Genomic DNA, 72089 nt, shown 5'->3' on the forward strand with positions numbered 1-72089 from the left:
GGGTGGCTCAGTTGGTTGGGTGACAGCCTTCGGCTCGGGTTGAGATCTCAGGGTCCCAGGATCGAGTCTCACATCAGGCTCCCTGTTTGGCTGGGAGCCTGCTTCTCCCTCGTACAGTTTCCCTGCTCATGCTCTCTCTCTCTGTCAAACAAATAAATAAAATCTTAAAAAAAAGAAAAGTTAAAAAGAAAAAGAAGTTATCTAGTAACTAAAGGGGCTGAGGTGCACCACTCATATAGTCATAAAAGAGCAGTAAAATTATTTTAATGAAGGGGATCAAGAATTTCTCAGGGAAAGCAAAACAAAACAATTATTCTCTGAAAACAAATTCTCCAAGAGGTCTTCACACACCCACTGCTGGACTCCTTCATTTCTTCTGTCTGTAAAGAATATATCCATTCTTACATTAAAGTTAGTGAAAATCATTGAGTAATTAAACTTGAAAGTTAAACATCTCAGTCTGTGCTTTCAAAGTAGCTTAACTGCAAAAACAATTTATCTTTGAACCGAAAAAAACAACTATCTGTCTGTCTGCCTGCCTGCCTGCCTATGATATTTTTCCTAGACCACCAGGAAAAAACCTATAGTCTGACAGAATCAGATTTATTACCTTTAAGTCCTGGGAGACCAAGAAGAAGCCTGACATGGGGCCAAGGAGGTTATCAGACCCTTGGTTCAGTGAAAAACTCCTGCAGTTGTGGTCAGAGCAGACCCGATAAGGTGAGGTTCAATGTGTCTCAGATGTGCTCATTATTACGGTCTTGGTGCCTTGAGGGGCTCAGGCAACTCCCAGTAGAAACCTCCAATTTGTGAAAATCTAATTGAGTTATAGATCCCTAGGGACAAACCTGTGGTTGGAGAAGATCTGATAGATTGGTTTGTGGGCTTGGGGGGTGAGGGGGTAGGGGCCATGGGGAGGGGACTTCAGAAGCACCCACCCACACACCCTGACAGGAGGAAGTACCTTTTACAAGGTTTGGGTTCTCCCTGTAGAGTTCTGAGCTGGGTCCCATGGAAGACGGTGGAGATCAGCTCTAAATTCCTTGCTGTTTCTCAGCAAGTGAGTGAAGATTAACTAAGGATTACGTATGGTCACAGGGCAATTGGATATCCCGTGTAATAGATGAGTTATAGCATGCTAGGCCTGGGAGCATCAGTGGTGACAAAGCAGTGTTCACTCAAGAAGAGTTGTTGTGCATTTTATGCCTGCCCTTGGGAGGGACAGCGTTTCCTGCTGATTCCATAGCTGGCTTTACCTGTGTCCTTTCTGCCTGATTACCGGCAAGGCTCCTCGTGGCGTTTGCAGTCTGAGTTGACTCTCACTCTTCCAGTTCTAGACAGGTTTTTCTCTCTCATATACATATTTTAAAAATATATATGTGAAAAATATAATGCAAAATTTGGGAACAGGATCCCAATTCATTTATTCAAATATTCAAATTCAATGCTAATGGGTGCGTCCAGGTTTCAGGTTAGAGAAAATTCTATTTTTAAGCTGCAGAGACCCAGTGAGTTGGAACTGAATCTGAATGATTTTAAATCTGAATATGAATTATTTTAACATAGTAAGAAACATGGGGGGGGGCATGTTAGTGGGGAGAGGGTTGTGATTGTTTGTATAAAGGCCCAAGGTAAACCTCTCTTTCATGAAAGGCTCTGCCTCCCTTCCTGAAGCTATAGAAGGATTACAAATATTAAACGCTTATTCAGGAGAGAATGTAGAGGCTGTTAATGGGAAAAAAAATTCTACCCAACCCACAGGTGTTGTCCACACACTGAGGTCTGCATTTATGCATTGTTTCACTTCCTGACATATCAAAAGATTGCATGACATGGTAGAGGTGTGGTAATTATTTCCCTGTCATTAGATGGAATCTTGGTGATGGATGGAGAAACTCTATTGGCACTTTATAAGTTGTGTGACCAATATGTTTCTCTGAGAATAGATAAATGTCTTGTTTTGTCAAAATCTTATTATTCTGATTTATTTGCTTGACTTTTATGTTGTCAAAGAAGTTGTATGATAGATTGGGATGAATTCAGTTTTATTTATTATTTATTTATATTCATGTTCAAGAATTAATGTGTTGCCTAAAAGCCACCTGGAGGGAATATGTTAGTACTTCTTCCTTTTGTCTGTACTTTTACAATGATTTGGGGCCTTTCTGAAAAAAGCCCATGGTTCTTGAGAGCTAATAATATGTTGTCTCAGTGACACTGTGTTTTAATTTACCCTTGTGGGCTGGATTTTCTGGAGCCTTCTCTAAAAATCAGGAGCAGGGTTATCACAACCATCATCTTTATAATTGCAATCAAGCGATATCACTTCAAGTAAGACAGATTCAAATTAAACACATACAGCTTTTGCCTTTGGGACAACTAAAATGCAAAAAAAAAAAAAAAAAAAAAAAGAAGACCACCATCATAAAATAGATACTTTAAGACTGTGGTTCAATAAATGCATGAAAAGATTAAATTTATGTTCTTTTAGTGTCAAAGTCTTGCAAAATGAAACTAGAAAGAGTAATTTGGGGGCATATACATTTTGGTTTCTAAAAATGTTTCACTTTTCAGTATTTAAATTAGCCTCTGTATAATCTCTCCCCTACCTCCTCTTACTGCGTTTGGATTGTTTACATGTTAATGTATAGACTTGATTTCCCCTGAGTATAACTAGGCACAGAAATTATTCCCAGTCTCTTAGAATAAAGGCCAAATCAGAGGTAAATGCATCTTAAGGTTAATCTCCACTTCAATTAACAACTATATAACAATATTTATACTTACATATGAATACATCCCATTGACACCTGCTACATATCTTATTTTATGAATTAATGTGAAATATGCATTATGGGGAAGTGTTACTACACATCCACTCCCTTAGTGTCTGAGGCTTCTGAAGAGCAGCCTTCCCACCTGGATGAATTAAAACCAGGTATCTAATCTGTATATTCTGGATTTGAAAATCATTTGATCCAAATTAGTTGAGATATAAACTGGGTTCTGGAGTTCACACCACTTACCTCTGATAGAACTCGAAGATTCTCTGCTTGACCAAACTCTATTCAGTTTCCCTTGAAGTTCTCAACCAGGCCTTGACTTTTGGACTTCCATGTTCATCTGTGCATTGTCCAATTTTAGCAAGAATCGTGCTAAGTTTGTTCACCTGGAATCCCTCATAGTCCATGTCTGCTCACCCTGGATATGTAAGAGAGGTTCTTTCTCTTCCATCATCCACCAGGTGATGCCTGCTCACTCTGGACTGCCTCCAGCAAGAGTCTTGTAACATGAATTCAGTCGGAATTCCACTACCCCTGAAATGTCTCCCTTTGTAAATTTTCATCCACTGACCCCTCCCCTACTCCTTGGCAATAGCTCAAGGTGATGACTCATCCATGCTGCATTCAGATCTGAGTCCAATCTTGCACTCACTGAAAGATGCTGTTGCAATGGTCCCTACAACCATCATGATGTCTGTCTTGAATAAAATCTTTATCATCTTTAACAAGTGTCACTGAATAATTTTTTTTTCTTTCACAGTGTTAAGACTTATTTAGGCCTATGGAAAAGGATGGCTGAATCTATCCAAGATAGAGTTCTGTGGAAACATTCATAAAGGCATATTTATCTATAAGTGAAGAGTTGTTGGCTTTCAGGCACTAAGGTGATCATCAAACTACAGCAATATTGGAAAGGCAAACGAGAGTCAACATCCATAGTATTGCTTGCAACATAATTCTAATAGTTCAATGATTTTTGCATTTCTGGCCCATCCAAAAATTATCATTTCCCTCAGCATAAAATAATCCATGTTTATTATAATAAATAATAAAAATAAAATAAAAATAAACTACAAATTCTGTCATTTGGAGGGAAAACATTTTCTTTTAGCCTTTTAAAACAGCTACTAATATGAAGTATATATGTTTCTTCTAAATTTTAAAATCAATATTTTTGGGGTACACTTTTCATTTCGTATTTGTCAGGAGCATTTTCCTGTATCATTAAACAGTCTTCAAAGTCTGGTATTTAATGACTTCTTATACTTCCATTGTATGGAAGTGACATATCTTCCTCCCATTTATTTCTTATTGTATATTGAATTTGGAATTCCTTTTAGAGTTTCTCCTTTGGTTAAATGTATGGCATAACTGTGAGGATAAGTGTGTGGGGGCAAACTGAATAATCTAAGATACGGGTTAAGTATAAAAAAAATCCTTCTGATTTTTATATAAATGTTCTGTTGTAGGAAATCCTTTAAAACAAACTCTATTTTATGCACTTCTTCTAAAATATGTTTCATAAAAGGTAAGAGTTTAAAAAGAATTAATACATTGTGGTTGCAAGTGTTTTAAATTTTTTAACATTATGATTTAATTTACTTGACAAACTCTAAATTCCTCTATCATCTTCTCCCTATGACCTTAGGAAACCTTGGTATTAATGCTTGGGGGAAGAGCTAGAGTAGAGAATTACAATATGATGCTCCAACTTGTCCTGATGACTCAATATGAATCCTGCATAGTTTAGCTTTGCCTTTGGGCATCGTATCTAATTCTGTGTTTACAGTATTTGATGAAATGAAAGATGGCACAGTTTATATTGTACAAGTCAGAACTTATAGAAGAAAAGCACTTGCTAAATCTTGGAGAAAAAGTGCACACAGCTACTGACAGTGGAATTTCTGGAATCTTGTATTCACAGCAGCAGTTCAATGAACACAAGTCTACTGATCAATTGGATTATCCCTGATAGCATTGATGTCCAGAAAATCAGAAGGTGAAAAGAGGAGAAAACTATTTTCAGTATGAATGTAATAGTAATAAATGGAATATGAATTCTGAAAAAGCATTTGGTTAGGCCAAAATTTAGTTCTCAAAACTGTAGTTCTCTCTCTGCATGGATATATGTATATATGTGTGTGTGCATATATATATAGAAAATAGATTGCAATAAAAATACTTTATCCATCTGTCATTGTAGAATGCAGTAAATAAATAGCAAAGTAGGAGAATCAACTTTTGAAACAAAGGAAACTTTGAGAGTATCCAACCACTAGATTATGGAAATGAGGAATTGAGACTCTGGAAAGGGAGGGACTGGAAGGCAATCATCCCATCTAGAGTGGCTTCTGCCACACACACTACATACTTAGAAGACAAGATGGACTTTGGTTATTATCATAGTATAATTTCTGCTCCATGGTCACTTCCATTTACAAAGACATGCATCTTCCTAATGCTTACTGGATTTCTAAGACTGTAGTTATTTCTTTGAGAATTTTTTTAAAGGTCTTTGCACAGGAGACACAGAAAAAAACAAAACAAAACAAAAAGAACAAGAAGTCTTATCCTCTGTCTGTAAGGTTGATGCTATCCCTATCACTACTCACTCCCTGGATGAACACAGGGAGACACATGGCTTTGAATTCCCCCAATATGTGGATGTGTCTAAAATGTACATATCTAAATCTGCTCTACTCAACATCTGGCTTGGGAAGCAAAGTGACTGCTTGATTCCATTCAGCTGTCCAATGAAATAACCAAGTGTGACAAGTCCCAGACTGAAGTATTATTTCCCCAGCACACAAACTTGTTTTCTGCCCACATTCCCCATTTCAGTAAGGGCAACTCCATTTTTCTAATTGTTCTGGTCCAAAAATTAGAGTCATCCTTGACTCTTATCTAAACTTCCTGGCCCAATTTTCTCTCTAACCACCTTCATGGCTGTGATCACTCTGTCCCAGCCATCAGTACCTACTACAGACAATATTGCAAATGTCTCTACCTGGCTGCCCAGCTTCCTTTTGGCTCTCGCATGGTCCATTCTCCATGTAATGGCAAGATCAACTTTCAAAATTCAAAATCAGAACAAGACACTTCCTCCTTGCACTTGGGCAAGACTTTCTATCTTAATCAGAGAAGAATCTGAACTCTTTACCACAGATCACTATATCTTCCTCTTGTTCACTCTTCTTGTTCACTTTATCTAAGCTACATTAGCCTTTCAGGTGGTTGTAGAATACCTCACGTGTGTGCCTACCACAGCCTGTCCGTCCTCCGCCTGGAATGCTCCTCCCTCATATATGCATATAACTCACTGTTTCACTCATTCAGGCTTCTTGTAAAGATCTCCTACTCCAGAGCCTTCTCTGTCACCTTACCTAAAATAGTGCATTCCATCACTTTTTATCCATTCCCCTTCTTTTACCTGTCTTCTTAGAATTTTCCATTCCCTGAAGTATGTTTTACATTTATGTGTTAATTTTTTTTCTCCAGGTTACATTAGACTATAAGCCCCCTGAAGACAGAGACCTTTTCTGTTTTGTTCACTGTTGCATACTTAGTACCTTCAATGGTTTTGGTATATAATCAGTGCTCAGTTATTATTTACTTATTGAATGATAAATGTTTCTTTTTCATGTGCTAATGTTGGAGCAAGGATTGAATTCTAACAAGAGTTAGGAAACAGAACAATCATGTTCTCTGGCATGAACTCTTACCTACTTGCAGTCTTTCTCTCTCTCAGTAACCACGGGGATCAGGCACCACATTTAAACTAAGGAAGAGAAGCATTGGTTGAGTGGCTGGGTGGTGATGTCTCTCATCTAGTTGTACTATGTCTTCAGTTCTCATTTCCATTATTAGTAGTTTTTGTTAAGAGCAGTTAAAGTTGGAAAACCAAGAATGACCACCAGAAAAATCTGAAATAATTGATTTAGCTATGCCCATGGGCCAACTAGTGATATGTTAATTTGCAGGTAATATTTGTCCATATACAGAAAGATGTTTGATTTGGGACAGTGAGATGATAAGAAGTATATATGTTGGTCTCTCTCCCCAGTTCCTGGCAAGAGCTCCTGAAAGCCTGTAATTTCTTAAGAGATCAGAGTACTAAGAGCATCTTTTATTCTAATATTTGGTTTTTGACTCTGGTTCCTGACACAGAGCTCCTAAATCCCTTGGAATTTCCTAGATGATAGTAGTGTCTTTTGCTCTAATGAGCTCACTCTCAGTGGGCTCCTGGATGGGGACTGGCTCACCAGAAAGACCAAGCCTGACCACAAGGTTGGAATTTTGGGTCCCATGCCCCCCAGTCTCCAGAGGGGGGAGGGCTAGACATGAGTTAGTAATTGGTCATATTTCCATGAGGAATCCTCCACATCTCCCAACAACAGGAGGTTTGGAGAGCTTCTGGGTTGTAAACACAGGAGGGTGATGCACCCAAATCTGCAGGGACAGACACTCCTACACTTGGGACCCTCACAGACATCACTCTATATATCTCTTCATCTAGTTGTTCATCTGTGTCCTTATCATATGCTTTAATAAACTGGAAAATGTAGGTAAGTGTTGCCCTGAGTTCTGAGAGCTGTTCTGGCAAATAATAAAATCCAAGAAGGGTGGAGGTCATGGAAATCTCTGATTTGTAGACATGTCAGACAGAACTTGTGGGGAACCTGGGGACCTATCATTTAGAGTGGAAAATTAAATGGGGGCAGTCTCATGGGACCAATCCTTTAACCTGTGGGATCAGACACTATCAGCTAGTGTCAGAATTGAGTTAAATTGGAGGAACCCCATCTGGTCACCAAATTGCTTATTGTGAGGACAACTCCCAACACCCAGTGTCAGAAGTGTGGTGAGTGTGGTAGCAGCATGTGAGTTAAAGAGAACCACACACGAGACAGGCCGTGGTTTTCCTACTCAAGCGTTCATAAATAACACATTAATGACAAACAATAACATGAGAGCTAGATTAAAAACAGAGAGTTTCAAACAGGCTTTGATTAAACTCAGGATAATTGTTAAAAAGGCATTTTCCTGTTTTTGAGCTCCCTGACCAATGTGTAATAAATGTTTTCCTCCTGTCTTTGCTTGCTGCTTTTGTGTTAAGCTTTTGCTGCTACGTGAAGAAAAATTTTGGTTGATCTGAAGGCTCTCCAGGGTCTCCTAACCTTTTACTAAAGTCTATTGTAGATACGGGAAATAAAGTCAGCAAAAATCCTGAAAGGACAAAGGAGATGAAAAACAAATAATAGCAATTTATTTTAAAATGGGCTCCAAGCTCATGCCTATGCTTATCTCTACCTCGGAGAGCCTGCTTTACCATGTCACACACGTCCCTGCAGGGCTGCCTTTGTGTGTGAGGAGGGCCAAACTCATTCCTTCCAGCAAGGCAAACTGGCTAAAAAGAAACTTCACTGCTTGCTTTTTTTCTCCAAAAGTATAGTCATCTATATTCTAAATCCTCTGTCTTGTTGGCTTAGAAAAACTTACTGTACTCATGCTATCATCATTTTTTTTAAAAAGGCCATTCTTGAAAAGAAGTTCAACAGATAATTTAAGTTTGTGATGTGAAACTCATTTCTGCTAATGGGAGACAAATCGTTATTTCTCTCCAGACTGTCTATTCATAGTAATAGAATAATTCAAGCGAATTAAAAATGTGAAGACATTTTTCATCAAGCCACAATGAACAATCAGCCAACACAAAGCATACTGTGCTAGGAAACAGATAACACAATGATGAAGCTTTTCTATAGAAAGAAAAGGGCTTCAATTAAAAAATATAAACTTACTTAATAGGCTACATGGTACAAAAAGAAAGAGTGGTTAAAATTTTTGTCCTTACCCACTGGGAGTTAAATCCTCCATGAAGTTGACCTAACTTAATTACCAAAACGATTATTTTCTTCATTTTCTAGGTGAAAAAATTTGGAGGTCCTGAGGTTTAGTAAACTGGGCAAGGGCATACAGCTACAGACTGGGGTTGGATTTGAATTTAGCTCTGCTTCTCAACATCCTGCTTTTCTGCTACACTGCACTGTCTCTCCTTCATGTTAATTTGACATCGATCTTCAAAGCTTGTGTTTTATTGATCTTTCCCAACCCAAGCATTTCAGGGCACTTTTCTCCCTAAGTTTTCCTGGAAGTGCGATGCTCAAAAATTCGAGACACAGAGTGATTCAGGCTCAAAATTTGGGGAACTCTCTGTACCCTTTGACCTGCTGATCTGTCCTTCTGTTCTTTTTAGGCCTACACCTCTTCCAATAAGCCAACACAGGGCCTGAATGACGACTGTAGTCCATGACTGGAATGCAAGTCTCCTTTCATGAAAAGGAACCTTGAACTTGCTTCAGGAGGAAACTCACTCCCTTGCTTCAAGAGAACATGGCAAAAGGAAACCAGAATTAGGTATGTAACTTAACCTGGCCTTGAGGATGACTTTGCCTCTTTTTCTGTCTTCCGTGTTTCTGTGAATTTAGCATGCTGGGAACTCTTCACTGGGTATTGTGCTTTATCGTTTCTGCCCCTGTCTAAACTTGGGTATGAAGACTAGGAAAAAAAAAAAAAAAAAAAAAAATATATATATATATATATATATATATATATATATATACATACACACAAAATCACCTTCTCACTTGCTAGTCATCATTTTTGAAATTCTATCTTGGCAAGATATAAGTAGAACCTGGTAATTTGGCCATCCACATAGCGAGTGTCTGACTACTGTGGACAAGCCAGCCCTCTGTAAAAGACACTAAAACACCTCACCTTCCAGGTCATGGCACATCATGGAAGATGTGGTGAGGAGGTTACTTTGGCAAGGGATATTTGGAGAACCTACTTCAAAAAGAAAAGGAAGAGCCACTCGTTTTTGAATAGTGAAACCATCCTGTGGACTACTGTAATGATAAATACTTTATGCATTTGTCAAAACCCACAGACCTGTGTCAAAACCCACAGACCTGTGCGACGCAAGGGGGAACCCTAATGTAAACTATGGACCTTGGTTAATAATTTTTTGGCATTGGTTCAATAGTTATATTGGACATGCCACACTGAAGCAAGATAATATTAGGAGAAACTGTGTGGGGTGGTGGTGGGGGCAACAGAGAGGGGGTATACAGAAACACATTGTACCTCCTGCTCAATTTCTCTGTAAACCTAAACCTTGAAAATAAAGACTACTAATTAAAAACAGAAGGAAATGGGAGGGGCATGATCTAGTCATGATAGAAGCATGCATCAGTCCCAGTATTCCTAAAGTACCTTCTTGAGGATGGGGTTATAATTTTAGGGCTTCTATTTTGTAGGATAGATGTGAAGTCTGTAGCCAGTGAAATTGTTTTGAGTGATTAAGGAGAGAGAGAGATGGTTTGTATCTTGTGTAAACAAAACCTGAATACATATTAAAGAGCGTTGGATTGAAGGGGACACCAAAAGTTACCCCTAGACAGCCATATGTCTGGGTCTCTGTGGCTCCTATGTTCTGAGGCTGATGAGCAAATGAATTCCAGCCCATCACCCTGGCTCTGGGCTCTGTTTCCTCAAGGGCTCCCCTCGCCAGAGCCTGGAGGGATTCTATTCCTGGGAGCCACTGTTTGCTGCTAGGACGGCAGCTGAGAGCCAAGGACACACAGAGGTTTTGGGGGACAACCTCCTTCCCAGCCTCCCTGCTCCTTCTCCTTGGATGCACTGGGGACCCACCTTAGAAAGATTTCATTGTGCACCTATCTTTTGGCATGGTTTTCAAGGATTTGAAGGTTCTACAAAGGGTTAGAGAGGATTTTTTTCTCTCAACAAGGGACATAAAAGCTAACATTTGTGACATGTCTTCAACCGAGAAAATCTGTTTGATACTCATCCCTCAGTCACAGTGAAAATTTCACTCAAGCTTGGAGCAAATTAAAGAAATAGCTAGTTCTTGGTTTGTTCATTTTTTAAAAATATTTTATTTATTTATTTGACAGAAAGAGAGACAGCGAGAGAGGGAACACAAGCGGGAGGAGCAGCAGAGGGAGAGGGAGACGCAGGCTTTCTGCGGAGCAGGGAGCACAATGTGGGATAGATCCCAGGATCCTGGGATCATGACCTTAGCCAAAGGCAGATGCTTAATGACTGAGCTATTCAGGCGCCCATGTTTATTCATTTTTAACGGATTTCCTGAGGCACTCAGTCACATATTTCAGTAGATTATATTAAAGAGCAGTCCTACAAAGTAGGCAGATGTTTGCTTAAAAAAAAATTATCTGCCTCCTAATCTGAAAAAAAAAAGCAAAGATAACAATGTTAAATAACATTACATGCAAGGAGGGGGGACATGTATTTTAGGATATTCTAGAAAATGGCCTGACTAGAAATTACAAGTTTAAAATTTTCCATTTTCCGTGTAACTTTTTGGGTTAATAATATTAACTTATATTTCCTGATAGACTTACTAATAGTAGGTGTTCTTCTACTTGGCTACTGAAAAAAAAGAGACTAAAAATGGGGAAAAAAAAAAGAGGGAAGAAAAAAAGTTAACTTTGGAAAAGTGTATTTAGTTAAGGAGGGGTTATAGAGTAGAAAAATGTTCTGATGGAAGTTATAAAGATCATATAGTTTAGCATTTTGATTTTAAACGTTTGGCCCCAAATCACAAAGGTAAAGGCAGTGCCATATGGAGATGCGCCATTATGCTATTACCAGATCCACCACTCATGGGAAGCCCGTCCAGCTTCTCATCATGCCTTAGCCCAGCACTGCTCTGAAGTACCTCTTGTCAGTGTCCCCAGGGATTCCCATGCTGCCAGGGCCAGCTGTCATTTTGTTGTCATCTTGCCTATCTATGGACAGAACTCAGCATGGGTGATCACTCTCCCTTTTCCACTAATTGAAGTGGCTTTGGTGTGCCCCTTGCTCATCACTGGCCCTTCCCAATCTCCTTTGCCAGTTCATCCTCATTAGGTCTCGAGATGGGGGCTTGCCTTCAAAACTCATGTTACCTCTTCTCCACTTCTCTTGTCATCTCACCTGATAATCAACCACCTGCTCCACTCCTGCTCTCAGAAGAAAGATCTGTTCATGAGCTATGACCTTAGCGTGTCAGACGCCATGCTTTTAACGCTCTCTACTCCTTGAATTGGCTCTCCTGTCAGTCCATGGCAACTATCTTCCTCTTCAGTTGAACCCAAATCTTGGTCCTTTCACCAAAATAAAAAACCCCAGGGAGACCGTAAAAAGCAAATCCATCCTGTTGCATAAGATTTTGCTCGCTGCTTGTTTTTTAGCGTTGGCCCAAATAGTTCAGCTCTCTCTCTTGTCTGTTCCCGGATTGAACAGTTCTCGCCTGTGGAACCAGAGCAGAGGCCAGGAATGTGGATGGAATTTGGATGGTTGCTAGGTTACTTGGTGCATTCTACCCCTGCTTACTGTTTACAGTGAAGACTCCTAGAAGTGTGAGGTTTTCAAAAGGAAAACAAACTCATTTGAGGCTTGCTTATGAAAAATCAAATATTAAGTGGAAAGCATGAATTAAAAAAAAAATCTCCAACATTCTTCCTCTTTACTTCTAGGAAATGTATTTTTTAAGTATATAAAATAGGATTGGAATTGGGGGGGGAAATGAATGCTCTCAGAATCTGAACATCAAAACACATGGTACTGGCTGTTGACTGAGCCTGAGTGAAAATATTGCACCAAACATAGACCCCAAGGTATGGTAGATTTCATTTAGGTAGAAAGGCACTTATAAGAAAGGGCTGCTATTTTAATTTTATGATTTACTGATACTGTCATTTACCATTCAAATAAATGAAAGAGAATGGTTATATTACATCCAGCCTGTTTAGAACAGTGTTTTTTTACTTTATAAAATATGAACATAGAGTGCTTGGTTCTCAGAGTGTATTGTTGTAAGAGATTTCTATGGTCTCTCATGAATCACTGGACCCCTTTCATACAACTGTTCGTTCTTCATTTGATGCACCATTTTCAGGGAGTTTCTGGCTCAGGCTCCTCATCTCTAGACCTTGATGATAGCATTGTAGTGAGCTTCTGGTTCTATTGTTTCTATGTCAGGTAGCCTCTTAGTTATCCATCAGTCAAATACATCTTTTCTTAATATACTACTGCATCATGACATAAAAAAAATAAAAAGGGGAAATAATTTTAACAAGTTAACCAAAAAAAAGGTCTATAAAATATAATTTAGAGAAATAGTAACTCCTTAAACAATACATCTGAAGGATACTTCATAAGATCCAATTATTACAGCTTGCTATATTGCTTATGGCCATTGATAAAGTTAGTAGATATAACCAAAATGATAAAATATCTAAAATACATTAGAATAAAATAATGTGCTTTTACATAAATTAAATCACATATAAAAAGGGAATATTTTCACATATATATCACATATTTAAAAGAAGAGAAATGTCATCTAAATACTCCATCTTAAGTGGAGTATTTAAAATCTTAAAATAACTCTAAGGATCAACAGCTGATGTACAAACTTATACAAATGATCTATAAAATCTCTTCAAGTGGTATATACTTACTATTTCTAGGGAAAAGGTTTTTTGAAATGGATAACTATTTTATCCATACATTATCTACATGGAGACACCCCCAAATTAAAAGCGATTGGAAGTAAAAAGATGTTGCCATATTGGGTGTTTGTTTCATCCTCTATTAGTGTCTTTCTTAGTAATATTTAGTAATATTTAATCGCTGGGGAAAAGAATATCATTTTGAGAGATCATCTTTGTGATTATTTCAAACAAAATGTATGTATGGGGGGGGGTCTGAAAGTGGTATTTTGTGTTGTAAAGAGCAAAGGAATACAGTTTTTTAAGAACTATAGCCAGTTGGGAACCTGGGTGGCTCAGCGGACTCTTGGTTTTGGCTCAGGTCCTGATCTCCCAGTGGTGGGATCAAACTCCACCTCTGAGTGTGGAGTCTGCTTCCGATTCTTGTTTCCTTTCCCTCTGCTTCTCCCCCACTCTCTCATGTGCTCTCTCTGTCTCTCAAATAAATAAATAAAATATTAGAACCAAAAACCAAAAGCAACTGTAGCCAGTTCTACCACCAGGATGGTTGAGCAGTAGTAGGGGGAGAAGAGGCAAGATTTGGATCTGTTTGATAGAAGGATCAAGACGGTTCTATAAGGGAGTCAAGGATGGGTTGAAGGCTTTTGATCTGAGGGACAGAATGAAATAAAATTGTTAGATATTGAGATAAAGAAGAATGGAGAGTGGAACAAGTTGACCAGGCTGGGGAGTTTAAGAGTTTGCTCTGGGGCATCTGAAGTAGAAATACCGCTGGGATGTCATAGCAGAGAGTGCAAGTAGGAGGATGGGCTCTAGTCTAGGTAGAAACGCAGAAAGGAGCAAAAGTGAGGGGCACTTGCAGCCCACATGCACACGGGGCACGTCTTCCTTTCCTCCATCCCTCGAGTGCCATGGGGTGTGTAATGGTTAGTGACACATTCGGTGGAGGTGGGGTCTTGCCGGGAGACAAATAGGCCAGGTTTGGTGACATCCTGCCATTTTAGATTTAGATTTAGATTTACATCACCATCCAGGAACAACAGATATTAATGCATCTTGGAAACTTGAGAAGCTTTGATTTCTCCCAGTTTTTTTGTGGTCAGTATAACCATACCCAGCTTGACAGCGTTCCAGAAAACCTCCCAGCAACAGGGCACCCAGGGGCTACAAAACAAAGAACAGACACATTTGACTCTATAAATATAAGAGCTTTTTATATAGCAGAAATATCAAATGCACAAACTATATATCTATAAGTACTACAAATAGAAAAACTTTGATATAACAAGACTGCTAAAGCTATTTGCAAAGCAGTTGATAAAAGGGATTAATAGCAGTACTGTACAAACAGTGTTTACAACCTGGTAAGAAAAAGATGATGAAAATTGTCAAAGGTTAAGAATAAATAATTCACAGGAGAATAAATCCTAATGGTCAACAAACCCATGACGATGACAGTGTTGATTTATATCAGGGTGGTGGTAATTCAGGCCAGTTCTATCTTGGTTCCACATACTTGTACATGAGGTACACCTTCTGAATAATGAGCATGTAATATTTAAATAGTCAGAGGGAAAAAAGAGCTCTTTTTCTCTTGAAGAAGAAAAAATATTCTGAGGAGATAGAAATATGAAAGGGTGCATGGGGTGACGTGGAAAATCGCAACAAAGAACAGGCGCAGACCTCACAGCATGCTAGTCAGGTGGACGTCCTGGTAGTTCTGGAGACTTGTCAGCAGTCGGCAAAGCTCAGGCTCACATCTTCTATTGCTCCTAGAATTTTCTACTCCTGTAATAATTTATCCCCTCATCACACATGCTGTTTGCTTGCCTCTACATGTTTCCAAGTATTTCCCCAACATAGTTCAAAGGAACCTTGGAAATCTTCATTTATTATCTTCTCTTGATCTAGCCTTCAAATCTGCTCCTAAAATTATTCCAGTGGTTCCTGGCATGTGTTTTTCACAGAAGGTGAGGGCAGGGAGAGGCGGGGTGTGTGGTGGCATTGGTCTCTCAGCCAGGATTTCTGAATATATGCATGACACTGAATGTGTGGTCCAAGGAGGGCGGGGAATGGTAGAGAGGGGAAATCTGTGGGTTTTTTTTCTCTAGGTTAAAATGATAGCTTTCCAAGTTTGCTGGTATTTATCAAGAACAATAAGTTGAGTTTAATTCCGTTTAACACAATAGGAATTAAGTATCTATCATGTCAATTAGGGTATAAACAGGGCCTTATAAGAGGTAGGGAATATAGTCCTAATACTCATAAACCTTGAACCTGTTTGGGAGATAAGATTTGTACACACGCGACAATTCAAGACAAGGTGTAACTGTCCCTACAATTTTTCATACCAAGAACTGTGGGTGATCATTTTATGACCGAATTTTTTAAATCAAGCTCCCCAAGGCAGATTTATTTCCCTCATTTCCTGCATTAGGATAATGTCACTACCAGGGTCATAGTATTTCCTAATTAAAAAAAAAAAAAAGATTTTAAAATTTCAGTCTGAGACTCTATCCTTTGGCCTTTCCCCCTTTATCTCTTCTCTCTAGTTCTTAATTGTGTGTTTGTCACAATATATTTTTCTCTGACAAATATCATATGTGCAACAAGGACATGTTTTATAAAACTTATTGGACATTTGAGTTTAGAGCAAATGTGGAAAGTAAACAATTCTAGAGTATAATGAGATGTCTTCATGTTTCATAAATATTGTCAACCTCATTTCCTTGATATTTCTTTTCTTACTAATTTTGATTTGAAAGATACCATTAATTATCCTTGAGATAGAAACTTTCCTGTTGGCTTACCCTCAACTCAACTTCAGATATACCTGTGTCACATGCTAAAAGCCTCCATAGACTTCCTTCAGGCCCCAGTGGCTCCTTTGATCCTTTCCCAAGCTGTCACATAGGTTTATAAAACAATTTCTCTGGGTCTTAGTTTCCTCATTTACCAGTTGCCAGCATTAGATGACCTCAGATTTACAGTTCCATTCTTCGATAATTCTTTCTGCAACTCCCCTCTCTCAGCATGAAGAAAAGTCTTGTAGGGAAGAAAATAGTCTTTACTCTCCAATTACAGAAACTTTCCAGCCACATTTTTTCCTTAATTAAGAAAAAAAAGTATCTGTGCTTGAAAGTGCAAAATTGCTGAAATTATTGTGAGCTCCTCTTGCAGAGATTTCTTGCTTGACTTTACATCTGGTCTTTACAAAGGAAGTTCATTTCACTTCTAAGTGTCCTCAAGCTAGGAGTCCATGACTTGATTTACATGCAATTCAGAGATTCTCCAGCTTTTTAGCAAATGTCCCTTAGAAAGCAACCTAGTAACTGAATTCTTTAAAAATCCACACCAAAAAAGGCAGTGTGATTCCTGATGGAATATGCTTGAAATAAAAATTCAAAGAAAAGACTTGTGTGTATCATACGGGATTAGAAATGGCACATAAATGGTCCGTAAGCTTTGGGTAGGTAAGCATTAGTGGGTGGAGTATTTTGGAAAGGTTTGGAGACAAGGTTTTTCTTAGCCACACTGATTGATTTCAGTGGATAATTGATCACTTTCTCTCTTTAGTTTGTTAGTGCTGACACAGACTTGTATCACATGAATAGTTCAGTGAGTTTAAACATCTTTTTAAAATGGCAGTAGTATCTAAATAATTTTAGCATTCTTAATAGAAGAATTAGAACACAGTCAGTCATTATAAAATGATAGATTTTTTTTTTCCACCTTTGGAAGACTTTATTTAAATGCACCAGCACCACCAGACTCCACTGCCAAGAGAGAAAGGGTATTCTAAATAGAAGGCAGAATTAAATTACCCTGGGAGAATCCAGTTACTGGAATCCCGTGTTCCTGGGGACTTGAGAAGATGGGTAGAAGAGCTAAATCGTGTTGAGAATTGACCTTGATCACAAACTGGAAAGTTGCGGTAAGAGTATTTTCAATGAAAACACCAGGAAGTAGTCAATAACTTTTTGATGGGTAAGCGCAACTCTTAAAATTACTTTGCTCAGAATGGCTAAAGCCCAAACTATAAAGCAGAATCACTTGTTTCTAAGCAACTGAATGAATAAGCAGCTAATAACATCCTAAAGTCGTACTACGACAAGTATATAGTCATTTAATATTTACCAGGTTAGTGTGTTATATGAAAATCTTTTGGCAGTTGTATGTGTATGTATTTTAAGATTGCAAATTTAACCAGTGAAGCATCTCCTCACTCCTCCTAGAGAGTCAGTATTATTTATATGAGAGGTCTTATATAAAAGACCTGTATATGTTTTCCTTTTCAAAAGTGAAACTATATTTGGACCTAATTCATATTGGGGTAACTGCTTTGTGGCATAGAAGTTCAACCTGTCATAAGAAACATTTGTACAATAATTTGCTTCTTGACCAAAGATCTTACCCACTTATCCAGATTCTTCTTACTTGGCTCATCTAAGCTGAATCTTTTCTCCACCTCCTCAATCGAGAATATGCTCACTTTCCCCTACCCTTTCCTTGCTTTATGTCACTGTGGGATAAAGTTTTGAAGGCATACTTTGCCCTTTTGATAATATTTAGATTATTATGTATCTGTATTTACATCTGTTAAGGAAATTAAATTGAAAAAGAGAGGTAAGGGAAATATTCCTCAATTTTAAAGAAGAGAAGATCTTAAAGTTGTGAAGAATGATGCAAAAGTCAGTGGGTTAGTAGATTTTTATTCCCTGAAAGAAATGATACTGTATTTGTGGGACTAGCTAACTTTATACAGACAGATAGATAGGGACAGTGTGGAAATCACAGGATTCTGAGTAAGACTAAGTATATAGGAACTAAAAAATGACCAATCCATGTAAATTGCTACTGACATGCCTTTAAAGTCTGTCTCCATGGGGATGTTCTGGGAACTCTGAAACCCTCAGGAAAGTTCCCCTCCGTAGGCTTGAATCTCTCCAATACTCTTCAGAAGATTTCTTTCTCTTTCTTAGTGGAAACGAATACCATCAGCAAATTGTGACTTTTGCCTATCATTTACACCGAGGAGCATCATTCCTAGAATATGGCTATATATGTATTGCAACCAGTGAAACCTGTAATAGTTACAAAATTCCTGCAGAAAATCCTTCTATCCAGGGTTGTTTGTATTGCTGTAGTTGAAGGGTGTTGCCCACTGAAACAATGTAATTATGATTGACTATTCCCCATAACCAATCTTTTTGTCCCAGGAAAGTCATAAAAGAGGCTTCTGTTTTGGTAATCATCTGGTTGTTCTCCCACCTTTTGGCTAAGGAATTTGGAGAACCCCCCAGTGGGTTTGCTTTCCAAGACAAGCAAGCCATGCCAGCTCAAAAGTTCTACAATTCAGGCTTTTGGAAAGAAGACAACTTTGGTCATGGTCTATGAGGTAGTCTGAGCGATATTTGTGTATTGCATAGCATTGCTTTGGGTAAAGAATAAAGGGGTGTGGGGGGGGCATTTAACTCTCAGAGTCTTGTAGCTGAAATTTCCATCTCAAAACCATCCCTAGCTCAGATAAGGTAGTCTCCCTTGATTTTGGCAAGAAACTAAAATGGCAGTCTTCCAGGGAAATAATGGAGTTAAAATAATTCCCTCCTTTCTTATAACACAAGCTTAATAGTTGCATGCTGATGAAATATACATGTGCACATTCTTTGACAGAGAACCCAGTCATCTCGTTGGACAACTACAGTGATACCATGAAGCCCAAAAGGGGAAATTTTTCTAGGACTGTCCCGAGATCTTAATTTCTTCAATGAATTCTGCCATCGACAATCAATGTCATGCTTTAAATTAAATGCTATTTTGCATCACTCTTTTACTGTTTAAAATGTGTTGGGGTGCATCTCCAGATTTTTTTCAAGACCATGCGATTATAAAATATTGTAACAATTTTCTTAATTGAAACATAATGAACGTATATTACCCACTCAAAATAGTCACCTTGAAAAGTTTACATTCTTATTTTAGTTATGCACCTACGAAAGTTTAAGATGACAGAAAAGATATGATAGAGGCAGGCAGGACTTTAGAGTGGTTATCATATGATAAGGCGTGTTCCTTAGAAATTTTATTTTATTTTATATGAAGATATGCAGGTTTCTGGTCCTTGTTCAATCATAAAAATGAAAGATGGTCTCTATGGAAAATTTGGAAAATACAAAGATTAGGAAAGGAACTATAAAATCAAGTGTGGATGTACTGCCCAGAAATAATTGCCCTGGCTCTTCCTGCCTGCAGTGTGACTTCATGGAATGAGTCCATGGAATGAGTTTCAGTCCACCCACACCACCCCCTACTGCCGGCCAGCCTCAGCTAGCCCATTCCCGGCCCTGCTTCTCCTATCTCTGTGCTAACTGCAGTCGTGTGTGGTCAAGGTGTGGGAGGACTACCTACCTGTGTGGTCAATTTAAATAAATAATCAGAAGTAACACATTCAAGAGTATTCATTTAACATTGACTGAGTGCTTCCTGTTTCTGAGACACAGTGCTAGCCCTGGAGGTGCAATAGGTCAGGACCATCCTCAAGGTGGTCATGGTCTAACAGGGAATTTGGGCATTTACTCCTATAAACCAGTTACAGTGAAGTAGGTGTGGTTCAGTAGGTGAGTATGCAAAAAGTAGGTGTGATTTAAGAGATGGGTATGCAAAATACTCATGGAGTCATAAGTCAGAGCATTTTGAAGGTGGAGTGACATTTGGGCTGGATCTTGAGATACCGAAGCAATAAAATTTCCCGTGGCCTACCCCCAATTCAAATCTCAACTTTCACATAGGGATAAAGATAATGAGATCCTTCCCCAAAGTCAGAGCCAGAATTATTCATATATCTATAAAGAGACAAACACAACCTTGTAATAATGCTAGCAATAAAAATTTATAGACATTTAATTTTAAAAATTAAGTAATAAAGCAAAAGCTCTGGGTCTCATCAAAGACTTCGGTGTAGTGACATTTCTCCAGTAGTAAAATAGCCTGAGATTTCTATAACATTCTGCCAAGCAGTTCCCCGAATCAATTTACCTAGCATACAAATGAAAATGAATTTATAAGAGCTGTGAACACCTTCAACACAGGCCCAACTTTATAGATAAAACCACAAGGCTTCTGAATTCTGTAATGAGTTATGTGGCTGGCCAACAGTCAGAGAACAAAATGTAGTGCCCCTGTCACCGGCTGTCTGGGCCTGAATGGAATGGATGTTTCCATCACACATCTGACTCTCCTGATATACATAGACCTGGACTCAATTATGGAACTGACATATCCAGTTTGTCTGAAGTTCTTTGAGAACATAAAGAATAATAAAACTGGGTTACGTCTCACCTTTACCCATTGGAATGCTCTTGCATTCTTGGTTACCCTTCTAGAAGCTAGCGGTTAGACTTGGAAGAATGCTGGGAAGATGGTTTAGTATTACTGATTACGTCCAGATTGAAGCAATAAACCTTTCCTCTGAATTCTTATGACTCTTACTTTCTGGATTATTCATTTAATTAATTCAATCTTGTGTATGTTTCAATTTTTTTTTTTTTTTTTAGTTCTTTTACCTCTTATTTAGGTTCTATTAAGGTTCTTTATATTTATTTATTCCTCGTTGCATCTGACAAAATTATGGTTACCTTGATGCCCAAGATCTCAGTTTAACACTTTCTAAAACACTCATTTCTTGGACCCTGACAGTTTAAAATATCTTTGATGTTATTTTAATTTTTATTTTCCTACCTGGAGAGTTTCTGTCTCACAGACTTCAAAACCATGTTACTAAAAATCTAAACTCCAAATATATTAGAACTGCTGGTCTGTGTAGGGTTTTAAAGTGAGGGAACCTCAAGAATTATGATAGCAGTAAGCATGTTGGGTTTTGTGACTGAAAATTAAGTTGAAAGGCAGAAGGGCTCATATGTCCTCCCCAGTGTGATGCATATCCAAGACAGTTCTGCCCAGGGACTAGGGTTTGACTCTGTGTAGAAGAGTTCTTTTCAGGATAGTTGGGGCTGAGCAGAACATACAACCTCTCTAAGTATCTTCGTTTGCCATTCTGTGGTAGCATGATCCCGGGATGGAGCTGTGCCTGGTAAGGCTGCACGGGAGGCAGTGAGAGCAGGCAGTGCATATCTGAGGATGTTTTGAGAGCAGGAATTTTTCAGGTTAGTGGGGGTTGCAAAACACAGGTTTGATGTCCAGTTTCAGCTTCCACAAGTGAAGAGCTTACTAAGAAGCTCTCACTCCCATCCTTGCAATAAGAAAGAAGCTGAGCAATCGGAAAAATCAATCACTTTCCTTGGTCCCATTAGAGAACTGAGGCTTTTGGTGGAGGCTTTAGGATTTTATATGCGTAAAATTGCATAATCTGCAAATAATGACAATTTTATTTCTTCCTTTTTGATTTGGATGAATTTTCTTTCATTTTCTTATCTAATTGCTCTAGCTAGGACTTCCAGTACTACATGGAGTAAGACTAGTTAGATGGGTACCCTTGTCTTATTCTGGAACTTAGAGGAAAAGTTTCCAATCTTTCACCATTGAATATGATATTAGTTGTGTGTTTCTTTTATGTGGCCCTTATTATATTGACATATTTTTCTTCTATACCTGATTTGCTGAAGGGTTTTCTCATAAAAGAATGTTGCCTTTTGTCAAATGTTTTTTCTGTATCTATTAAGAGGATTATATGATTTTTATAATTATATAAGGAACCATCCTTGCTTCCTGAATCCAACTTGATTGTGGTGTATAATCCTTTTAATGTGTTTTGGATTCAATGGATATGTTGTTGAGGATTTTTACATCTACTTTTATCAGGGGTATTCATTTTCCATTCTTACGGTGTCTTTATCTGGCTTTAGTATCTGGATAGTGCCTCATAAAATGAGATTAGAAGTGTTTCCTCCTCTTTGATTTTTTTTGGAAAAGTTTGAGAAATATTAGTATTAATTCCTCTTTAAATGTTTCTTAGGATTCACCAGTGAAGTCATCTGCCTGGACTTTTCCATGTTTGGGAGGTTTTTGATTAATGATTCAATCTCCTTACTCATTATTGGTCTGTTCAGAGTTTCTATTTCTTATCGATTCTGTCTTGGTAGATTCCATGTTTTAGGAATTTATCCATTTCTTTTATGTTATCCAATTTGTTGGCATATAACTGTTTAGAGTTTAAAGTCTTATGTCCTACATATTTCTGTAGTAAAAGTTGTAATGTCTCCTTATTCATTTCTCATTTAGCTAGAGTCTTGTCTCTTTTGTACTCTAGCTAAAGTTTTGTCAATTTGGTTTATCTTTTTTGAAAAAAGCAAGTTTTAGTTTTGTTGACCTTTTCTATTATTTTTCTGGTCTCTAGTTCATTTACTTCCACTATTTATTTTCTTCCTCTGCTAACATCAAACTTAGCCTGTTACTTTTTTAGTTCCTTGAGGTGTTCGTTCAGGTTGTTTATTTTAGATTGTTTTGCTTTCTTAATCCACATTTATTGCTATAACCATTCCTCTTAGAACTATTTTTGCAGCAACCCACAGATTTCAGTATTTTGTGTTTCTATTTTCATTTGCTTTAAGACATTTCTTTATTTCCCTTTCGGTATCTTTTCCGCCCCCTTCTTCTTCCCACCCCTGTTTTGGTATCTTTGACCCATTAGTTGTTCAGGATTATGTTGTTTAGTTATCACATTCCTATAATGTTAAAGCCAGTGTCTTTCTGGCTTTCCTCTTGTCAATTTCTAGTTTCATACCATTGTGTTTGGAAAAGATATTTGGTATGATTTCGATCTTTTAAAATTTGCTAAGACATTTTGTGTGTGTGTGTCCTATCCCATGATCTATCCTGAAGAAAATTCCATGTGCACTTGGGGGAAATGTATATTCTGCTGCTGTTGGATAAATGTCAGGTCCATTTGGTCTAATCTGTGGTTGAAGTTCAAGTTTCTTTGTTGGTTTTCTGTCTGTGTGATCTCTCCATTGTTGAAAGAGGCATATTGATGTTCCCTTATTACTGTATTATTGTCTACTTCTGCCTTAGGATCTATTAGTATTTGTTTGATATTTAGGTGCTCTGACGTTGGCTGCATACGTTTTTATGACTGTTATATTTTCTTTATGAATTGACCCCCTTATCATTACATAATGACCTTCTTTGTGTCTTGTGCCATTTTTGGCTTAAAGTCTATTTTTTTCTGATAAAAGTATAGCTACCCTACTTTCTTCTGGGTTCCACTGGCATGGAATATCTTTTTCTTTCCCTTCACTTTGAGCCTATGCATGTCCTTAAAACTGAAACGAGTCTCTTGTAGGCAGCATAGTTGCATCTTTTTGTTTTTGTTTATTTTAATCCATCTAGTTACTTTGTCTTTTGATTGGTGGAGCTAATCTATTTACATTAAAAGTAATTATTGGTATGTAAGGACTTACTAATGCCATCTTATTTTTGCTTGTATTTCTGGTTGCTTATATTTCAATTATTTCTTTTCCCCTTTATATCTGCCTACCTTTATAAATGGGTGATTTTCTATGGCGGTATGCTGTTTCCTCCATCTTTATCTTTTCTGAATCTGCTCTAGACTTTGCTTTGTGGTAACTGTGAAGCTTACATAAGCCATCTTATAGATATAATTGTATTTTAAACTGATAACAATTTCTTTTTTTTAAATTTTTTTTTTATTTATTTGTCAGAGAGAGAGAGGGAGAGCGAGCGAGCATAGGCAGACAGAATGGCAGGCAGAGACAGAGGGAGAAGCAGGCTCCCTGCCGAGCAAGGAGACTGATGTTGGACTCGATCCCAGGACGCTGGGATCATGACCTGAGCCAAAGGCAGCTGCTTAACCAACTGAGCCACCCAGGCGTCCCTGATAACAATTTCAATTACATACAGAAACTCTACCCTTTTACTCCTCCCACCATATTTTATGTTTTTGAGATCACAATTTATTTCTTTTTATATTGTGTATACATTAACAAAGTATAGTTGTCATAGTTATTTTTAGTAGTATGTATAGTTAAGTAATTAACATATTATCCTATGACAGAATTAGAGTTTTCTAAATCCGACTGTATATTTGCCTTCACCAATGTGTTGTATACTTTCTTATGTGTTCATGTCATTGAGGGGTGTCCTTTTATTTCAACTTGAAAAACTCCTTTCAACATTTCTTGTAGGGTGAGTCTAGTGATTTTAAACTCTTAGCTTTTTTTTTCCCCCCCCTAGGAAAATTTTCATTTCTCCTTCCTATCTGAAGAATAGCTTTACTGAATAGAGATTTGCTTGCTGAGCATTTTTTTCTTTCAACCCTTCACATGGGCCATTCCATGCTCTTCTGGCTTGTAGGGTTTCTGCTGATAGCCAAATGGAATTCCTTCCAAAGTTACAATCTTTTTTCTTCTGGCTCCTTTTAGGATTCTTTCTTTGTCTTTGATTTTTCACAGACTCACTATAATGTGTCTTAGAGGAGGTCCTTTTTATTGAGATAGTAGGGTGATCTATTAGCTCTGTAAACTTAGATGTCCAAGTTCCCTGGCTATGGGACATTCTCACCTGTTATTTACATGAACTTTCTGCCTTCTTTTTTCTCTCTTTTTCTGGAATCCTGATTATTCTAATACTTTCATGTTTGAAGGAATCTCATAGCTCATGGAAGTCTTCTTTGCTCTTTTTCATTCTTTCTTCTTTATTCCTAATTTATTTCAAAGTTCTTGTCCTCCAGATCACTATCTGTCTTCCATTTAATCTCCTCTGCTGTTGATGCTCTCTGTTACATTTTTCATTTAATTCCTTGAATTATTCAGCTCCAGAATTTCATTTTGTTTTTTTAATCATTTCAATCTCTTTTAAAGATTCTCATTTTGTTCATAAAGTATTTCTTGATTTCACTGAATTGTCTTTCTGAGTTTTCTTGTAGCTCATTGAATTTCCTCAGAACAGCTCTGTTGAATTCTTGATCAGCTACATCATAAAATTCTATTTCTTTGGACTCATTTATTGGAGAACTTTTGTTATCTTTTGGTATTGACAGGTTTTCTTGATTCTTCCTGTTCCTTGTAGTGCTGTGTTGCTGTTTTCCCATTTGAAGCAGCAGACACCTCCTCAAATTTGTACCACTTGCCCTCAGCTGGGGTATACTGTTCACCAGTTCTGTCATATCTGGGGTTTTTTCTGACCTAGTATGGATACACCTGCTCACTAGTCATGTTTCCTTGTGTGGCAGAATTCTTAAGGTTAAATGTCTCTCCTGGTCCTTACAACTCAGTAGGTTGGCTGCTGGAAACCTCTTTTGTTTTCCAGAAGGTGGCACCATCTTTCAAGTTTGTGTTACTTCTTTGCCTACTGCTTCTCACCTGGTTTTCTGATAGCACTTAGTTTACTGTACAGGCTATCACCACTGCACTCGGTGTGCACAAAGAGCTGTCTGCAGAGTAGGGGGAAGAGCGGATTTATTATTCAGGGCTTTGGGGGTGCCTGCAGATCTGGTATGGAGATCCTTGGGTGAGGTTCTCCCACAAGCTTCTGGGCAGGCTTCCCACTGGGATCTTGACTGTAGTCAGCACCAACTGCATCTCTTTTATTCCCTTTATATTCTTATCTGTTTCTTTACCAATATTCCCTGTCCCCCCAACTCAAAGCAGTTCCACCTCAGTATTCTGGTTGCTGCTGGAGAGCAATGGCTTTCTTCCACTGCTTCCTGCACAGATGGGGTAGCCAGACACTCTCTTACCACTCTTTTTTCCTGTAGGAGACCTTGCCTCCAGATAGTTCAGGTGCATTCTGTGTCATCTTCAGTGGGAAGGTTGGGAGGTGGGGGTGGGCACCTCACAAAATTCTTTTTACCCTTTCTACTGCATCAAATGATTATGATTATGATTATGGTTATTTCTTTCAATGGCATGCTGAAATCTCTCCTCAGGAAGGCTGGACTTCTTGGCTATCTGCCCAAGTCAGCACTCTTCAGGTTTCTCTTGACTGTGGCAGAGGGAATAAGCCTGGCAGGGCAGGCTCACTGGCTCAGTTGGTTTTGCAGCCTTGACCAGGGCCTGACCATCTGTTACAGGATGTAACGGTGGGTGAGCCTCCTCCCGGGTCCCCTAGCTCTGGTGCTGAATTCTGCAACTCCCACAGAGGCACTCTTGTCTGAGGATGAATATCTAATTAGTTGCTACAAAAGGGAGAAAAAAAGGAAGATGTCTTATACAGCTATGATGCTGAAATCACTTTTATGGAGTACTTTAATGCTTTAGAAACAATTCACTCTCCAATTAAATTAAAGGAGGTTTTTTTGTTTGTTTGTTTTTTAGGATTTTACTTATCTATTTGAGACACACAGAGAGAAAGCATGAACAGGGGAGGGCAAAGGGAAAAACAGGGGGAGAAACAGAGGGAGAAGCAGTCTCCTTGCTGGGCAGCGCTCTCCATGCTGGGCTCAATCCCAGGGCCCTGAGGTCAGACCTGAGGTCAGACACGCAATTGACTGAGGCACTCAGACATCTCAAAAGAGGTATTTAAATACATGCCTTTAAGTAGACTTTCAGAAGTTTGAAAAGTTTCTCTCACTAATTTTTGGGGAGTCATCGGCTTTTTGAAAATCATATTAAAGCCAGCTAAAATGCATAAATATACAGGCATATTAAACTTTTAAATGTGATTTCAAGGACTCACGCTCCTGAATTCCATCCACAGATCCTCCAGGGATTCATGAAGTCCACATCAGGAAAGTTTGTACCATATTTTGTGCTTTTTAAAGTAAAATGGCTACATTTATTCTTCTAATGGACCTGAAACAAGGGAGAACATGTAGATGATCTTTACCCTCAGAAGGTTTCATCAGTAAAACACTTTTGTGTGTGTCCACTTTGGGGACACACTTGGGGACACAAGTTTTTAAAATTTATACTTTGATATTCTGTCAAATTTGTATATTAATTACATTAATTCTAATTAATTCTAATTTGTATAATATATTAGAAAAGCCTAAATTTTATCTTACTTTTAGATAAAAACAAAACAAGAGAAGGGCTAATACTTTTTTTCCACCCAGCTCAGTAGATTGTCTTGTGGACCCCCTGAAGTACATGGATTCCATTTTGGCAACTAAAGTATTAGTTCAAAACGAGAGCCAAGTATATGTAGATACATTAATTAAACAGAGCTGTAGTGATGAATGAATAAAGAAGCTGTGGTATAATGGAATACTATGCAGCCATTAAAAGAAATGAAATCTTGCCATATGCAATGATATGGATGGAACTAGAGGGTATTATACTGAGTGAGATAAGTCAATCGGAGAAAGACAATTATCATATGATCTCCCTGATATGAGGAATTTGAGAGGCTGAGTGGGGGTTTGGGGATAGGGAAGGAAAAAAATGAAATAAGATGGGATCAGGAGGGAAACAAACCACCAGAGACTCTTAATCTCATGAAACAAACTGAGAGTTGATGTGGGGAAGGGGGTAAGGAGAGGGTGGTGGGGTTATAGACATTAGGGAGGGTATGTGCTATGGTGAGTGCTGTGAAGTATGTAAGCCTGACAGTTCACAGACCTGTACCCCTGGGGCAAATAATACATTGTATGTTTATAAAAATAATAATAAAAAAAGAAGAAAAAAACAGAGCTATAGTGATGTGAAGATAACCTACAAGATATCCACAGGGAGGAATCATGTTTCATTTAATTTCCAAAGAAAGAAGGTAATTACTACAGATTGATTTCACTTACCTACTTACATTATTTAGCAAGCACGATACCACTTACTATGCACCAACCACTATTTTAAGCACTTTACAAATACCGGCTCCTTTTATGCTTTTAATAACCCTGTAAAATAAATACCATTATTATCCCAATAACATACTGACAATTTAAAATGATGTTCTCAAGTTTATAAAATGGCAGTCTTGCTTCCTGGTGCTTGACTATTTTCCAGGGCAAAGGGAGCTAGAGGTAACAACTGCTGCATTCAGGGGCCATGTAGAAACTGGGTAGAAACCCAGTAGAAACTGAACAGGGAAGCCGACTTGCCCATGGAATGCCTTCTTATGCCTTGTAGCTCTTTTGTGCTTGCCTTATGGGCTAATATGCTTTATAGCTCAGTGACCAGGTCTTGTGCAGATCAAGGACATTTGGAGTTGCTTTTTGATGAATAGGAAGGCTTTACCAGCTACCCCTTCTTTGGAGGACTCTGTGCTAATCTTGGTCTTCTGTTTAAAGTGTTTAAGTGTTTAAGCTTTATCTTAGAACAAGGACCTAGAGCACAGGCTTCATTTCATCCTAGTTTCTTTTAGTTTTAGTGCAGGACTCACCGGGAAAATTGTTTTCTTTTTCTTTATCTTTCTCTCTCTCTCTCTCTCTTTTTTTTTTTTTTTTTTGGTTCAGAAGGCTTTTCTTCAATATAAAAAGATGTCAAAGGAGGAGAAGATAAGAGTAATGAGACCCAGCCAACAATTCTCATTTTCAAAAATTCCCATTGTTGCCTCATATCTGTGTCTGCATAGAAGCCATAAGTTGTTACTCTGCCTCTGTTTCCGAAATGCCTTGAAATATTTGGGTCTAACTTCAGTTGATAGAATCAGTGACACTGGAAAACTAGATGTCTGTGGAAGAGGTTTTGTATATTTTTGTATCCTGGGGACATTTTTTTTTTTTTCTCTGTGGCATTTACTCAATTAGCTAAATCTGCTCTGTTTTGTACATTGTAAGTTGTTAGCATCCCATTTTAAAGGACATGCGGAGAGAATTAGCAAACATCTTCTGAAATTTTTTGAGTCCTTCAGGGGGAAAACATCTATTTCCCTTGTTTTGCTTTTTTTCCTGCAGCACTTATTCTTTCCTGATATATTTATCGTACGCACATTTTGTCTGTTGAAGAGAGCAGGGAGCTGGATTTGGTCGCTGCTCTATCCCCAAACCCTAAAATGGTGCCTGGCACATAACTGTCCTCAATAAGTATATGTCACATGAATGGATGGATAAATAAATCTAATAACTACCAGAGTTGACTGTTGACAACACTGTCTCCCAGATGTCCTTGTGGAGAGGCAGACCCTTGACCCCCAAAGGACCTGGCCAAGGTGAGCCAAGGAAAATGCTGCTGCCTTCCGTATGATGGATGTGATAGGGAACAGGAAATGTGAGGCATGGTTATGGTAATTTGTTTTCACTGCAAAAAAACCACAGGCCCATTGAAAAATCTATCAGAAGAACTTAAGAAAAGACAAATAAGAAGTTATTTTGGCTTCTATTAGGTAGCAATATCTAGATCCTGGAGCAAGAATGGAAAGCTTTATAAAGTTTAATGTAAATGAGGACTGAAGCAGACGAGTTTGATTCAATTCTTCCAAAATGAATTTTAGAGAAATCACTTAACTGGTTTACATATTATTGGATATTAATAATGTATATTTTTTTAGTCTCTGATGAAAAGCTGTTGTTTTCAATTTAGATCAGTAGCCTCAACATGGAGAGAAATTTACTCTCTGGTACTTTTCAAATAAATTTTCTTTGATTTCTTAAGTGCTTCTTTTGGACTCTTAATTACATTGATAGAAGATGGGTTGCTTCAACACTTTTACTATATAAATCTTTTGTCTTGAAGAAATAAAACTGATTTTTAAAAAATTTACAATGAGCTATTGATGAAAAGTCACTATACAATGAGCTCCTGTGTATTCATTGAAAGCAAAGTCGGGCACCTGGGTGGCTTAGTGGATTAAGCTGCTGCCTTTGGCTCAGGTCATGATCTCAGGGTCCTGGGATCGAGTCCCGCATCGGGCTCTCTGCTCAGCAGGGAGCCTGCTTCCCTCTCTCTCTCTCTGCCTGCCTCTCTGTCTACTGTGATCTCTCTCTGTCAAATAAATAAATGAAATCTTTAAAAAAAAAAAAAAAGAAAGCAAAGTAATTCGAGCTGTGTAACTTTGTGAGAAAGCAGTAGTTGGAACTTTCATTATCAAAATTAATATTATAATCCTTGTTCCCATCAAATATAATGTCATTTACCTATTTTTTTACACTTTTACATTCAGATTACAGTATCCTGAGCAATGTAGCTGCTGTATCAGTGATAAAGAAATTTTTAATGTTTAAATGAGAGTAGCAAACTTATAAAATATGTCCAAGTATTAAAAGATTTATTTCCATTTTTATCAAAGTCTATGATTTGGAGGATTTGTATATCCTACAAGTCAATGTGACTAGATTTCAGATCTTAGAGTAATAGTTGTACAAACAATTTATTTCCTAGATTTTTATAAAATCATGAGCCCCATGGTCCCCTGAGACAGAACAGGCATGAAATTGAATTACTGAAATGTTTTCTGCCTCAGATGCCAGTAGCATAGGCTAGGATCAAATAAATACTAATTTTTATTTATTGATCAATTAATTTAGCTTAGTGGTAAAAAGCAGCAGGCTTGGTATCTAGCAATCGTGTTTTATATATTCTACATACTGTGTAACAAACTACCATACAATTCAATGGTTTAAACAACTATCTGTGAGAATTTATGCAGCTCAGGTTTGTCTTTCCCACGATGATGTAAGCAGGACAATGCAAGATATCCTGAGGCCTCGTCTGGCACATGATACCCTGTCTTATTTCATGGCCACAGCCAGTCACAAGCCCAGCCCAGAATTGAGGAGTAAGGAAAATCTCTTCTGCCTATTTTTAGGGAAAATTGTGGATAAGGAGAGGTGTAAGGAATTGGAGGTGTTAATGCAGTTTATTATTATTAGTTAATAATGCAGTTATTAGTTATTAATGCAGTTTATTATTATTTTTTTTTAATATAATTTTTTATTTTTTATAAACATATATTTTTATCCCCAGGGGTACAGGTCTGTGAATCACCAGGTTTACACACTTCACAGCACTCACCAAAACACATACCCTCCCCAATGTCCATAATACCACCCCCTTCTCCCAAACCCCCTCCCCCCAGCAACCCTCAGTTTGTTTTGTGAGATTAAGAGTCACTTATGGTTTGTCTCCCTCCCAATCCCATCTTCTTTCATTTATTCTTCTCGTACCCACTTAAGCCCCCATGTTGCATCACCATTTCCTCATATCAGGGAGATCATATGATAGTTGTCTTTCTCTGCTTGACTTATTTCGCTAAGCATGATACGCTCTAGTTCCATCCATGTTGTCGCAAATGGCAAGATTTCATTTCTTTTGATGGCTGCATAGTATTCCATTGTGTATATATACCACATCTTCTTGATCCATTCATCTGTTGATGGACATCTAGGTTCTTTCCATAGTTTGGCTATTGTGGACATTGCTGCTATAAACATACGAGTACACGTGCCCCTTTGGATCACTACGTTTGTGTCTTTAGGGTAAATACCCAATAGTGCAATTGCTGGGTCATAGGGCAGTTCTATTTTCAACATTTTGAGGAACCTCCATGCTGTTTTCCAGAGAGGTTGCACCAGCTTGCATTCCCACCAACAGTGTAGGAGGGTTCCCCTTTCTCCGCATCCTCGCCAGCATCTGTCATTTCCTGACTTGTTGATTTTAGCCATTCTGACTGGTGTGAGGTGATATCGCATTGTGGTTTTGATTTGTATTTCCCTGATGCCGAGTGATATGGAGCACTTTTTCATGTGTCTGTTGGCCATCTGGATGTCTTCTTTGCAGAAATGTCTGTTCATGTCCTCTGCCCATTTCTTGATTGGATTATTTGTTCTTTGGGTGTTGAGTTTGCTAAGTTCTTTATAGATTCTGGACACTAGTCCTTTATCTGATATGTCGTTTGCAAATATCTTCTCCCATTCTGTCAGTTGTCTTTTGATTTTGTTAACTGTTTTCTTTGCTGTGCAAAAGCTTTTGATCTTGATGAAATCCCAATAGTTCATTTTTGCCCTTGCTTCCCTTGCCTTTTGCGTTGTTCCTAGGAAGATGTTGCTGCGGCTGAGGTCAAAGAGGTTGCTGCCCGTGTTCTCCTCAAGGATTTTGATGGATTCCTTTCGCACATTGAGGTCCTTCATCCATTTTGAGACTATTTTTGTGTGTAGTGTAAGGAAATGGTCCAATTTCATTTTTCTGCATGTGGCTGTCCAATTTTCCCAGCACCATTTATTGAAGAGGCTGTCTTTTTTCCATTGGACATTCTTTCCTGCTTTGTCGAAGATTAGTTGACCATAGAGTTGAGAGTCTATTTCTGGGTTCTCTATTCTGTTCCATTGATCTATGGGTCTGTTTTTGTGCCAGTACCATGCTGTCTTGATGATGACAGCTTTGTAATAGAGCTTGAAGTCCGGGATTGTGATGCCACCAACGTTGGCTTTCTTTTTCAATATCCCTTTAGCTATTCGAGGTCTTTTCTGGTTCCATATAAATTTTAGAATTATTTGTTCCATTTCTTTGAAAAAGATGGATGGTACTTTGATAGGAATTGCATTAAATGTGTAGATTGCTTTAGGTAGCATAGACATTTTCACAATATTTATTCTTCCAATTCAGGAGCATGGAACATTTTTCCATTTCTTTGTGTCTTCCTCAATTTCTTTCATGAGTACTTTATAGTTTTCTGAGTATAGATTCTGTGTCTCTTTGGTTAGGTTTATTCCTAGGTATCTTATGGTTTTGGGTGCAATTGTAAATGGGATTGACTCCTTAATTTCCCTTTCTTCTGTCTTGCTGTTGGTGTAGAGAAATGCAACTGATTTCTGTGCATTGATTTTATATCCTGACACTTTACTGAATTCCTGTATAAGTTCTAGCAGTTTTGGAGTGGAGTCTTTTGGGTTTTCCACATATAGTATCATATCATCTGCAAAGAGTGATAATTTGACTTCTTCTTAGCCGATTTGGATGCCTTTAATTTCCTTTTGTTGTCTGATTGCTGAGGCTAGGACCTCTAGTACTATGTTGAATAGCAGTGGTGATAATGGACATCCCTGCCGTGGTCCTGACCTTAGTGGGAAAGCTTTCAGTTTTTCTCCATTGAGAATGATATTTGCGGTGGGTTTTTCATAGATGGCTTTGATGATATTGAGGTATGTGCCCTCTATCCCTACACTTTGAAGAGTTTTGATCAGGAAGGGATCCTGTACTTTGTCAAATGCTTTTTCAGCATCTATTGAGAGTATCATATGGTTCTTGTTCTTACTTTTATTGATGTGTTGTATCACATTGACTGATTTGCGGATGTTGAACCAACCTTGCAGCCCTGGAATAAATCCCACTTGGTCGTGATGAATAATCCTTTTAATGTACTGTTGAATTCTATTGGCTAGTATTTTGTTGAGTATTTTCGCATCTGTGTTCATCAAGGATATTGGTCTATAGCTCTCTTTTTTGATGGGATCCTTCTGGTTTTGGGATCAAGGTGATGCTGGCCTCATAAAATGAGTTTGGAAGTTTTCCTTCCATTTCTATTTTTTGGAACAGTTTCAGGAGAATAGGAATTAGTTCTTCTTTAAATGTTTGGTAGAATTCCCCCGGGAAGCCGTCTGGCCCTGGGCTTTTGTTTGTTTGGAGATTTTTAATGACTGTTTCAATCTCCTTACTGGTTATGGGTCTGTTCAGGCTTTCTATTTCTTCCTGGTTCAGTTGTGGTAGTTTATATGTTTCTAGGAATGCATCCATTTCTTCCAGATTGTCAAATTTATTGGCGTAGAGTTGCTCATAGTATGTTCTTATAATAGTTTGTATTTCTTTGGTGTTAGTTGTGATCTCTCCTCTTTCATTCATGATTTTATTTATTTGGGTCCTTTCTCTTTTCTTTTTGATAAGTCGGGTCAGGGGTTTATCAATTTTATTAATTCTTTCAAAGAACCAGCTCCTACTTTCGTTGATTTGTTCTATTGTTTTTTTTGGTTTCTATTTCATTGATTTCTGCTCTGATCTTTATGATTTCTCTTCTCCTGCTAGGCTTAGGGTTTCTTTCTTGTTCTTTCTCCAGCTCCTTTAGGTGTAGGGTTAGATTGTGTACCTGAGACCTTTCTTGTTTCTTGAGAAAGGCTTGTACCACTATATATTTTCCTCTCAGGACTGCCTTTGTTGTGTCCCACGGATTTTGAACCGTTGTATTTTCATTATCATTTGTTTCCATGATTTTTTTCAATTCTTCTTTAATTTCCCGGTTGACCCATTCATTCTTTAGAAGGATGCTGTTTAGTCTCCATGTATTTTGGTTCTTTTCAAACTTCCTTTTGTGGTTGAGTTCTAGCTTCAGAGCATTGTGGTCTGAAAATATGCAGGGAATGATCCCAATCTTTTGAGACCGGTTGAGTCCTGATTTAGGACCGAGGATGTGATCTATTCTGGAGAATGTTCCATGTGCACTAGAGAAGAATGTGTATTCTGTTGCTTTGGGATGAAATGTTCTGAATCTATCTGTGATGTCCATCTGGTCCAGTGTGTTGTTTAAGGCCTTTATTTCCTTGCTGATCTTTTGCTTGGATGATCTGTCCATTTCAGTGAGGTGAGTGTTAAAGTCCCCTACTATTATTGTATTATTGTTGATGTGTTTCTTTGATTTTGTTATTAATTGGTTTATATAGTTGGCTGCTCCCACGTTGGGGGCATAGATATTTAAAATTGTTAAATCTTCTTGTTGGACAGACCCTTTGAGTATGATATAGTGTCCTTCCTCATCTCTTATTATAGTCTTTGGCTTAAAATCTAATTGATCTGATATAAGGATTGCCACTCCTGCTTTCTTCTGATGTCCATTAGCATGGTAAATTATTTTCCACCCCCTCACTTTAAATCTGGAGGTGTCTTCGGGCTTAAAATGAGTCTCTTGGAGGCAACATATAGATGGGTTTTGTTTTTTTATCCATTCTGATACCCTGTGTCTTTTGACAGGGGCATTTAGCCCATTAACATTCAGGGTTACTATTGAGAGATATGAATTTAGTGCCATTGTTTTGCCTGTAAGGTGACTGTTACTGTATATGGTCTCTGTTCCTTTCTGATCTACCACTTGTAGGCTCTCTTTTTGCTTAGAGGACCCCTTTCAAGATTTCCTGTAGAGCTGGTTTGGTGTTTGCAAATTCTTTCAGTTGTTGTTGGTCCTGAAAGCTTTTAATCTCTCCTTCTATTTTCAATGATAGCCTAGCTGGATATAGTATTCTGGGCTGCATGTTTTTCTCATTTAGTGCTCTGAAAATATCATGCCAGCTCTTTCTGGCCTGCCAGGTCTCTGTGGATAAGTCAGCTGCCAATCTAATATTTTTACCATTGTATGTTACAGACTTCTTTTCCCGGGCTGCTTTCAGGATTTTCTCTTTGTCACTGAGACTTGTAATTTTTACTATTAGGTGACGGGGTGTGGGCCTATTCTTATTGATTTTGAGGGGCGTTCTCTGAACCTCCTGAATTTTGATGCTCGTTCCCTTTGCCATATTGGGGAAATTCTCCCCAATAATTCTCTCTAGTATACCTTCTGCTCCCCTCTTTCTTTCTTCTTCTTCTGGAATCCCAATTATTCTAATGTTGTTTCGTCTTATGGTGTCACTTATCTCTCGAATTCTCCCCTCGTGGTCCAGTAGCTGTTTGTCCCTCTTTTGCTCAGCTTCTTTATTCTCTGTCATTTGGTCTTCTATATCACTAATTCTTTCTTCTGCCTCATTTATCCTAGCAGTGAGAGCCTCCATTTTTGATTGCACCTCATTAACAGCTTTTTTGATTTCAACTTGGTTAGATTTTAGTTCTTTTACTTCTCCAGAAAGGGTTTTTATATCTCTCGAGAGGGTTTCTCTCATATCTTCCATGCCTTTTTCGAGCCCGGCTAGAACCTTGAGAATTGTCATTCTGAACTCTAGATCTGACATATTACCAATGTCTGTATTGATTAGGTCCCTAGCCTTCGGTACTGCCTCTTGTTCTTTTTTTTGTGTTGAATTTTTCCGTCTTGTCATTTTGTCCAGAGAAGAGTATATGGAGGGGCAAGTAAAATACTAAAAGGGTGGCAACAACCCCAGGAAAATATGCTTTAACCAAATTAGAAGAGATCCCAAATCATGAGGGGGGAGAAAGGGGATAAAAAGAGGTTCAAAAAGGAAGAAAGAAAAAAAAGAAAAAAAAAAAAGAAAAAAGAAAGATAAAAAAAGTAAAAGAATTAAAAAAAAAAAAGAAAACACCAAAGAAAAATATAAAAAAGAAAAAATATATGTATTAGATAAACTAGTAAAAAATCGTTAAAAAAGAAAAAGGTAACAGTTAAAAAAAAAATTTTTACCCAAAGGCGAGAAAAAAAAACAAAAAATGAAAAAGAAAAAAATTAAATTAACCGCAAGACTAAAAAAAATCACAGGGAAAAAGCCATGAGTTTCGTGCTTTGCCTTCTCCTCTAGAATTCTGCTGCTCTCCTTGGTATTGAAACCGCACTCTTTGGTAGGTGAACTTGGTCTCGGCTGGATTTCTTGTTGATCTTCTGGGGGAGGGGCCTGTTGTAGTGATTCTCAAGTGTCTTTGCCCCAGGCGGAATCGCACCGCCCTTACCCGCGGCCGGGGTGAGTAATCCGCTTGGGTTTGCTTTCAGGAGCTTTTGTTACCTGAGCGCTTTCCGTAGAGTTCCGGAGGACGGGAATACAAATGGCGGCCTCCTGGTCTCCGGCCCGGAGGAGCCAAGAGCCCAGGGCCGCACTCCTCAGTGCGCGCTCAGAGAACCGAGCCCAGTCACTCCCGTCTGCCTGACCTCCGGCCGCGCTCCGAGCTCACCGAGCCTGCGACCGGTTCAAGGTAACACCGAGCTGCGAGTTTACTGTCGGCTCTGTCTCTGTAGCCGGCTTTCCCGTTCCAATACCCGCAAGCTCTGCGACACTCAGACACCCCTGATCCTTCTGTGACCCTGCGGGACCTGAGGCCACGCTGACCCCGTGTGGGCTTTGCCCCGGGTAGCCTCTGGAGCGATGTCCCTCAGCGGAACAGACTTTTAAAAGTCCTGATTTTGTGCGTGGTTGTTTTTCTGTTTCCAGAATTGCTGTTCTTCTTCTCTTCGATCTGCTGATGGATTTTCAGGTGTTTGCAATCTTTAGATAAGCTATCCAGCTGATCGCCGGCTAGCTGAAGTAGTCTCGGCCTGCTACTTCTCCACCATCTTGACTCCTCCTCTCGCAGTTTATTATTATTAATGCAGTTTATTTATTATTAGGCAGAAGGGAGATGCATATTAAAAACAGGAGGAAATAAGTTAGGAAATAATTTTTATTCTTTTTTAAATTGTTATGTTATATTAGTCATATATTATGTTATATTAGTGCATCATTAGTTTTTGATGGTTCATTATTTGTGTATAACACCCAGTGCCCCCTGCAATATGTGCCCTCCTTACTATCCATGGACTGGCTCACCAATCCCCCCACACCCCCAGGAAATAATTTTTGAAAGGGAGAAGCATCTTGGTGTGATACGTTATTGATCATCTGCAACCACAAAAAGAGTTATTTGATAAAGATAAAAGATACCCATATGTGCCAGTTTCCACATCGATCCTCTAGGTTGGTCATTTTCAGAATGTGGTCACCAGACCAGCAGAGTTGTCTGCGAACTTGATAGAACTGTAGATCCTCGGGTCCTACCCCAGACTTCCTGAATCAAAAACTCTGGGGCAGGATCCCAGCAGGGCCCAGCTTTGGGAGAACCACTATGCAAGGTCAGTCTTTGACTTATTCCACCAGTTTGTAACAAGCTGCAGTGCAATCTTTGAGTGACTTGAATAGTTTACTCTTAACAATGCGATCATGTCTTTGGGTTCTGTTGTTGGCAGTGTCAAGTGGGAAGATCTCAAAGCCTTCCTGAATTTTTGGCAGATGATTTATACATTTTTTTTTTCCTGCATGAGCCATCATTGGATAGTGGAGAGGAAAACTGCTGTCTTCTCTCCATACCGAGTCTTGGGGTTTTCCATTTATCTATAATTTCTAAGTTTTGCCCCTTGTGTTTAATGCCGTTTACTCTTCTTTTCATAGCAGGGGTGGAAATAAATGTGCATAATGTATAATGACCATCTTACATCTTCCCCTTTCTTAAAGATTTTGCCACTTGACTCTTTTGTCACAGGTAAGATCTGAGACATTTGGGGCAAAAACTGAGGAACAAAATATGTTTAAAAGGTCAGTTCCTTCACAATCGTATTTCTTATTTGTCTAGCAAAATGTGTTTGCTTTCTAACCTTCACCATTCCCTCCCCACCCCATGTAGAAGCCTATGTGAATACTTTTCCCCACCCCTAAGCCTATGTGACTACTTTTCCCTTTGAATGACTTTTCCCTTGACAAATTTTTCATGATGATAGTTGTTGCTCAGGACTTCTGAAGGCTAGCTGAGAGCATTGAGAAGTGGTGTGAGTTGTGTTTCATTTAATTCTTCTCTCAAAGTAGAAGAACTGCATCCAATCATCACTCATATTCCTATATTAGCATTTGGACTTAAAGATGAACAAGGGAACTCTCGATGTTGGCAACTACATAATCTTGAGTGAAGGTTTTCTGTTTCAAGCCATTAGTTCTCTCTGTTGATATAATATCATGATGTAATTTTTATTTCCACTTATTTTACTAGGAAAACTTCTATCAGAAAAGTCAATATCTCTACCAAAGCATCAGTGATTGACTGTTGTATACAATTAACCAGCATTAAGTGAATTATGTAGTAAGTTATTTATTCGGTTCTATGAAAAGCAAATCTTTGCCTTTCTCATGGGAAATTATTTCTAAGGTCACTGCACAACTGAGAAGGGGAAAACATGTTAAAAATTCTCAGGTCCATTAGTATAATTATAAAATACCATATTTTAAGTATATTAGTAATGATAGTTGAGAGTAATCTGATAAGCATAATTTCTGTGGTAAAAAAAAAAGAGATAAAATTTTATTAATAGATACTGAAGATAATTCTTCTAAAGTCAGCCCCAAGGCTTGGATGTTCTCTCAAGATTGTACTTACTGCTTCAAATTGCTCATATTATCACCAAGTTAATTCTCCTAAGACACAGCCTTGGTCCTTAGTTACTTTCTGGATGTACCTTCAGTAACCCCCACCCCCCACCCCTGGTTATCTACTTCAGATTGTGATGACTATTAGCTTATTATTATTTTTTTCTGGGTGTCACATTTGGTCTTCACTGAGATAACCCTAAATAATGCTTGTTCTGTGGTGGAATCTTTTCCTGTAGATAGAGCTAGACTGTCTGGGGTCCGAACTTCCTGATCAGATTGTCTGTGTGGCCTGATCAAACCACATAAAATGTGTCCTGAGTGCTTCCTTTTCTCCTGGATCACAGTGTTTGGTATTTTATTTACACTTACCTGTTACCACGTGGAAACTGGATTGTCACCTTTACTGTACTGTGAAGGTGTAACATATCACATCAATATGGCTGCCTGTTAACTCCTCTCAACTAACTTTTCTTCACTGCAGTGGTGGAACTAGGGGAGGGACCAAGGGTCAAAGAGAATTTCTGGATAACCAGGAAGTAAGATTAGGAAGAAGCTTTTTGCAGAGGACAAACACGTGGGGGCAAAACTAGCTTACTTGACAGATTCGCCTCCAGTTAAAATTGCCTAAGACAGGGATTTGCTGATTCCCAGTTAACCTATGGAAACTGTGCCGCAGAGCACGGACAAAGAGCCCGGGAGACTTGCTCACCTGTGAGGTCTCCTAGGAAGTCTCTGTGTCAGCTCCTTGTCCGATGGGAGGATGTAACTGGCAATAACCAAGTACGTGGTTCAAGAGCACTGTCTTTGTTCCTGAAGCTATATTTGGTGACTTGTATTGTTCTCACTCTTCAGATGAATTGTGGACCAAGAGACAAAACGGTTTGTTTTAGATTTGGGAAGCCCAGCTGCTCACATGGGCACTCAAGCCTTAAAAGCTTGTTTACTGTATTTGTTTCGTTTGTTGTGTTTATGTGTTTCTGAGTCTGTTTTCCATACCGGCAGCAAGCTTCTTGGAAGACAGGGGCAGTGTTCCTGGTCCTCTTTATAACTCTGCCTGGTTCATGACAGATGCTCAAAATATGGTTACTGAATACTGGATGAGGGTTTGAATTCACGATGGGAGCAGGCTCTGGAGCGCATCTCAAGATGCCACTGAGATACCTGTATTGTTCTCTATTGCTCCTATAACCTATTTTTTACACATTTAGTGGCTTAAAATTACTTGAACTTAGTATCTTACAGTTCTGGTGGTCAAAGTCTGAATTGGGTCTCAATGAGCTAAAATCCAGGGGTCAACAGGATTGGCTTCTTTCTGGAGACTCTAGAGAAGAACTTACTTCCTTACTTTTTCCAGCTTCTAGAAGTTTCCTGCACCCCATGGCTATGGCCTTTCCTCCAATTTCAAACCCAGCAGCATAGCATCTTCAAATTTCTGATTCTTCTGCCTCCCTTTTTCCCAAGGACACTTGTGATGACACTGAACCCACCAGGATAATACCCCCCATCTCAAGGTCAGTAGATCAGCAATCTTAAGTCCATCTATAACCTTAATTCCCTTTTACAGTGGAACTGAACACATTCACAGGTTCCAGGGATTAGAACACAGACATCTTGGGGGCCCACTATTCCACCTACCATATTGTCCAAACAGCATTTTTTTTAAAAAAAGAATTTTCAACCTTGACTAAATAGCTGTTTTTTTTCTCCATTTCTATAAACTATGTAAAAGTATCCAAATAGCATATAATTATTTTGAGAACAAGAACCTAAATATATAAATTAATCCTATTCAACTTTCTTTCGGGCAAATTGCTTCCATCTGCTTTATATCTGTATGAATCATAAGGACTGCTGGAAGGACTCAGGAATCTTGTATCAATGAGAAAACCCCAATCAAAGCAAGCGTGAGCTTTGAAAATAAACCACCATTGTGTTTGGATAATAGCCCATTAACAAAGGTTAATTTTCCTTAAATCGCAGCACATTTTGATTTCCTAGAACAAACTTCAAGCAATTAGAGTCTGTTGGGTAAACTTTTAAAACAAAATCTGAATGCATTGTTCTGAGCAATCCTGTAAAAATACATTTTTAAAATTAACATTCATTTTTAAAATTTAAAAAATGATTGGCAAGAAACTTGTTTAAGCAAATAAAAAGCAAGCTGATGAACTTCAGCTTTCACCGGAGCAACTCAGAGCATTCACTTTTAGCTCCTAAACTAATGAATCCTAAATGGAGACCATTTCAGAGAGAAAGAACTTTGTTTTCCTTCTGTGGGAAATGGAAAGGGTTCTAATTAGGAATATGAAGCATTATGACATAATGAAGCTACTGAATTGCTCCAAATTTGTCCTGAATTTTGTTAGCTCCAGGGCTATAGCAATAATTTCACTCTTATCTTGTGTCCAAGAATCGGCTACCATCTGCCTCAGAGTAACTTTACCTATGTTGGCATTTTTACTACCGATCTAATTGTTTATTTATTTAACTAATGGATTCTGTCCTCACTAGAGCCTGTTATGACATTAAAATGTGTTTTGAGCCCAGAAAGGAATATATTATCTTTTTAAAATTTGAAGATATCTATTGGGTCTTTTCGGATTTTTGTCTTTCTACATTCATATAAACAAAATCAAACAAAACCACAACTGAAGAGGTAAAAATCCCAATATAAATCTGTTCTGGTTTAAAAAGAAAAAGAAAATTCGCCACGTCCTCCTGGGCAAATCTGGGCTCTACAAATATCCTCATAAAATAATTCTTCATCCTCACTTACATTTCCCCTGTACAACTATGGAAATATAAAAGGTTTGTCTCTTGAATTTCTTCCCTGAGAGTCAAAGGCAAGAAATGAGGTGTAGCTCTCCATTAGGAGTGTAGAGGTATAGAGGCCTCTGCTTCCCAACGGCCTTGTGTCATGTCAGATCTCCTTCGAGAAAAAAGGAAGCATACAGTTGCATCCTTCTGGACTTTATATATAATTGTATAATATAATGCAACATAATATATCACACACACATATATACATAATGTATTAAGTTGTGCAGTTTAAATATTTGCAGGTTATTTGATGCCACTTATACCTCAATAATGAGAAAAAAGAAATTTTTTAGTTTCTTCTGACTATGCTTTTGACTTGGTTCTGGCAGTATTTCCATTTTTTTCCCTAGAACTGGGTTGATTAGAGAACTGGGTTGATTCTCCATCCAAGTCCTGTTAACCTTCTTTTCTAAGAGACTCCAATCTTGAAATTCTTTTGCTGGTCCTTCCAGATTCATGTCTCTTCTGGAAACTTAAGGAGTTACCCCCCTGATGCTGAGCACCAGGATTGCCCCGAGATCCTATTCCTATTTTTAGCTTCCTCCCCAGGTCAGGTGCAGGATTCATTTCTCTCGATGGGGAAAGAGGTGATAGGGTACATGAGTAAGAGAAGACTTTCCTGGGCATAATGAGGTTCACTTCAAATCACTTTCTTAACCAACAGACCTGCTGCCAAAATGTGTGAGTTATTGACTAAATCTTTCTCCATTGTCCTCTGCAGGAGGCAGTGGGGGGAGCTGCACCAAATTCAGGCTCCAATCCCCAGCTCCATTCTTCATTGCCAACCAGTCCCTTGTGACATTAAATGGGTCAGACACTTGCAGTTTGTGAGGGATAGGGCTTGAATCATCGGAGAAGGATTCTTAGATCTGAGGATTCTTAGATCTCAAGCAATGACTCCTATCAACACTTATTAGTGCAATAGGGGCACCTGATAGCTAATTTTTTGCATTTTGCTGTATTTAGGATTTGCTCTTTCTTTAAATAAAATGTTACTAATCCTGTTTAATTACCCCCATTTGTGTGGGTTGCAGGAAAATGCTGCAAAAGAAGACCTGGCACTGTTTTCCATTATGTGAGCCAGTTGTGTTTTGTAACACACAGGATTTGACTTCTTATTTTGCTATTTTTGCACTATGTCATTCATTATTTTATTTTCTTAAATCAAGTGTAAGCACCAAATATAGAAGTGGCACATATATATCTTGAATTTCTTTATTCTGATTATTGAGGTGTAAGTGGCATCATATAACCTGCAAATATTTTGACATATGTTTATACTCTTAAAACCATATCCACAGTCAAGATAATCAACATCTTTATCACTCCTAAAAGTTTCTTCAGGCTCTTTTGTTTCTTCATGCTCTCTGCCTACTACCCTCACTACCCAGGAAACTAACACTCTGTTTTCTATCATTTAGATTAGTTTGCATTTTCTAGAATTTTATATAAATGGAATCATGCATTATGTGCTTTTTTGAGGGACAGGGAGATCTGACTTCTTTCACTGAACATCATTATTTTGAGATTAATACATATTGTGTGTATCAAGGATTTTCTCCTTTTTATTATATGATGTATTGCAGTTTGTTTATTCATTTGCTTGGTGATGGACATTGGGGATTTTCCAGTTTTCAGCTATTACAAACAAAGCTGTTATGAACATCTAAGTATTTCTAGGAACACAGGCTTTTCTTCCTCTTGGGTAAATACCTAAAGTTAAAAGGACTGGGTCACGAGGTAGTTACATGTTTAACTTCTTTTTTTTTTTCTTAAGATTTATTTATTTTAGAGAGAGAGGGAGAGTGTGCAAGGGGTAGGGCAGGGCAGAGGGAGAGACGATCTCAAACAGACTCCCCACTGAGCACGGAGCCCAGTGCAGCGGCTGGGTTGTATGACCCTGAGATCATAACCTGAGCCAAAATCAAGGGTCAGGCGCTTAACTGTCTGAGCCACCCAGGTGCCCCTATATGTTTAACTTCTTAAGAAACTGCCAGACTCTTTCCAGAGTGACTGTACCTCTTTATATCCCTGCCAAGGAAGTATAAGAGTTCCAGTCCCTCCACAACCTCACCAACAGTTGATGAGGCCACAGTCTTTTTATTTTTTTATTTTATTTTATTTTTTTTAAGATTTTATTTATTTATTTGACAGACAGAGATCACAAGTAGGCAGAGAGGCAGGCAGAGAGAGAGGGGGAAGCAGTCTCCCCGCTGAGCAGAGAGCCTGATGTGGGGCTCGATTCCAGGACCCCGGGACCATGACCTGAGCCGAAGGCAGAGGCTTTAACCCACTGAGCCACCCAGGCGCCCGGCCACAGTCTTTTTAATTTTAGACATTCTTGTAGCTGTGTAGTGGTAATTCCTCATGCTTTAATTTATATTTTTATGATGACTAATGGTGTGGAGAATTTTTTACATGTTCTTTTTCGCCTCCCTATGTCTTCTTTTGTAAAAATGCATTCTAAAATTCCCGTTCAGAAATGAAAAAAAAAAAAAAGTGTGAGAATCTCTTAAGGTAATCAATCCCTACCAATGGGAATCAGGGTGGGGACTCTGATAAGGAACAAATCAGTCTCTCTTGATGTTCTGTCCTCTAGCCATGTAAATGAGGTTTCTCAGGTGGTTTCACATGGGTTTGTCTTCATTGGTTCAACATACATGAGCATAAATGGGCTTCCGGTACCTTTGTATATCATCAGACTAATAATTTCCCTTAGAAGTTGGTGCTGAGAATAGCATTGCTATTAAGAGCATGTCACAGGGACCTTCCCATATGTACTGAGCGCCTCCTGTAGGACAGACACTGCTCTGTGCCTTGCAGTGCTGATGGCTGAGACACTGTCCTCAAGGAGCTTGCTGTACTGTAGGAAAACCTCAGAGCAATGTGTTGTATCTCAATTTCTGAAGTAGCATATCCCTTTAAGGAAATGAATGAATATATGAATATGTAAATAAATATCACAATAATCAAAATACTTAAATTCAGCAGACTGGCTTCATATTCTGGAACCTTTAAAATTCGTGCATTTGTTGCCATTGCAGTGTGGGTCCCAGCAAAATGCCAGTTCACCTGTGCTTAAAATACATTGACAAAGTCATGTGTGAGTCATACTGACTCAAGCTCCATGCCAAACATTTCATATAGGTATCACCTTTTATTTTAACTACAACCCACCAAGTCTAGGCTTATAAACCCATTTTATAGATGAAGGGACTCAGTGTTGAAGTAACTCCTCTAAAATTCATCAACCAGCAATTTGCAAAAGTAAAATGAAACCCAGATCCATCAGAGCACACAACACTTTGCACCCATCTTTTGTTGGTGCCTAGAAAAATCCACCTTGTGGGACGCCTGGGTGGCTTAGTCATTAAGCATCTGCCTTCAGCTCAGGTCATGATCCCAGGGTCCTTGGAGGGAGCCCTGAACGAGGAGGTTCCCCACTCCACTGGAAGCCTGCTTCTCCCTCTCCCACTCCCCTTGCTTGTGTTCCAGATTGGAAGCAGACACACACCCTGTGCATTGATCAAACTGTAAGGTGGTGACAGAATTTACTCTGCCGGAGAATTCAGCAGAGCTTTGGTGTCAAGAGATTCATTTGAGGCTTTTTGCAATTCTCTGCTGGGGCTGCTGACCTGGCTGAATCCATACAGAGACGCTCCCGGGCTCTCAGCTCTGTGCAGAATGTTGAGAGAATAGCAGTGAGGAGAAAGCTAGAGACCAGGGCTCAAAGCTTCCTAGTTCTGGTAGAGTTTAGGCTACAACAGAAAGCATTGGACAGGAGGCCTGTGGGGATGGCGTGCACTTTCTGCATTTTTGGAGGAAGCAGCTTTGATCTGCTGCTATTGGTGACTCCAGTGTGGTCCGTGTGTCTGGAGAATTTCTTGTAAGGTAAAGATAAGCTGCAAAGAGAATCAAGAGATCTGTCCCCGTGTAGCATCACAATCAGTTGGGGACCACATGAACTCAGAAAACTGACATGAAAAATAAACAGAAGCCCACTTTTCATTCTCTACCTCGGCTGATGTATTTGGGAGCCTCTGCTCGGGCTCAGAACTGGGTTAGTACCGGAGACAGATCTGAGGAAAGTCTGGTCCGAGCTGAGAGCCTTCAAGTGAGTTTGATGTTCACAGTTAGTGCGCCATCTTACAAATTGAAGGTTTGTGGTGTGGAGCAAGACTGGGAGAGCCGCTTTCCAATGGCATTTGTTCCGTTACATCTGGGTGTCCCATTTTGCTAATTCTAGAAATCTTTCAAATGTTTTCACTATTTTTATATTTGATCTGTGATCAGTGATTGCAACTCATGGAAAGCTCAGCTGATGGTTACCAGTTTTTAGCACGAAAGGATTTTTTTTTTTAAGATTTTATTTATTTATTTGACAGAGAGAGATCACAAAGAGGCAAAGAGGCAGGCAGAGAGAGAGAGGAGGAAGCAGGCTCCCTGCTGAGCAGAGAGCCCGATGCGGGACTCGATCCCAGGACCCTGAGATCATGACCTGAGCCGAAGGCAGCAGCTTAACCCACTGAGCCACCCAGGCGCCCCAGCACGAAAGGATTTTTAAATTAAGGTACATACATTGTTTTTGTAGACATAACTCCATTATACACTTAATAGACTATAGTGTTAATGCAACTTTTATATGCACTGGGAAACCAAAACATTCATTTGACTTCCTTTGTTGAGATACTTGTCTTACTGCAGTGGGCTGGAACTGGCCCACAATGTTTCCAGGGTAGGCCTGTGCATATTTGTGGAATTCTGTGGCCCCCCATCCCTTCCCAGACACACAGCCCCATGCAGGCTTTACGAAGACTGGGCCAGCTTTGCTCACCATTGCGTAATGGGCACTTATGACAGTGTCTGACTCACAGTAGTGACTCGCTGATCTTGGTATGCCCCTTTACCATCATTCTCCACAATGCAGCAGAATTTGCCTCCCACATACCCTGCTGACTTGTCATTGGCCTACTCAAGAGCCTGTGATGACTTTTAACTGCCCGAAGGTAAAACTGGTCTTATGTAGGAGCAGAGTGTGTAAGACTCTTTACAGTCTGACCTATTATTAAGTATATTTATTAAGCACCTAGTATATACTAGGCACTGTGTGGTCCCTAGAAGTTTATCAGTAGACAAAGCAAAGATTTTGCCCTTTGGTGACTGGAGATCTATGACAAAGAAGTAATTTTTTTTTTTTTTTTTTAAGATTTATTTAGTTGAGAGAGAACATGAGTGGGAGGGGCAGAGAGACGGGGAGAGAATCTCAAGCAGATTCTATGCTGAGCACAGAGGACGAAGCCCGACTTGGAGCTCATTCCCACCACCCTGAGATCACAAGCTAAGAAGTTGGATGCCTAACTGACTGCGCCACCCAGACGCCCCAAGAAGTAGAAGACAATACATGCTGTGATAAGAAAGAAAAGTTGAGTAGGGTGCCAGTGAAGGGAATGTCAAGGAGCTCATGGAACCTTGCAGCTTTCAATAGGAGAGTCAGTGTAGGCCTCACTGAGGGGACATTTGAGCAAAACTTGAAAGAACTGGGGGACTTCACTGATTCTGGGTATGGCTTCCCATAGAAGAAATGCCCAGTGCAAAACTCTAAGGCAGGAGCATGCTTGGTGTGTTGAAAGAACACCAGGAAAGGTCAGTGTGGCTGAAACAGAGTGAAGGTGCAGGTCAAGTCACAATGGGAGTTCAGGTCATATTGCCAGTTGTTGTGAAGACTTAGACTATTCCTACCCCCCCCCCCAATTTTGAGAGTTTATTTGAGCAAAATCTATTCAAATTGGATAGTGCTGAACCAGAAGTGGTTAGCAGTGTTCCCAACTTAGATTTTAATTTTGAGTGAGATGGTGAGCCATTTCAGAACATTGAGGAGGGAAAAGATGTATTCTGACCCAAGTCATTACAACCATTTCTCTCGCTGCTCTGCTGAGACTAGATGGTAGGGGAATGAGGTTGGCCAGGGAGCACTGCAGTAATCCAGGTGGCTTGGGTCATGATGGTAGGCAAGGAGATGTGCTCAAAGCTTGCTCCTTCCTCAGCATTTCAGCTTGCCCTGCACCTGGGTAGAGCAGCCTTTCAGTTGAAGAAAGCCATTGGGCAAAAGAATGTAGATTCCAGCAGCTGGAAGATGGTGTCTGAGGTCAGGCCTGAGGAATAACCACAGGGCACCAAAGCAGCCTCAGCTACAGTGAACCGTGACATCAAGAAACAGGAAGAAAAGGCAGAGTATTCTGGGAGAATGGCACGGTGGGTGGATGAAGCAGTCAGTCTAGAAGGGCTCTTGGACAGCCCTGGTTCCAGTGAAGCTGATGGACATGAAGTAAGGCCTGATGACATGACTATGGGCTGTGCCACCACCACATTCGGCTGTACGATTGTGGCATGGAGGGGGTGGGGAATGATAGAGTCTGCAAGGAAAGGAGTGATTATGATGAGTGATTGGGGAACTTAACCTGAGTAAGATGAGAGGTGGTGTCGGGAGGATGAGCGAGAATGGAAGGGGACAGGACCAGTGGGTAGGAAAGCCCTCGGAAGTTGCGGAACTGGCAGAGTTAAGGCACCAGAGGGAATGAGCTGGGGAGACTGTGAGCGAGTGTTGGTCAGGGTGGGAGGGATGTGTGAAATTGAGACGAGGGAGGAATGCAGACGACTGATGATGTTCTAGGGTACGGCCATGAGAATGAGGAGCGGAGGCAAGGTGGAGGACCCGATCGCTGGCAGAGAGGAACTTTTGGAACAGAGAAGCCTGGTGTCAGAAGGATCATATTTGAGAACACTGGAATTTCCAAAAATGAAGATATCCTTGTGATGGATAGAATGGCAGTGAGAGAGGTGCCAAATAATCATGAAATAAGGGGGACATTCCTGGCGGCTAGTAGTAGAGTATGACTTAACTTGTAGACTTTAGAGCCAGAACTGGCCTATCTGTTGGCTTAATTTCCTACCATTCTTCTCCATCCAAACTACTACTACCATCAAAAATAAACATCTTTTGAGAGCTTGCAATGAACCATTACCAGACAGAGAACTTCACATGAATTAACTCAACCCTCCTAACAATCCCAGGGAACCTGGATTATGGTCATCTTTGTCACACCCTTAAGAAAAGTGAGTAAGAGAGAAGTTAAGTAACATCCCAGTGTCACACAGCTGGTAAGTAAGAGAGTGAGGATGAAAATCCAGATAGGGCTTCCACTGCTTACACTGTAGCCACAGCACTTAAATGTTTCTCTCCACCAAGACTAAGATCTTGGCAAGCAGCACCCTCAGGACAAGTCTTAGGCTGGATAATACATGCTGAGTCAAAGCTGATGTCCTCTGGGGCAGGGCTATTCAAAGCAGAGTCCATGGACGGGCATCGCCAGGAGCTCATTAGAAATGCAAATTCTTACACTCCACACCAGACCCCAAGAATTAGAATCTCAGGGATGGAACTCAGGAATCTGTTTTAACAAAGCCCTCCAGGTGATTTTTATGGATTCTGAAATTTGAGAAGACCTGCATGAACTCTCTCAAGTCCAGTATCTTGAGTGTAGATATGAAATATAATATTAAATTCAAAGAATTGCAACATGACCTCCTCTGACATTTTAACTCTATTTTATGATCTAATCTGATCCACAGTTTTTACAAATCAAGCCATCCATCCTTCTGTATACAGCTAGAGTTCTTAATTCACCTTATGCTATTGATGGAGACTGAATATAGGAAAGAAAAAAGAGTGTGTAAGGTAGATGCCGAGCTCAAGCTCAGATCTGTTAAATGGGAGAGCTCCAGGGTGCTTAGTTAGGAATCCTTTGGCTCAGTTGGCAGTAGGGGACTCTAAGCTGGGATGCAGTCAGTTCTGGGGGGACAGATCTGGGAACCGTCAACTTCAACACTAGTTGAAGCTGTGATTGCAGACACAATCATCTGTGGGGAAACTGGAGAGCAAGATAAGAAAAAAAGATGAAAGACAACTGAGAAGGGAACATCAATATTTGAAAGGTGAGCCAAGAGGGAGAAGATTGTGAATGTCTGAGAAGAATTGATAACAGAGGCAGGAGAAAGAGAAGAGAGTGCTTAGAACTCAAGAGTTTCAATGAAGGGTTGAATTGCAGTGTCAAAAACCAGGGAAAGGTGGGGTTATGGACATTGGGGAGGGTATGTGTTATGGTGAGTGCTGTGAAGTGTGTAAACCTGGTGATTCACATACCTGTACCCTGGGGGATAAAAATATATGTTTATAAAAAATAAAAAAATTATTAAAAAAAAAAGAAAGAAAAAAAATCAGGGAAAGATCAAGTGGGATGAGAACGGAAAATAACAATTTAGAGGTCACCGTTGGTAAGTTTTGACAGAAAGTGAGAGTAGAAAACCTTGTGAGAGGCTGAGAAGTTAGCGATCCATGAGGCTGTGGAGACAGGTCTCCAGCAGTGCCTCAGGGACTTCAGTGTTGAAGGGAAAAAGGTGGACAGAATGTTAGCTTGAGAAGGAGTAGGATGAAGAGAAAACTTTCTCTCTCTCTCTCTCTCTCTCTTTTTAATGAAGGAAACTCTAAAATGTTTGTAGGATGAAGAGAAGACAGAGGAGAGGGATAAGTTAAAGTGATAAAAACCAACTTTATCTGATAAGGTGAAATTTTTTGAGACTTATGACATTTATAGCTTTTCTTTCTTTTCTTTCTTTCTTTTTCTTTTCTTTTCTCTTTCTTTCTTTCTTTTTTTTTTTTTTTTTTTTTTTTTTTTGGTGCTAGTCCCATAAGAAATGTTTGCTAGATATGTTTCCAAATGAATGAAATAATTATTGAGATACAGTGTATCCCAGAGTCAAGAAGGACAGCCCTCCATTGAGAAAGGTTCAAGTTCCCTTCCAGATGTATTGATCTCTCTGCCTTGCCCACCACTGCACTCTTACTACCCCAGGTCCAGGAAGCTCTCACCAACCCCAAAACGCGTCATACCCTCACTATCTCTTTATGCAGTGACTCAGTGATTTTGTATCAGGTTTTACCTCTGCCTGAAGTGTCCTTTTACCTACTCATTCTTCGAGAGTCCTCTCTAGTATCAGCCTCACCATGAAGCCTCTTTTCCGTCAGCTGGAATTCACTGCTATCTCCTAAGGGCCATTAAAGACCCGTGTTCTTAGGTCTTGTGGACACTTCACAAATTCTCTGCCAATGCCCTGTACGCCTGTCTGAATTTCCCTCATTAGACTGGAAACAGGCTTTGTACCTGCCCATAACCCACTTCTCAGATAGTGCTTGGCAAATAATAGGTGTTAGGGACTGATGACCAAATGATGAGCAAAATAAAATTGAATATTGGCTTTCCAAAACTGTTTTTTTAAAAAATTTTTAAAGATTGATTTATTTGTTTTAGAGAGAGAGAAAGAGAACAAGCAGGAAGGGCAGAGGGAGAGAGAGAGAGAATCTCAAGTAGACTCTACACTGAATGTAGAATCAACACAGTGCTGAATCTCATGACCCAAGAGCATGACCTGAGCCAAAATCAAGAGTCGTTTGCTTAACTGAAAGCAGCACTCAGACCCCCATCCCCAAAACTGTATGTTTTTAAAAAGAAGCTCAGTAAAAATCAGCCTGTTGGTTCATCTTAGGAATTACAGAGGCACTTTTGAAGACATTGAAACATCAAAGCCCAGGGCAATCAGAATGATGGTCACTTTGTCAAAGTTATAAAAGGTTTTCATCAGACCTGCCTAACATGAGCATACAGACAGAGAAAAACTACCATCCTACCACTCTCAGAAATAGAAATGTGTGACTTAGTACACAGAAAGAACAATTGGAATTTTTATAAATGTATTTACTAATCAAAAGACCCTTGAAGGGTGCTGGGTCTCTCCTCGGTTCTAGAGAATGGCTTTAGTCACTCATGGGAAGTCCATTATTCTTCCCAGTGGTTGGTTTATGAGAAGTCAGGCAACAGAAATCTGGTCAATGAGGCATGAGGGAAGTGTCTGGGAGCCCTCATGAAGAGTCTTTCCAATTCTTTTTCTTTTTTCTTAGTATAGAATGCTTCATAAATTTGCAGGTCATGGGCTCAAGGCCCATGCTTCTCTGTTTCACTCCAGTTTTAGTATATGTGCTGCTGAAGCAGAAACTAGTTTTCTCATTCCTAACAGGGATCCAAGAAAGGGGCATTTTTTTTTTTTTAATATTCTTTGAACATGAGTTAAGATGTGATGCCTGGAGCTATTGTAGCCATATTGTGACGAGGAGGTGATAAGCCCGAGGAGAAAAGCCAATGCAGTGAGGATGCAGAAGACAAAGGTGGAAAGATCAGGGTCCCTGGTGGTTGTGTTGGGCCACTGAATTAACCAACCCTCCAAGGGCCCTTACCTCTAGACTTTTTTTTTTTTTAACTTCTTTTTATATATGAAACAACAATAGAGATCTTACCGTTATATAAGCCAGTTGAATTTTACCCTCAACAACCTTTAGCTGGCTGCATTCTGAGAGATGCAGCTGAGCTTTAGATTTAAGGACCAGCTTTTCTAGCATTACTGGTTACTTTAACTTCATACCTAACTGTGACTTTTTGGGATCCTGTTAAAACATGATGTAAATCTGTTACCAGTTTTTAAAAATGACAAATAAGCAATCATATAAAGTGCAGACTTATTAATACAATATAGTTTTTTTTTAAACATATATTTTTATCCCCAGGGGTACAGGACTGTGAATCACCAGGTTTACACACTTCACAGAACTCACCAAAGCACATACCATACAGTATTATTTTATCTAAAAACAAACAAACAAAATACAAACCAAGCTTGCTTGAATGTTTGACTCATTAATATTACCTCTGCAAAATACCCACCAGCTTTTACAGTGCTCAGATTCCAGACTCTACCTACTACCATGATTGATGAAAGAGGATTTCCTAGCATTCTTGCTTTGTTCAGAATGTGAGTTGAAGACATTTCCACATCAACTTTTGTTTTGAAATATGTTCCAGGATGAATGTGGTGAGTTTCTTGGGTTATCCTGTTTGCATAGATTTAAGATCGATTTTAGCATCTAATAATGCAGGCTGACTTATGACTGTGAGAATAATGGCAGTGAGAATAATTATTTTGATTTTAGTAAACATTTATTGAAAACTTAAAACATTCAAGGAACTCCAGGGAAGCAGTATAACATAATGATGTGGAATAAGGGCTTTGCTCTCAAGCAGATGTGCACTGTGGCCTTAAAAGGTCTTGGGCAACACATGAAAAAGTGCTCCATATCACTCGGCATCAGGGAAATAAAAATCAAAACCACAATGAGATATCACCTCACACCAGTCTGAATGGCTAAAATCAACAAGTCAGGAAATGACAGATGCTGGCGAGGATGCGGAGAAAGGGGAACCCTCCTACACTGTTGGTGGGAATGCAAGCTGGTGCAACCTCTCTGGAAAACAGCATGGAGGTTCCTCAAAATGTTGAAAATAGAACTGCCCTATGACCCAGCAATTGCACTACTGGGTATTTACCCTAAAGATACAAACGTAGTGATCCGAAGGGGCACATGCACCCAAATGTTTATAGCAGCAATGTCCACAATAGCCAAACTATGGAAAGAACCTAGATGTCCATCAACAGATGAATGGATAAAGAAGATGTGGTATATATACACAATGGAATACTATGCAGCCATCAAAAGAAATGAAATCTTGCCATTTGCGACAACATGGATGGAACTAGAGCGTATCATGCTTAGCGAAATAAGTCAAACGGAGAAAGACAACTATCATATGATCTCCCTGATATGAGGAAGTGGTGATGCAACATGGGGGCTTAAGTGGGTAGGAGAAGAATCAATGAAGCAAGATGGGATTGGGAGGGAGACAAACCATAAGTGACTCTTAATCTCACAAAACAAACTGAGGGTTGCTGGGGGGAGGGGGTTTGGGGGAAGGGGGGTGGGGTTATGGACATTGGGGAGAGTATGTGCTTTGGTGAGTGCTGTGAAGTGTGTAAACCTGGTGATTCACAGACCTGTACCCCTGGGGATAAAAATATATGTTTATAAAAATAAAAAGGTCTTGGGCATTTTCTCGGAAGGGAAGCCAAAATAGGAGTACATGTTCCCATGCTGATTCCATGGGTCGATATTGGAATCCTTAGAAAGGTGGGTGGCTGGGGTCTCTTTCCCTTTTGCCTGGAGTTTCTATGTGGAGGACAGTGTTAGTGAAAATCTCCTTGCCTCATACCCTATTTCTCTCTAGGTGAGTTTATCTGACATTGGGAAATGAACTCAGCCATGGTTGACTCAGCCCCTTCCACTCCTGTTCTGTTTGGGGATCTGCCCCACCACCACCCTGAGTTTAATGGTGGCAGACCAGCAGGACCCATCACAGTGGATAAGTCTATACAATTCAGCCTGGCTTTTATTAGTCATCAAGCTGACATCTTAATGTCCATGTATCTGAACTCCTGGGTCACTCCTCAGGGAGGATCTGAACTCCTAGACACAGGGAGCTGCGTTCCAGAGGCTCTGTGAGACACCATTTGGCCATGCTGCTTTGTTGCACACTGTACAATATGGTAGAAAAAGGAGCATAAATCTTTCCTGTGTATATAACCCTTTGTTTCAGCCTCTTTTAGCCCAAAGTTCTCATGAAGATCGACCCCTAGGAGCCCTGCTTTTCTGTTTATTAGGTGGGCTCAGAAAAACAGAACAGCCACTGTTTAAGGCAACCTCTCCAAAAGCCTACCAGATAGGGAAGTTCTCAAGACTGAAATGAGTGACAAGTCAAAGTCCGTCTTTGACTTCTCCTCCTAGATTATTGTTAGTATGACCCCACTTTGATCTATACAGTAGTGAGGATAGAGGAAAAACAGATTGTAGTAAAAATTGTCATGCTGAGGTTTTGGTATCATAATTTGGTGTATGAATTCAATTTGGGAACATCATTATGAGTTTTTGTGCTTAGATTTGAATATAACTTTGATTTTCTTCTTCTTACAGTAGTTCACCTTAAAGCACGGTGCTAGATTGTCTCATAGACAAAATTGTTTGGATTCTGGGCCTTGAGAATTGTTTTTACTTACCCTGTTCCTGGGGTTTAGGCTGCCATGCATTTTTTTTTTTTTAAGATTTTATTTATTTGACAGACAGAGATCACAAGTAGGCAGAGAGGCAGGCAGAAAGAGAGGGAAGCAGGCTCCCTGCTGAGCAGAGAGCCTGATGTGGGGCTCGATCCCAGGACCCTGAGATCATGACTTGAGCCGAAGGCAGAGGCTTAACCCACTGAACCACCCAGGTGCCCCTGCCATGCATTTTGTATAGGAAGCTTGACTTCTCGGCTGACACAAGGATATGTGCCATCCTCTCCACCAACACAGGTTATACCTGCCATCTTGTGCCACCATCAGCTAGGAGAGAGGAGGGTTATAAGCTAAGACCTAAGAGGCTTACAGTCTAGAGGAGGGAGAAGAGCACAAACCAACAGAGCCAGTAAAATGTTCCAGGGGTGGGTGGGGTACAAACTAGGAGTCCTGTAGGGTAAAGAGGTGTCTCAGAAAAGACAGTCTATGGTTCAGGCATAAATGATTAATAGTACCCCTGTTCACTCTCAAAACTGTCTGTATTCGGATCACAAATTGTATGGCAACCCTCATCTAAGAAAGGGTGATCTATTCTTCCTAAAACTTGGGGGGAAAAACCCCATCAGTAGCATCTTAGGGGTGAAGCTGAGGGTCAGGTAACAATTTGTAAGTTTCCTGTGGTATGAGCCTGTGATTACCTTCTGTGCCAGGCATTGATATGTGTGTGTGTGTGTGTGTGTGTGTGTGTGCACGCGCATACACATGTGCAGACATGTGCACGCAGGGGTTAGAAAGAGAGTGTGAAAACTGAATGAATAAGCAAATTGAATGAATGAGTGCCATTCAAGCTAACTAAATTACTAAAATAACTAAAATTGTTAAATAACAAAAGTAATTTTCCCTTTTTAGTATATGTGCTGCCGAAGCGAGCACAATTTTCCCTTTTTAGAAACTATTCGGAATCGGCAGCAGATTTGTCTGGCAGTTTCAGGTAACCTAAGAGGGGAAAAAAAAGAGTGATTTTACAAATAACCTTGAAAGGCAATTGGTCTTTAAAACAAGCCCTTGGGTCTTCCCTGTCCTCATTCATTACAGGATAATGACATGAGGATTCATTTGATGAAAACCTCAAAGAAGCTTCTGGGGGGAAAAATCAGTCGTAAAGTCAAAATCGTGGTTTTCTTCTTTCTTTTTTCTTTTTTTTTTAGATCTTATATATTCATTTGACAGAGAGAGAGTGAGAGCACAAACAAGGGGAGGGGCGCGGGCAGAAGGAGAAAGAGAAGTAGACTCCCCACTGAGCAAGGAGCCTGATGCCTTGCTTGATCCTAGAACCTTGGGATCATAACCTGAGCTGAAGCTTAACAACTGACCATGACCTTAAGCAGATGCTTAACAACTGAGCCACCCAGGTCTTCTGACCCCAGTACAGAGAGAATCTGAGGAAGGAAGTGCTAGACTTCTTTGAAAATCATAGAGGGCTAGGAGATGAGGTTTAGGAGGAAAAGAAGCAGTTATGTTTTAGCTTCCTGTGAGTTGATCACTAGAGGAAAAAATAAAAAAATCCACATGCACAAGGGGCACCTGGGTGGCTCAGTAGGTTAAGTGTCTGCCTTTGGTTCAGGTCATGATCCCCCAAGTCCTGGGATGGAGACCTGTGTTGGCTTCCCTGCTCAGGGGGTGGGGAGCCTGCTACTCTCTCTGCCTGCTCTTCCCTGCTTGGACTCTCTCTCTTTGTCAAATAAATAATTTTTTTTGGAAGATTTTATTTATTTCTTTGACAGAGAGAGACAGCAAGAGGGAACACAAGCAGGGAGAATGGGGGAGGGAGAAGCAGGCTTCTGGTTGAGCAAGGAGCCTGATGCTGGGGGGGTGGCGGTGGTGGGGGGCCTTGATCCCAGGACCCCAGGATCATGACCTGAGCTGAAGGCAGACACTTAACGACCTCATGACCCACCCAGGCACCTCAATAAGTAAAATCTTTTTAAAAAATCCAAACGCTTTAGTTTTAAGTTAGTAATGACGACAGTGACTCGATTTAGGCCTTTTTCTCTCTGAGCCTTTAGGGAATCTTCACTGAAAGAGACTGGAAATAGGGATGCTGTCCTCTGTCTTGAAGCATCTACTAAGAGTCTTTGACCTTCTTGCCCAGGACAGGCCGTGGGCCCACATGTGCAGGTGGTTTGTTTATTTTGGGTGGTTTTAGCAGCCCCTGAGGACCACCACTAAAAGTCTTTCAAAGAATTCCTTCATCAGAGAAGAATTTCACTTTATACAGAGACAGTTGAGCGACCGGAAATACAAACAGCTTGTACAAGGGCTAGTATTTTAGTTCCGATGCTCTCAAATGATTATAAAATGAACACCCCACCCCCACCCCCCACCCCCCCCCGCTTTAAAGTGAATGAGTTTTAATTAGTTTAAAGTAGGAGAACACAAAGGTACTAAAAAATCTAAGGGGTGGGGAGTTGAGGAAAGGTTGTAGCCATTTTACTAAGCGAAAGTAGCTCTAGTTGTTGTTTTTCCAAAGTGTTGCCTCTGGCTATTCTGGAAAAGATAATGTGGCAACTGAAGACAATCCTTCATGTCATTATGTTTTACTGAGCAAAAATATTTCTAACTAGAGTATTAATGGGATACTAAAGCATTGTGTCTTAAACTTTAATGAGGGAGCAGAGTATGTGTGTGTTGCTTGCACTGCTACATTCGATGTTTTTCATGTTTCTTTATTTGCTCTGCGGGGCTTCCATCCTACTCACCTTATGCTACTACGAACACACAAGATACATACTCTCTGTTTCTTTCAAGTGCATAACTCTCTTTGTCAAAAAGACATAAATGATTCTGAGTTCTGTACGAAAGGGCAGCATAGATTTGGGAAAAAAGTAGAAAATCAAAAACAATTAAAACCCGAATTGAAAAGATGTCTAGTTTTATTAAGATGTGTATTTCATTTTTTTTAGAAAGAAAATATAACTAATAAAATAGAAGTACATTTTTCTCTAGGGAAGCAGTTGAAAATTCTAAAAATTTATTTCTACAGTTAATTCCCTATCCCAAATTATTGTTACACACTTGGCTATGGAGGCTTTGCATTTCGATCAACGAGGATTTACTTTTCTTTAGAGAATAGCTAACACACTTCACTGCCCCAGTAACCTTCCCATGACATTCTCCCACACAAAATATTGTAGATTTTAAAAAAGCTTCAACTGATTGAAGCCTATCTGTAGCTCATTCAGAATTGAAAATGGAAAGATTAATGTGTTCCTTATTCATGAAACAGGGGAAAAGGCAAAACCAGAAATTTGTGTGACTACCTAAGGTCCCTTTTCTTATCAGCAATTCCATTTCTATATATAGAACAGGAATAATTTCCTCATATATGGTTTTTAAAACAATCCACTATAAACATAAGTATCATATTTTTCTCCATTGGTACTGCTAAGCCTGGATAAAGATGGTGAGGATGACTTCTAGTTTGCCTATGAACAGAATACGCAAGCTAGTATAGGGAATGTACCTGAAGGGCACCCAGAAATGTGTTAGGCTGACTTGCTTGCCCAGGTGGGAGTGCCTACAGCTGGGGCAGAGCCTGGCTCACTGCTTACCAAACTCATTTCTTCTTCTGTTGAAAATAAGAACCAGGCTATTTAAATTTAAATTACTTGCAACTAAATAAAATTTACAAATCCATTCCTTAGTTGTCTTAGCCAGATTTCAAGTGCTCCATAGCTATAGGAGACAGATGTCTACCATCCTGCATAGTGCAGAAACAGAATATTTGTATCATTACTGGGCAATCCTGAGCTAGATTCCATTTCTGTCTCCTTTCATGTTCTTGAGTTCTAGTCTACGAAATGTGAGAAGTGACGTGTACCTGGCCTTCAAAACTCCTAATCAATTACTCTCTTTCCCCCTAATGGCAAATTTGGAGTCATGGGTTGCAAACAGAAGAATCACAATTAGTAAAAGACTTAGTGAGTGACAGAGGCCAGTAAGACATCACAGGTGAACTTGACTCAGCATTCCACAAACATCGGATGTCTTTCCACCCATTATTTCAGATGACCCGTAAGCAGGTGTCATCAAGTTGCCAGAATCATGGGGTCAGAGGCACAGTGGAAAAAAAAAATCAGGAATATTACCTTTAGGAAGAAATTCAGGAATGCTTCTACTCAAAAAGAGGTGAAAAAATCTAGTAAATTTTTAGAAAGATGTATTGAGAAGGAATGAGAAGTCTGGGCTAGAAGTTGAGTTTGAAACACCCCTGGCATCTCTAACTTGCACCAACTCTGTTGGGGTCTGCTCCCAAATCCCAATTTCAGCTATGGCACAGGTGGATAAAGGACCAGGGAGATCCTCCCAGAGGGCAGGCCAGAGCCACAGAAAGCATTGGATGAATGAGTTCCTTTCAGAAAATAGGGGTGGGAGTCAAGTCAAGAAACTTCTACTGCTACCACAGGGCCAGCTCACACTGGCTGGCTGGCAGGATTCCCTCTTCGCTCTATGCCAGAGACTGCTCCCAGTTTTGCCCTTTACAAATGAGAGTGTTTTGTCACTGCCCTCCTGACCTAAAGGCACTACTTTGGTACTGCGTGTTGACTTGTGCTGGGGAGAAGGGGGAAGTAGAAGCAGATAGCTTGCCATTTTGGACATAGGTGACAGATAGTTACTTCCAGACCTGATTCAAAGAACTTTGCGTTACCTACAAATCCTGGACTTGAAGCTGGACTAATTGGATAGGATTTGAATAGTCTCCCTTCAAAATTCTGGCTCCATGTAGTCCAGTGTCCTCATTTTTATCAATGGGGAGAACAGGGTGCTTAGAGGATGGTTTTTAAGACCACACGCTGGACTCAAAAATAGAGCCCAGGTTCTTGGACATAGAGTCCACTTCTGTGTGTTGACTTGTTCTAAACTCACCACCAAGAAAGTCCATTATATATGTATGGTATTGGCACTAAAGAAAGTAACTTACGAAATAATGTAATATTTTCTAAAGGCAATTATTTAAAATAATAAAATATTTCTGGACATCTAGGTGGCTCAGTGGGTTAAGCATCTGACTCTGGATTTCAGCTCAGGTCAGGTCATAATCTCAGTGTTCTGAGATTGAGCCCTGCACTGGGCTCTGTGCTGGTCGTGGAACCTGCTTAACATTCTCTCTCTCCCTCTCTCACTGTCCCTCCCCACCAAATAAAATAATATATAAAATAAAATAAAATAAAATAAAATAAAATAAAATAATAAAATATCTCCCCTTTAAGATAAATTAATTTCAAGTTGATATTTTAAGCATATGTAGAATATTTCGTATCACTACAAATTATAATCACTGACCATTTTAAAACCACGTAGATGTGATTTAAGGAATTTTTAATACCTGCATTCTATACTTTCATGATAAATTCTTCAGATGGTCCTCTTCCAAGAGATATCTCCTATCATGTAACCAAATCATCTTAATAGTTGTGTTCTATGTTCTATGTTCTATGTTTATTTCTCTTCGACAACTTTCTTTCATATACAGTTAGGATCTACAGTTGGAGACTCTACTGTTATTCTGTTCTGAGATATAGAAGATAAGAAATTACTGTATCAACTGACATTTGAGACAAAGATTCTTAGAGTTGGAAGTCAGTTAGGAGTCATGTAGTCCATCATCCCACTACTTTACCAATAAAGAAGTTGGACAGGCACCAATACTGCCCACTACATACATAAGCAGGGATCAATAAATGTTTGCTGAAAAGTATGACTAAAGCTGCTTTTCACGCTACATCATCTACCCCGTTAATGAAAATGTGCCAAGAATCTGACTCCTAGACTGACACTCTTTTCCCTATATTATGACTATCCCTTTTATGTATTCGGTCCATTAACCATAACAATTATATTGAACAAATTTTTACTTGGAAAACTCAGTCCGTTCCTGCTGCTGGCCATATCTCACTTTCGATAATCCCTCTCACAGATTGTTCTAGCCCCTAGAATGTATAATTGCCATTTTGAACATTCTCTTCTTTTACTGGAGTCTCCTCTATTTTGTTGTGTTTAGGAACAAATATTAGTACTGCTTCATAGTGTAGAAAATCAGGATTGGATTTGTTACCCTCTTAACCAAGTTTTGTATAATTTACCCCATTCTTTCATCCTTGTCAGTGTTTTCATCTCTACCCTATCCACCATGGATGATCTGAATCCAGGACAGAAAAGTCAAGATCCATGGACCCTGAGAACCTGCCCTGAGAAATAGGTTCTTGTTTGTTTTTCTAGTGGATGGATTCTTCTTGGTATATAGCTCCTAGTTTATATTAGTAGTTTTTGTCATGATAATACCTTATGATAATTTTTATGTATTATCCTTTGAAGGGCAATGTCCTAATTTATTATTATGACATCTTAAGTTTCTCCCTCTGGAAGAAAATGAATCTTCTTTATGTTTTATAATTTTTTGTGTGTGTTTCTCACTAGCCCTTACTTCATATTGTCTTTCTTTATTAGAGTATGTATTGTTCTTTCATCCAAACTCAATTCATTTTGTTTTATTCTCTGCATTCTAGATTGTTAGTTATATAATCATGGAATTCTGAAGCAAAGAGGGACCTTACAGAGTTTTCAGAATATTAACCTCTCTACCAGCAAAGATTCTTTTTATTATTTTCCTTTCTCCTTTTGGTTCCATATTTTGAAAAATTTTTGTCTAAAAACAACCCATTTGTTTTTAGTAATCTTTAAATTGTTTTTCCATCTTTTACTACCAATGACATTTATATTGCTACTCAGAACTTCTCATCAGCACAAGACAAGCAGTGTCACTGCATCAAAGTGATAAAATTCTTGCCAATAGGGCAAAAAAGAGGAAACAACCAAACAATAAAACTTAATGTTTCCATAAGCCCCCACAGCGTTATCTTAAGTGAGTACAGGATTTCCACCAGGCTATTTGAAATCTTGAAAATAGCTCACAGAATACTTCTTTAGATAACCCTTCAAAATCAGGAAATTTTAGGCTGTGATTTACAGGTTTAATCCAATCCCTTTGTTTCACAAGTAAGCAAACCGAGACAAAAATCCCACTTCTAGTAGGGGATGGGCCATATCCCAGTTCTATTTTGATTCTAAATTCATATTTTTTTCCATTATTACACACTCACTGTCTTCAAGGAGGTTTTGAGTAAGGTGTCACCATATTCATACCATTGCAGTTAAGTCCCTGAAATTCAATGTTATGTATGGAAATTCTGCAAACCCTAGGACAAGATGTCAGAGTATCGATGTGTCAAGAGAGGACCAACTCAGAACCCAGAATTCTTGGTTAGGGAATCTCAAAGCACTACATGACTTTTAGACTCTCTAGAAATATCTTTAAAAAGTGTGACTAAGTCTAGCTCTGTAACTTAGACTGATTTGAACACTCTGAATCAGCCCACTTCCGTATAATATACTGTAATACAATACAATACAATACAGTATCCTGAAATGGGATATTGTAGGCCTCAGGGTCTTTACATTGGGCTTTTATCCATTTGTTTTAATAAATTCTTATAAAGATATCTGTTACCATCCTGACATACTCATTCATTTAATCCTCTCAACAACCTCATGAGGCAAGAATGATTATTATTTCTACTGTCAGATGAGGAAACTGAGTCCAAGAGTAGTTAAGAGCCTTGTTGGAATTCACGCAGCTACCTAGTAGCAGAGTTAGTAACGAACCCAGGCAGTCTGGCCAGGGTTCAGAGTCTTTACCAGCATACCACAGTGCCTCACTTCTGGCAGACTAACTACTCTGTGGTTGAGAGAGCGAGGACAAAAGGGAGACAGACCCGAGACCTGGCTTCATCTTTGAGTTCAGGCCTTGGGGATGACAGGTGACAGTCTGGGCAATTTCACTTGTGCTTCCTGCTACTTGTTGCTTGAGGCCAATACAATGAAAATGTTACACAAAGGGCGATTCTAGGAATTCACCAAAGATCTGACACCATTGGATCACATGGGCACATCAGCACAGTATATATCTGATGATTACTGTGTTATTCCACTGTGATGGGTTGAGGGAGTTGTACATACATTAATCATGGACAAGAAGCGCCACTGCCCCTCCCCTTCTCCATCACCCTCCCCAGCAAGGTGTAATTATGGTTCATTCATTTAATTCTTGCTTGTCAATCACTATTCATGGGAACCCCTTTTAAAGTGTTGCCTCATCACTTTTCCTCTTCAAACTTAAAATTATTGTCATATTTTAATATGACAATAGTTTTCCTCTAACAACAAGTAATAACAGAGAAGTGACATTAGCATCCAAATCACTCCAGCACCAGAGTATGCCATGACTAAATGACGAAACACAGAATTCATCTTCCATGAACTAGCAGGACTGCTATGCTTTTGGTAAAATTATCCATGATTAAAACGAGGAGAGTCCAAACTGGAATAACCTGCTGAAGATGGAAGTGTTGACCTCACTTTGGATTTTATTATTTGCAGAGAATTTTTATTTGCTTCTGCTTTCCCCAGGCGCCTGTACGTTATAGGAAAGCAAAATATATTATTGATGCTTTGGTCAAGAAAGAAATGTATCCCTCTAAGAGTGTTCCTTTAAGTTAGAGTTTGTAACTTCTCCCTTCAGCAGTTCCCAGGGGCTGTAGATACATTTGCTCGAGACTCTTCCAGCTGCCCAATTTTTAATAAAACAACTGGTGGACAATTATTTCATTTACCCCCCCACTGCTCTATGACATCGATTCCTGTGGCTTCCAGGCTCAAGTGCACCAAATCGGTGGAGATTATGGCAGTGCATAATGTGGTCACCAGGAAGTACATTGTTCGTTCTGTAAAGTGTATTGGGGATGACAGCTTCTTTTTGTGAGGATGTCTGTTTAACCGCAGAACTAGTCAGAATAAAGGAGAGGCTAGTTCCCTTGGGCCCGTGTTTCAAGGAAGAAGATAAAGAAATAATTGGAAAAGAGGATGTGGAAATGTTCTGTTCTTCCTCTGCTGTATGTCCTTTAGGATCTGCTTGTTTGTAAATATCAATTACCTTCTAAAATATTACATAAGCGATTTCATACAGCTGTCAGTTAATCTATTTAAATACCCAATACAATTCACCTTAAATTGAATAACAGTTGAGGGACCTATAAGCAAAATACTCTCCATTTTTTCCTGTTTGAGATCATCATAATTCCATCCCATGTTCAGCCAATTCATAGGTTAAATTATATCCCTGTAAATTCCAAAAGGGCCCAGATGAACCCATTTGGTCATTATCATCCTGCACTATCTACCAAGAAGCTCATATACGTCTCCAGTGGGAAACATGCACCAACAATATGAAATGAGCGACTATTAACTACCTGAATAAGGTTCTTCACTTAGGCAATTTGAAGATTTTTGCATAATAAATGAATAATAATTATTATAATCAGATTTTGTTTCTTTGAATAATAGCTTACCAGATTAATTAGTAAAAATTTACTCCAGCCTGCAAACTGTAGAAAATTGTGCACAAATTATGCAAGTCTCTGAACATTTTCATCCATTTTATCATATACACAATTACTTAAAATTGCCTTAATCTTTGTTCTTTATTATCTTGGGAGATATTTAACTCCTGAAGCTATTTCCCTGGTTATAAAATCCAAGTCCTTCTAATTAAAAGGCAAAATAATTGTATTTTTCTTTGATAGCATAATTTTGTTTTGATGAATGAACCCTTCAGTCATTATCTGGGCCAAGGTTAGTGTAAGAAAAGATACCACAGGAAATTATTCTTTCTGGAACTCTGCTCACCAAGGCTCACTGGCAGCTTCCTCTGCTCTTTCTGATATGTCACTTTGGGTCTAAATGGAAAATAGGAACTCAAGAGAAGAGAGGAAAGTTGCCAGATTCCGTAATGATGATGATGACAACAGTAGGGCCTCGTTCTCATGGTTTAACTAGGGGAATGAATTTATAATCCACTTTGCCCCATTATGGGCTAGAAACACATTTAGGTGGCTGTGGATATTGCTACAGGGTCAAGAAATAATGAGGAGAATAGTTTCAAATTCTGCATGTATCAAAATCATTAGGGGAACAGTTTGAGTTGGGAGAGTTTTGGTTCATTTTAAGAGGCCTATCCCATAGTCACTTGAGCAATAAGGAGTACTGTGGTGTCTAATGGTCTCCAAGGCACAGTGGGCCTCTAGCATCTGGAATGGAAAGATCTCTGTGCATTTCTCTGCTCCTCTGCAAGCTCTTTCCTCTTTTTTCATGTGGCACTCTCTACTTCTTAGATCACACGACATCCCTTACCCCCATTCTGCAGACTTTCCTACATCTCTTCCAATCTTTCCTGTGAACACCTGGTGAGGTTCATGGAGGAAAAAGCTTTCAGGAGAATGTGGACTTCTCTCTATTTGTGGCCTCCTGCCCTGGGGGACTCCCCCTTGGTCAATGTGCACAGCCAGCTTCTGCTCACTTGTCCATCACCCCACCTGAACTCTACTCCCTGTTTCTTGTCCGTTACATCTAATGTACATTGGAAATAAAGCTATGTTGATCTGGAAGGAGAACCATTCTTAAGGATCCTGGGTTAGGGTCACCCAGAAAATTTGCTTTGTGAATAAGCAATGGAAATATATCATCTGATCAGATGAGGGCTATTTACTCTTTCAGAGCTCTCTGGTACGAAATGTTGTGATGTACGTAGAAGAATGCAATGTTTGCTCTTTGTGTTAGGCTAAGAATCACAGTCTTCTGATGGGAGATGAGTTCACAGAAGTAATAATTCACAAACCTTGGCAGTGCAATTACCATCTTTCTTTTTTTAACACTACTTCCTTGAGCATAAAGAAAAATTTAAGAGAAGTGTTCTGGTCAATGACCATTTTCTCTGGTAGTAGATGTAAGAATAAATTTATCCTTGGCCATCGTTATTGTTCCTGATTTTATAGCAACAGATTTTCAAAATAAGTATGCAAGGTGTGTATAAATCATGAAGCAGAGAAGTTCATTTTGTTAGTGTAATTTAAAGAGGTCCTATCATCATTTTTATTGTGTGTAAAATTCTGTTATTGGTTGGGTGACCGTACCTCTAAGCTTCTCTGGGACAGTTCCAGTTTACGCCTATTGTCCTACTACAATAAAGAATAGCTCCTCAACCATTCACTCTCAAAAGTGTTCCAGTTTGAATGATGAATTATGTGATTGTTGGAGCTACAGATGAAGCTACAGCTGTAACTGTAACTCACCAGTGGACTCGTCCTAATTTTTAATTACAGCCCATTCATCTCTCCTGGCCTATGCCTCTCATACTTGAGAATCTGTATAACCTTTAATTAGACAAGTCTTTCTCCAATAAAAGAATTAGAAGTGACTCTAATTAACTGAAGGAAGGGATTTATTTTTCTGGCATAAATGATCTTTACCACTGGTATGCTGGGAACGGGAAATCACTCAGCTCAACCAGACTTGAAAAGGGGATCTCCAATTTGGTTTTTAGCACGTTGGGTATTCCCTAATAGGTGAGAACCCAGAACTGTTTAGGTCCATTGTATTCTTCCGGCTAGTAATTTAGGGTATACATCAAGGAGCACTCAAAGAAAGACAGACAGTATGATGTATTATCAGTGGGCAGGGAGTAAACGATCTCTCTGAAGATTTCAAAGTAATGGGTGAAGAGCTATTTTCAGCAATCTTTTGAACCATTTGTCTGGGAGGGACAATATAAGAAGACTCTTTGAAGCTCTCTTTCAGTCTTATAATTATATGTCACGTACTTTCAATGTGGATCAATGTTGAAAAAGTCTCTCTGACAGTAATTGATGGTTTTCTCCTCAGAGACCTCCTGGACAGAAAAATATGGAACTTTCCTCAGAACTTCTTGTGCTTTAGCACCTCGCCAAAAGATCTTCCTTTGTGTCATCCAGAATCTCTCTGTCTTTAGGTCAGTTTTATGATTTACATCTGACAGTAGTAATCAAAAATCTTTCATTGCCTTCCTAATTGAGATCTTTTATATTTGAAGTCAATTACTGTTTATGCTGTAGCCTTCTCTTTTCAAGACTAAACTATAAAATCCCTTTATTTTCTCCTATCATTTTTCCTGGTAAGACCAGATGTCCCTGGGACCCTCTTTTCTCTTGAGGAGTCACTGCTTATGCTGGACACAATATTAGAATTACTAATTAAAGATGTTTCCCAAGTGTTTTAGTTCATTGAAGGTGCTCAATGCCTGCAATTCATTTTCGAATGAATGGATGCTAAGACTTCATAACTGTCTATCTTAAGGTAAAACACTATATGATTAGGTATTATAATTCACATCTTAGTAAAATCTTGAATTCCTCTTTCAGTGGCTACAGTGTTGGCTCATAGTTAGCTCATGGTTAAATTAGGCCACATAAAACTTCTTCCGTTTATTCTTCCTTCCTGAGTTTAAAGTTTGCCAATTTCAAGAAAAATATAAGCTTATTCTAACATCATCACTCTAATGAGTAAATTATATTTCAGTGCACTAAATGTAATTAACCTGTGTGGTAAGTTTAATAGCCTCAATTTATACCATTGCTCTCACGTATTCAGTCTACAAATGACTCAAAAGAGAAGCAAATATCTGTTGAGTGAATAAGTGGATGAAAGAAATATCTAATAATATTTGGAGTTGTTCCATGGAGAGAAATTATAAATGGGATATGGAGCCAATTAAAAATGGCTTTCACCAGATTCCACATCAGTCTCGAAGAGCAGCCATACTCTGTAGACTTTTCAGAAAGGTAGAGAGGAGGGGTGGAGGAAGGAAAAAAGGGTGACAGCTACTATTTATTTCATGCCTGCTGTCTCTGTAAGCCTCTGAATTCTCACAATGCCTCCCTTAGGTAAGCATTACTGCCCTCATTTTACAGGTGAGCCAACAGAGGCTTCAGAAGTGAATTAGACCCCCAAGCAAGTAGGACTCTGTTTGAAGCTGAAGCTCTCTGGCTCTGCCTTGCCAAGAGAGCCCACCACAGTTGTTATAAAAGCAGATGCACTTGGCTTCATCATGACTTGGACAGTCTTGAACTATGGACAAAAGCCCCAGGGGCCAATAATGCACTGACATAACAAAGACTTGAAGGATTCTCTGGACTTAGTTAAGGAAGGAAGAGCAGGAATCAAGGTAGAAAGAGTTTTTTTGTCTTGACACGTAGACATTTCTCTAATTCCCACACAAATGGAAGCCAGCAATGGTACATGAAACCCAAACAATGCATCATCATGGTGCATGAACAATATGGGTTTCATTAAGCACTTTTTGATATAATAATTGAAGATAGATTTTTTTCCTAGTATAACAGGAAGTGTTAATACTCCAACTAAGATGGTAAAGGCAGCTTATAAACAAGTGACTCAGAAAAAGTTTCCCATACAGTTCCACCTGTCAGTCTTTTCTCTGGGTCCCATGTGTAGGGGGAAGAATTCATCAGTCTGACTTGGTAGAGTAACCTTGAGTCTAAATTCATATATTTTCATCTCTATTTGTTAACTGTGTGTTCTGTGAATTGGGATAAAGATGGGAAAGTTTTAGCTGGTTTCCTGCTGAGCAGCAAAAAGTGTGGGGAAGTAAAAAAACATAACAGAAAAAGAATTTATCACCTAAATAGATGATGATCATTATGTCAGTAGAACTTGGAAAAGCGGCTCACCAAATACAGCATGCCCTGAGTTGAGAAAAGCGATAGAAGGCAAAAATCCTTTTGGACAGATGATCATTGTCCTTCAAGAACTTAAATAAAAATAAGACAGCAGTTCAGATCAGCCCATAAATAAGTGCTAAAGAGAGGAAGAAGGTTGAAAATGCAAGAGGATGGATGCAGAAGTAGACTAGCTCACAGGGAGATGAAATCTCCCCAGGGAGATGAAATCCTCCCTCTCACCACAGGGAGGGACACTTGGGCTACACCTTACTTGTGTGCCAGGGACACAATCTAGCCTGTAAGCTTGTTTGCTTTGGCTCATCTAGCTTTGAAACATTTTTAATTTAGCTGTAAATATTGGAAGATTTTACAGCACATTTCCAGAGTTCTGGCTTCTCTTAAAAATTTGTAAGACCTGCTCACTCTGGGTCTTCATTTTCTCATGAGCTGAAGCTGTGGCATTTGAGTTTGTCACCTTGGCATGGAAACAAGGGAGAAGTAGGCAGAATGATAGGCAGAAAGGCAATTAGCCAGGGGCCTTCAGACTAATCTAAGACAGAGGGTTTCCAGGGAGAAAACTTTGAAAAGACAAGTTGGAACCAAACGGAGGGCATGTGGAAGGTCAGGATAAGCAATTTGGATTTTATCTGAGAGGATTTTATCTGAGAGGTTCTTCCAAAGAATATTTTTATTTTGTGAATTGTACTGAGATATTCTGAGATTACATCAATGTTAGACTTTCAAATTGTTAAAAATTGAATTAACAAGTAGAGATCACCCCCCCTCAGTTTTTTGTTTTTGTTTTTGTTTTGCAATTTTTCCATCCAAAATATTTCCTTTAAACATTTGGCACCCACTGCTACTGCTCGACTAGCAAAAGTTTGTCAATGTCAACATATGAAAAGATAGCAAAGGATTATTTACCCCAAATGCTGAATTAGCTCATTGGGTTTAGTTTAGTGGCTTTATATTTCTTGAGAACTTGTCCTCATAGTTTATATTTTGTGTTACATAGTCACACAGACTGCTACAGACATTTACGTAAGTTTGATGATTTCATGGTTTTTGGTAAAGAGTATGTTATTTCACTGGGGGAGAGGGAGGGACTTAAGATTTTGAGTCCATACCAGATGCCAAGTGCTGTGCTAAATACTTAACCCATAATATCATATTTTATGCTCTCAATAAATGCTCCAGATTAGGGGGCAGTGGCTCAGAGAGGACATATGTCCTGCCCAAAGGGACGTAGCTACTAAATGGAGTGGCAGAATTTAACCCCACATCCATGTGGGGCGTCCTTATTGTTTTCATTTATGACATTCCTGGAACAGCGTGATCCCAGATACTCTTCCAGTTTAATAAGTTTGAGCATCATGACTGCAGGCAATTGGGAGTCATTGACTATTCTGTTCTTTTTTTTTGTTTTTTTTTTTTTTAGATTTTTATTTATTTATTTGACAGAGATCACAAGTAGGCAGAGAGGCAGGCAGAGAGAGAGGGGGAAGCAGGCTCCCCGCTGAGCAGGGAGCCCGATGCGGGTCTCGATCCCAGGACCCTGAGATCACAACCTGAGTTGAAGGCGAAGGCTTAACCCATTGAGCCACCCAGGCGCCCCTATTCTGTTCTTTTTTATTAGAGTTTTCAATAAGCCAGTGTCCTGTATTTTAAAAAGGTGGCTTTGGTATTGCAGTGGAGGATTTTAATAGAGGAGAGCAGCTGAAGCAAGTGTACTGACACTGTGAGGCTAAATGGCGTCCACGGGCCATGTAATGCGCTTAAGACTTCTGTCACTATCTAGGGCTGATATTTGCTTAGGCATGAATAAACACATAAGGAAAACTGAGGAACACTTTGATATATTCTACGTACAACTAATCCAAAGTTAGTAACTCAGTATGAAATTGGAATAAAAACATTCTGTTGCATCTTTTAGCACCCATCCCCATAAATTGATGCCTAGGGGTTCTATTTCCCGATACCTCTGAGCAGACAGGCCAGTTAGGAGGTGATTATGATATATTACTACTATGGGATAATGATCTGGCCCAGGACCCTAGCAGTGATTTGAAAATATAAGTAAAAGGATGGGAGTGAGTTAAGCTGAAGAATGACCCCTCAAGTGTATCCAGATTCTAGTCTTTGGAACCCTGTGAATGTTACATTATATGACACAAGAGACTTTACAGATGTGATTAAGTTGAGGGTCTTGAGATGAATGGGAGCCTCCCGGATTGTAGGGAGGCCTGATAGAATCACAGTGGTCCTGATATAAGGGAGACAGGAAAGGTCAGAGGAGAAGGTAACACGACAATGGAAACAGAGATCGGAATATGGAGGAAAGGACTACAAACAAGAAATACAGATAGCCACAAGAAGCCAGAAAAAGACACGAAAATGGAGTCTCCCCACAGAGTCTCCAGGAAGAATCAGCTCTATTGACACCTTTGTGTTAGCCCAGGGAAACCAATTTCAGATTTCTGAACTATCAGAATTGTCAGGGAATAAATTTGTGTTGTTTTAGGCCACTAAATCAATGATAACTCAGTATGAAATTGGAATAAAAACATTCTCTGGCATCTTTTAGCACCCCCCCCCCGCCCCCATAAATTGATGCCTCAGGATTCTCTCTATTTCCCGATACCTCTGAGCAGACAGACCAGTTAGGAGGTGATTATGATATATTACTACTATGGGATAATGATCTGGCCCAGGACCCTAGCAGTGATTTGAAAATATAAGTAAAAGGATAGGAGTGAGTTAAGCTGAAGAATGACCCCAGGAAACTACAGCAGTGGAAACTACAGCAGCAACAGGAAACAAATACAGACAGTGAGATTTTTCAATGAAGAAAAGCGAAGAGGAAGAAAAACCTTTGTGAATGATCGTCCGTGAGTGGTGAAGAGATGGTCAAGGATTATTTCAATATTTCAATACATCAGCTCCAAGGAGGACATCCTACAACCCAGCAATCTTACTCCAAGGGTGCAGCCATGGAGGGATATGTGGGGGAAGGGAACATTCAAAGTTCCTTGTCTTGTTCTTTGTCTCAAGCTGTGTGGCATGCACATGAATATTGGTTTTATTGTTATATATATAGACAGCTTTTAAAATCAAGTTTGGATGATGGAGAGAATGTTGTTACCAGTAAGAGAAACATGGAACTTTCTCTGGGGGAAATTGGGAGACATTTATCTAATAGCTAGAGACACATGTATTCACCAAATATGTAATACTTAGTAAACTCATTTATAGTGGAGACTAGATCAGCCATAAGAGTTTTGTGTAGATGACACTAAGAGATAGGGGTTTTATGTACTTACTTTGTGACACACACTGGGCTACATGCCTG

This window comes from Mustela lutreola, chromosome 8, assembly GCF_030435805.1.
Source record: "Mustela lutreola isolate mMusLut2 chromosome 8, mMusLut2.pri, whole genome shotgun sequence".
Lineage (NCBI taxonomy): Eukaryota > Metazoa > Chordata > Mammalia > Carnivora > Mustelidae > Mustela > Mustela lutreola.